General features: G+C 49.3%; 2 protein-coding genes across 4 annotated transcripts; both read right to left on the bottom strand.

The window, feature by feature from the left end:
• Window positions 1-3,312: 3,312 nt before the first annotated feature.
• LOC114613033 (MORF4 family-associated protein 1) lies at window positions 3,313-5,174 on the bottom strand. The gene is made up of 2 exons (XM_028758232.1): window positions 4,632-5,174; window positions 3,313-4,344 (listed from the first exon to the last, which is right to left on the bottom strand). The coding sequence occupies exon 1, from the start codon at window positions 5,017-5,019 to the stop codon at window positions 4,642-4,644; it is 378 nt and encodes a 125-aa protein (XP_028614065.1). The 5' UTR covers window positions 5,020-5,174; the 3' UTR covers window positions 3,313-4,344; window positions 4,632-4,641.
• A 9,274-nt stretch (window positions 5,175-14,448) lies between these two features.
• Man2b2 (mannosidase alpha class 2B member 2) lies at window positions 14,449-41,533 on the bottom strand. Of its 3 annotated transcripts, none has more exons than XM_028758233.1 (19): window positions 41,327-41,533; window positions 40,553-40,699; window positions 38,830-38,935; window positions 35,154-35,326; window positions 31,913-32,028; window positions 29,297-29,474; window positions 28,326-28,524; window positions 25,956-26,146; window positions 25,066-25,207; window positions 23,598-23,782; window positions 22,845-23,116; window positions 21,852-22,043; window positions 21,245-21,497; window positions 20,758-20,868; window positions 20,455-20,668; window positions 17,699-17,815; window positions 16,400-16,512; window positions 15,201-15,318; window positions 14,449-14,745 (listed from the first exon to the last, which is right to left on the bottom strand). In XM_028758233.1, the coding sequence occupies exons 1-19, from the start codon at window positions 41,462-41,464 to the stop codon at window positions 14,651-14,653; spliced, it is 3,060 nt and encodes a 1,019-aa protein (XP_028614066.1). In that variant the 5' UTR covers window positions 41,465-41,533; the 3' UTR covers window positions 14,449-14,650. The 3 variants fall into 3 exon arrangements, with proteins under 3 accessions (XP_028614066.1, XP_028614067.1, XP_028614068.1); XM_028758234.1 differs by having other exon boundaries at window positions 23,598-23,731; window positions 41,327-41,475; XM_028758235.1 differs by lacking the exons at window positions 25,066-25,207; window positions 25,956-26,146 and having other exon boundaries at window positions 23,598-23,731; window positions 41,327-41,475.
• Between the last annotated feature and the right edge of the window lie 29,029 nt (window positions 41,534-70,562).

The raw sequence follows: 70,562 nt of genomic DNA, 5'->3' as shown, positions 1-70,562 counted from the left end.
ATTATGGGTAATGATCACCCATAATCAGGGTCATACCCGTCTGGGTAGTTTGGCCTTAGTTGGAAGAGCTGATAGAGAAAACTGCTTTGAAGAAACAAAGAAGATGGAAAAGTCTGTGAACCACGAATTAGTTTGAAAGCAGGAGGGACTAGGGGCTCACAGGACACTATGGGAGTCTTGGTAAAGTCATACATATTTGGAGCAAGCCCTGCCTGGTTTACCCAGCTACAGTATGAACGGGATGGCAAAACCCTATTGATCTTTAGATGACAGTGGAAACCATACTGTCCCAGGCTTCCCTGCTCTCAGGATAGGGGAGGGTAGCCAGGGCCTCAGCTTGAATTTGGGCAAAGGGAACCAGTGGGAGACACCTGGTGAGGCCTCTGGGCAGGGGGAGGGCTGCAGTCATAGGTGAAAACAGTCTCTGATAGTCCCTTCTTGCAAACCAGCAAAAGAGAAGCATTTACACTGGCCACCTTAGTGAAGGTTACACCACCAGGAAGTGCAGTCCTACTGTGTGCCCAGAGGGTAGAGAAGCAGAGTCCATGTGTGAATGGCACTAAACGACTATAGCACTCCACCCCAGGGAAATGTAGCTCTGGCAGAACCTTAACAGACCAACACCTGCCGAAGACCCTGGGACTGGGAGCAGGACAAGGGATCGAGGGTCTTCTGGTCCCCTGCTCCTGGACCCCTCATCTTCATCAGGGTTCAAAGTTCTTCAGGATGGCCTCTCTTGGAGCCAGACATCCGTTAATGTTTCCCTCACCCCATGTTGTGCTGTGTCTGCTAACATAAAAACTGCTTTCTTCGAGAACATCTTTTACTGATAAGTGCTCAGAAGGCAGAGGCGCTCACCAGAGGCTCTTCTCACCAGTCTGTGCCAAGCATCCCATCACCCCAGGTCTTTCCTGACCTTAGAGTAGGTGACACCTCCATGCCTTCTTCTGTAAAGCAGGTTGTTGAAGCACCTGGCACACCCCTAACAGCCTAATATGGAGCAGACTGGCTTCAGCTTGAGATGGCATCTGCACCCACCCTAAGAACCCTACTAAGCCTTTCTGACAGTCATCCATGGAGACCTCTGGAGCCAGGGCCTCACGAAGGACTTAGGGATCTGTGACAAATGATGACAAATGGAGCCAGATCAGCCCCGTGCTGCACTGCCACTAGCGCGCCTCCTGGTCTGTCAGCATTCCGTCCATCTCTAACTGCTGGCAGGCCAGGTGGAAGGCAAAGGAGACTTGGGATGTGTGGCGACTGACCAGCACCATATGGAAAGGAAAGGAACTACTGGAAAGAATTTGAACACCTCTCAAATGTAGGTGTAAAACCCACCAGCACAATGACTACTGTTCAGTGTTTTTTTTTTTTTTTTGGTTTTTCGAGACAGGGTTTCTCTTATAGCCCGGGTTGTCCTGGGACTCACTCTGTAGACCAGGCTGGCCTCGAACTCAGAAATCCACCTGCCTCTGCCTCCCAAGTGCTGGGATTAAAGGCATGTGCCACCACCGCCTGGCTACTGTTCAGTGTTTTAAGGAGGGGAAAGCTGGGGGTGTTGCCCAGAAGAGTGAACGCAGGTGAACGTGAAAGGCCCTGGGGTCCATCTCTGGCATCACAAGAGAGGAAAACACGCAGACATAGATGTTCACACAGGGAGGCTTCCAAGCTAGTTTTGGAAGGGGGGATGGGGAGGGGTGTTAAGCTTCAGTTTTTGTTGTTTTTTCTCAAAAGCTGGTGTACTCTTATGATCCTAGCACTAGGAGTGTCGTCAGCCTGGCCTATACAATGAAAACCTGCCTAAAAACACGAGGAAGCTGAGAGGAGCCATATGTTAACATATACATATTGTTGGCAAGGTTAGACAATTAAATCGCTGTTAAATGCTTAGGATAGAAAGGAGAACATTTCTATCATGAACTGTGTAACTTACAAACAAAACTTTTTGTTTTTTGAGACAAGGTTTCTCTGTGTAGCCCTGGCTGTCCTGGAACTCACTCTGTAGACCAGGCTGGCCTCGAATTCAAAAATCTGCCTGCCTCTGCCTCCCTAGTGCTGTGATTAAAGGCGTGCACCACAACTGCCCACAAACAAAACTTTTATGTATGTTTGCCTGCATGCATGTGCTTATATCTTGGACATTCAAAAGGGTGTTGAATCCCCTAAATGGAGAGTTACAGATAGTTGTGAGCTGCCATGTGGGTGTTGGGGACTGAACTTGGGTGCTCTACAAGAGCAGCAAGTGCCCTTAACTGCTTAATCATCTCTCTTGACATTTAAATTTTAAATATATGTATTTATAGATGGGGCATGTTGAGATCAGAGGACCACTTTGGACGCTCAGTTCCTGACTTCTACCATGTGGCTCCTTGAGATCAAACTTAGTTCCTTGGGGTTGGCAGGCGCCTTGCCTTTACCCACTAAGCCATCTTAGCCCTGATTATTCACTTTAAAATCAGCAAACTCAGGACAGTAAAGGGGTATCTGTGGAAAACAAAACTCTGAATAAAGTCCATAGCAATGTACCAAACATGGCCATTTCTTGTTGGTTACCTCTGTAGTCACATTCCTACTGGACCTCTGGCCCCACTACTAGAACCCACACCACAGTGCCCGGCCCACCCCCATTCTTTCTGAAGTTGTGCTCATCCAAAGCCAAGCTTATCAAAACACCACTCTGGAAAGCCTTCCTACCTCTCCCTGCCACGTTCTAAGGCAACTGTATCTGTTAAGAGCTTGGAAGTTGGTACCTCAGGAAGCAGTACCAAGAAGGAACCATACAGGTGTTCAATGATCAACCCGGGAAAGGAAGACACTGAGCAGTCAGAAGTTAAGCTGGGCTGCACTTCTCTCAGCAGACACAGGAATTCTAAGATGTTTGGGATGTCTTTAAAAGGGAGGGCCCTAGACTTGGGTCACCTAGGAAAAAGATGATGGCCAAAGCTATTGTTTGGTAGGGGTATTTCCCATAGAGGGTCAATCCTAGCAGTTGGGGACCCAGCCCTTCTTGCCTGAAGGGAGTCAATACATTATTGCTGTTGTATTATCTGGATGTGCTATAGTATATCAACACTATAGACTCTATGCAAGACTGGGGAAGAACAGGAGTCAAGTTAAAGGACTAGTCTCAGAGGCTAAGGCTGTGGACTTCCTACTAGGAATCAAGACTCTCATATTCTCACTGCTCCTAGAGTAGCCAGAGCTGAAATTTCTTCTGCTTACCCAGAGCTCCCAAAGCTGGAGGATGCTTATGCAAACTAAGCACAGGCCACAGAAAGACGTCACTTAATATTTCTTAATAACTCTCTGGGCTTATCTTTTCAAGCAAACGAATACTTTTATTAACATGTAAGATTTTGTTTTCAACATGGTAAGGGTTTTTACTTCAAATGCTTATCAGGTCTGCCACTCATACATTTATAGCTTGACTACATATGAACCTTGAAGACGCCTCTTCTTTTAAGTTTAGGGTCCATTGCAGGTTTTCCTTTCCAGCCCACAAAGGGTATTGCAAGGATCTTTCATTTTATGCCCAGGATCTCCTCAAATATATGGGAATACCAACTTGTACAGACTAACAAGACCTCATCTCCCATACCGGGTTCCATTTCACCTAGAAATGAGTTAGGCTGTCCCAATAAACTCATCAGGCAGGTTACAATAGATAGTGTAGCACATAAAATTTAAATTTTGCACAAAATACATCTCTCCTCCTTTGGTCTCACACAGAAATTAAAGTCCCCCAATAGAAACAGTACTATCCTCCGACCCTTCTTCCAGGTCATCAGTCCTAGCCGTGTAAGGCCCATCCACAGTCCCAGATGAAGTCTGGTCCCTTCTTCTGTCATTGCTGCAGTCTTCTAGAATTAACGCAGCTCCTTCAGAACTTTCAGAGGCGGTGAGCTACAACTCCGAGTCTCAAGTGTCACAGGGACCCAAAGTTCAGGGAGCTATCAGGTCACCCAAGAAAGAGCAAAGCACCTCAAAATTCAGGAACAACAACCAAAGGCCAGGAATGAACGTTATTCAACTGCCACAGGGCTTACAATCTAGGCCCTAATTCCCGTATGTGAGCACATTTTCCAAATCAAAGTTATTTCCCCCAAACAAACAAAAAAAAGGAACCACTGAATAATCAAAAACTCATGTTGAGGTCGTCAACAGCAGACCATAGCAGAAACGTAGTGTCAATGAGAACAGAGTGAAGACAGAGGGGAAAAGAAAAAGAAAATAAAGTAAGAAAGGGAAAAAAAAAGGAAAACAAAAGGCTCTCTGGTTTCAGCTTCTCCAGGGTGTCATGTCAGCCAATCGCCATCACTCAACCAGAATCCATTGGCTGGAAACCTAAAGCACGGGCGGGAGAGATTCATCACCCAGAGGTTAATCGCGCTGGATAGCAAAGCAAACACCCGGCCCCTCCTGGAGGCTGCCTCACTTAGGACCCCATGCTTTCCAGCACAATCTGGAATCTTCCACGGTCTCCCCATCGTTAATTTGCTATACTGGAATCTTCCACGGTCTCCCCATCGTTAATTTGCTATACTTCCCCGGAGGGGCCTAGTTTACTCCCGAGGCGACAAGCCAGCCTCCTCCCCACAGTCGCCCACGCCCCGCCAGGCTCCCGCCCTTACCGCGGCCGGCTCACGACGACTCGCTCTTCTCTATCCGTCGCACGAGCTGCACCAGCATCTCGGCCATCTTCGCCATCTCCTGCGCCTTCTCGTCGGCCTTCTCCGCCCTGGGGTCGTGGGGCTCGGCGCCCCCCGCGCCCTGCAGGTGGTTGAGGGCGCTCTCCTCAGAGGCCTCCACTTGGGTCTTGATCTGGATCAGCATATTGTCCATCTCCCACAGCTTGCCCCGGTTGCGCACGGGCGCGCGTCCTCGCTCGCGCGTCAGCGACGCGATGTCCTCGCGCATCTCGTGGATGACGGGCAGCAGAAACTGCTCGAAGTCCTCCTCGGGCTCCAGCACCTCCACCTCCTCGGGCTCCGCCAGCTCTACTGCGTCCAGGGGCCGCATCTCCGCTGCTTTGCTCGTCTGCACGACACTCACTGACCGAGCTCGGGCCGAGTCCTCAAAACTTCCGCCGCTGTTCCAACTTTCCGCCTCGGAGAAGCCACGGAGACGAGCGGCTGCCGAGCAGACGAGCGATGAACAAAATGGAGTCCCAACCGTCAACCAGCGCTCTGCGCTTGCGACCCCTTTCACGACACCGCCGCGCCCCTCTTTACGGCCGCCCTGAAAGGTGCGAGCGCGTGCACGCCTATAGAGGGGCGGAGCGAGCGCCTCCGCGGCCGCGCGCAAACGTCAGCAAACTTCTTCAAAGTTCGTGGATGATGCCAAGCTCACCCTTCACTGTATCTTATTCTGATTTTATTCATTTACTTTTTGAAACAGGACCTCATGCTGTAGCCAAGGCTGTCCTGGAACTCAATTATTTGACTTAAACTGATCTTGAACTCTCAGCAATCTTCTTGCCTAAGGCTTCCCGTGTCGCAGGTGTGAGCCACCACGCCCGACAAGTTTTCTTTAAAGAAAAAGGAAGAAAGAAAAGAAAAAGCCCGCCTTTAATCCCAGCACCTGGGAAGTAGAGGCACGCGGATCGATGAGTTTGAGGTCATCCTGGTGTACCTAGTGAGTTCCTAGTGAGTTTCAGTACAGCCAGAGTTACATAGTGAGACCCTGTTTCAATACAAAACAAAACATCAAACAAACAAATAAACACAACAGTTTCAAAAACAGTTTTTGAAACTGGGGAAAGAGTAATCTTGGAAAGCCAAGTGAGGAAGGTCATCCTGGTCACAGCTCCGCCTCTTTGGTTAGTTGACAGAGTGCCTGAGTGTGTTTTGGTTAGTTGACAGAGCTCCTGGTTTCCTGAGGTGAAACTATTGTCTGATGCGTTCTGAGGCTCCAGCTGATCAGAAGTTCAGTTGGTGATCACTTGATGTCGAAAGGACAGAAGTTTGTGAATGGATTACTCAACACTGAACTTTAAGGGGGAGATGCAGAATTCTTAGTCTACTGATCAGACAGCACTTTCTCAAGAATCTGAATTGTGTATCTTGCTGGTTTTCCAACCATGAATCATGAAAAGACTTTGAAAATACACAACCATAGATATATATAAACTGAATATCTTTAATTGGACTCTTAAATTCTGCACTTTCAATGGTTTTTAATGAAAAAAAAATCCAGCCTTTAGGTTTTCTTGACACCAGTGGAAGCTAAGCAATTAAAAACACGGATAGGAGTAAATGGTTCAGAGGACAGTGAGATACTGTTGCCCGTGGCATCAGGATAGGTAGATTGCAGAACCCCTTTCCCTCTTTCTCCCTCTCTCCCCCTCTTAATTGGTGGGAATGTGATCTCTATGACTAAGACAGCTTCTACTGTACAACTCAGCAAATCAGTTGAACCCATAAATCCACATAAAACCCCACACATGGATTATACACATTAGTAATTCACTCTGAGTTACCAATAATGTATCAGTGTCACACTAAGGAAAGAAACAGAAGCAATTCCCCTTGGAGTTGGTTAACTAAGAGTGAGTCCAGATTCGAATTGTCTACTTCATGCTCCCTGTGTTGTCTGTCCTCTGTCTGTCTGTTCTGTGAGTGAATCTGTGCCTGCCTAAAGGCTTTCTTGGGAATCCGTTTATCTCTTTGTCTGTGTCTGTCTATGGGTGCTCTGTGTTTTTTTTTGTGAGGGGTGTGTCTGTCCCTAACAAAGGGCTTTGCTCCATCTTTTTCTTTTCTTTTTTTTCTTTCTTACTTTTTTTTTTGCTTTGCTCTATCTTTACTGAGTGACCTTGAAAGCATCACGTGGGGAAGGAATAGGACACTTTGTTGAAATCTTTAACAAAGGATTAAGTCACTGGCGCCTACTGATCCCAACTGACCCAGATCACAAACATCATTACTTTTTGACCAAGAACCATAAATCAGTTGCTTTCAAACTTTATGGTAGATTTTAGGAAGTTGCTTTCAATTTTTGTATTTGCTATTTTGTCTGGGTAGAGGCATGGAAGAGTACATAATTTAAGATTGTAGCTATGTACTAGCTTAGGTTGTAAAAGCCAATTACATGGGAAATTCAAGGCAAGTAAGGTTGGTTGTTACATTGTTCCCTTAAAGGGGAGGTATACCAACAGTTTGATTACACAGTAGGCTAGCGGTCTTACGTGACCACAAGGTATAGTATTAACTTTGGCTGTTCAGGAAATGTTCCTGTCTCTTAGAATGTAAGACTTGCATTGCCACAGTCAGGCACATAATGTTTACAGCTCCTTTGTTACTGCCCAGAGTCTGAAGCAAACAGCCTTCTGTAAGTGAATGAACGATGGAATATTATTCAGCACTAAAAGGAATAAGCAACCAAACAATTAAAAGACTCACTGGCTCTTAACTGTTACTGAATGGAAGAAGCCCCTTGTATGTCAGCCACATGTTTCTCACTACTTGACCTTCCAGAAAGGGCAGAACGGGGACACAGAAAGATGGGGGGTTCAGGATGGAGGGACTTACAGAGAGAGAATGGAGGCTTTTTAGGGCAGTGATGCTGCTCTGAGAGACAGTCATGGTGCCCACATGCCAACAACTGTCTGAATCCACAGTTGCCAACACCAAGTATAAACCGTAACAGAAGCAGAGACTTTGCTGATAGCGCCGTGTGCTATAGGCTCATTGATGGTAACAATGCTCGGGGGCTGTGGGGTTGTTGGCAGGGGAGGTCGGGGATGTGTGGGGACTCTGTACTTTCTGCTCCACTTTTCTTGGGAGCCTGAAAGCGCTGTGAAAAAAATGGTGTGGAAGAGGATGGGATGGGATTGGTGGGGAGTGGCTGGAAGATGGTGTACTTGCTGTGGAAACGCAAAGACCAGAGGGGGAACCCTTGTTATCCATTTGGTGAAGAGGGGGCAGTGGCTCATATCTGTAACCCTAGCACATTGTGTGTGTGTGTGTGTAGGGGTAGGGAGAGAGAGGGAGGTGACAGAGGCAGGAGGATTGCTGGGGTTTGCTGGCCACCAGCTCTGCATCAGGTCCAGGAGCTGTTTAAAAGCAGAGAATGACAGAATGACAGAATGACAGAATGACAGAAACTGGAGCAGCTCATCAGGGGTCTTCCTCTGGCCTCTTCATGCACTCACAGGTGTGTCCTTCACTTGGAGATACACATCACACAACTATACAAAATAACTAAAAACAGAAAGCCTGGTGTGGCAGCACATGTCTTTAAACCTAGAACTCAAGAGGCAGAAGCAGGCGGGTCTCTGTGAGCTTAGGGCCAGCCTGGTGTACATAGTAAGTTCCAGGACAGTCAGGGTGACATAGATAAAGATAAAATAAAGACATCCAGAGTGCATGTTCACAATCAGCTTGATTGTGGCAGCCTCAGGACATGACAGCAGCTATTACATGGTGCAAAAATTTTCCCAAGCTGGAGACTTGAGAACAGCTTGTCCTAGAAGTGGCAAAGCAGGCCATGTGGAGAAGAACTGTAACTCCAAGCCCTGTGGCTTGAGTCCAGACCTGCAGGGTGAGAAGTAGCAAATTCTGTTCCTTCCTGATGCCCTAGGAGGAGCGGTCCTGAATGCACTGTGCTTAGAAGCTTGGAGCACAGAGCTACTTTAACTCTGAGACACTATAACTTCCAGAGACACCATGAGCCTAGACACCTGAAAGGATGCTCCTTGCACAACTGTGGTCCTCGAGCTGCTGCTGGCCCTGAGAGCAGATGCTCCAAGGCTGAGATGCTTTACTGTCAGGGCTGGAAGGAATTCGGTGCCTTGGACTAAACGTGATCCTCTTCCAATCCATCTACTGACATCCTGACCATTACTATGGATTGGCTCCCTTCAGAAGCACTAACAGCTTGAGTGTGGGACGCCCTATGATAAGTTTTATGTCCTTAGCTGGAAGGTGGTGATGCACACCTTTGATCCCAGCACGCAGGAGGCAGAGGCAGGTGGATCTCTGTGAGTTTGAGGTCAGCTTGGTCTACGGAGGAGTTCTGGGACATCCAGGACTACACAGGGAAACCCTATTTTGAGAAACCGAAACTCAAAAACTAATAAATAATAATAATAATAATAATAATAAATGTCCCTACCTAAAGAGACACAAGAGCTCAGTCTTGTCCTCTGCTGTCTGCCGTGTGAGGACATATTGCAAAGGCAGCTGTCTGCAAAGCAGAAGGCACCACCAAACCAGTATCTGTTGATACCTTGCTCTTGAACTCAAAGCCTCTAGAAGTGCAAGAAATAAATGTCTAGCCTGTGGTAGTTTGTTATGGCTCCCATTGGCCGAGACAGCTGGTGTCTGCCCCTAAGCATGAGGGAAACTCACAGATTCCACCTCTTTTTCTGTCTGCAATCTTCACATCAAAATATAAGGACCCCAAACAAGCAAATGAACAGAACAAAAACAACACCCAGAAAGTGATTAATAGAAGAATTGAATAGAATAGTAGATCTTTTAAACTCAGAAGGGAAAAGCCAGGCATGGTGGTACACACGTCGGCATGTTCACATGTATAATATCAACAATTAAGTGGCAGCAGGAATGGGTGCCTCAGAAATGCAGGTGTGTGTGGTCAATGTGCACATGAGATGAGAAGGCCTTGCTGGAAGCCAGGCTTATGTCAACTGAATTCTGCTCTGTGCCCCCAGAGTATCCAGGCCAGCGAAGGAGTGAAGATGCTGCTAAGATGAAAAGTTCTGTAAATGTGTTACTATCCACAAGGGTCACTTTGAAGGACTTGTAGACTTCCTCTCTTAGAAGAAATTATGGGAGAAATCTTTTACGAAAATGACCTGTTTCCTTCCTTCTATCTTCTTCCCTCCTCCTCCTCCTCCTCCTCCTCCTCCTCCTCCTCCTCCTCCTTCTTCTTCTTTTAAAAAAAGTCACTCTCTTAAGACACACCAGAAGAGGGCATACGATCCTATTATAACAGTTGTGAGCCACCATGTGGTTGCTGGCAACTGAACTCCATGTGGTTGCTGGGAACTGAACTCACGACCTCTGGAAGAACAGTCAGTGAGTGCTCTTAACCACTGAGCCATTGCTCCAGCTCCTTTTCGTTTCTTCTTCTTCTTTCTGATATTGGGGAGGGAAGGCAACACCTGGCACATACTAATCAAATCTATCACCTCAGAGCTATGCCTCAGCCCCAGGAAGCAAAGTCTGATGACATCAGAGTCTCGTACTGCAGGGAGCCAAACCCAGGAAATTACCTGCTGTTCTGGAAAACCTAGTCAATACAAGGTTAACAAAGGGCATTCATGGGTCTCAGGTCCCAGGAACTTAAAGAACGTCTGGTATTTCCTGGGAGCCAGTTACGACAGTGGGATGGTCTAGGGCAATAAGGATATGACAGTGGGATGGTCTTAGACAATGATGATTCAATAGTGGGATAGCCCTAAGCAATGACCCTCACCCAAACTTCCCATTTTGCTGTGTCTTTATAACCTGCCCCCAAAAATTAAAGTTTCAGAGTTTGATCAGAACCCCAGACTTGCTCTAGTTCTTTGTGTCTCTTGTCCCTTCAGTCTTTCACCCCCTTCCCTAGGGTCTCGTCGAATTCCCACAGGCTGGGGCATCATACCGCAGCAGAAGACCCGAGAGGAGGTTATGGGTAAGCTGTTGTGTGTGGAGGGCATTTCCATGTTATGTCTGCCCTCCTGGATGCTGTACATGATGCCAATGGTGGTGTGTGCTTCTTGAAGCACTCAGGTTTTTGAGACATGAAGTGCCAGGTCTCTTAAGAGCAGAAACAGGAACAGAGCACATTTTGTCGATATCGCTTTGTTGAAATTCTAGTGAAGGCCGGGTGGTGGTGGCGCACGCCTTTAATCCCAGCACTTGGGAGGCAGAGGCAGGTGGATTTCTGAGTTCGAGGCCAGCCTGGTCTACAGAGTGAGTTCCAGGACAGCCAGGGCTACACAGAGAAACCCTGTCTCGGAAAAAACAAAAAACAAAAAAACAAAAAAAAAACAACAAAAAACAAAAAAAAAGAAATTCTAGTGAAATGGTATTTGGCAGAGGGGATGGCTAAACCCCCTCCTATAAGGCACATACACTGTGACTTGCACGCAGGTTTGGATGTGTAGAGTGCTGTTTGGGAGGCTTTCATTGAGGCAAGAACAAGAGTGGCTGTGCTATGTCCCTGTGTCACCGAGTGGAGCCTTACCGTTCCCTGTGCATACTAGCTGTAAGGGACAGTCAGGTCATTGTTCCCAGCTGCTAGAGACTGTCATGGTGACCAGTGTGGCTGGGGAGCACGATGTGTTAACATCCACAAGGGTCACCTTGCAAGATCACCAGCGGACACAAGTTAAGGCCCTATAAGCATCATAGGTGTGTGCATGCCCCTGGTTGGCAGTAGAGAGACGGAGTTGCTCCAGCCACCAGCCCACTTCTAGAAGCCCCTTCGTTATCTGTGTGCAGTTTGCTCAGCCCTACTGAGCACTGCAGCAGAGGCTACAGCAAGCGTGGTGGCTCTGTGATTCCAAGACAGTTGTGTAGGCATGCGTTTTTTGCATCCCATTTTAATAAACGTTCAAGTCACTTCTCTAGCCCCCCACCCAGCAGAGGTAGTGGAAGAGAAAAGTTATTAGGATATGGGGGGGGGGGAAGTGGACCTGTTCAGCAATAGTTCTTTGGGGGCAAGCTCGATCTTCTTTGACAGCAGTTTAGTCCTGTAGCAAACAGCAAATACGAACCAGCAGCTGCAGTCCAGTCCTCTTGGCTGGTAGACGCAATGCATGAACCAGCAGCTGCAGTCCAATCCTGAAGAAACCACCAGGCTCGCCTTACCACAAACGGAGCTCGGCAATCGCAATGTAAGGAGAACTAATATATGCATGTCATTAGTGAAGACTAGCGAGGCAGAGCATACCAAACCATTGCTCCCTCCCACTGTCTGTGGGGTCGTATTTATATTCCTTCATCATAGGTCCTTACAAATGTCTGCTGTAGCACGACATCCTCTCACCCGTGTGCCTCAGCAGAACATCATTTGACATAACTGACTTTCCAAAGAAACTAGAGGTTTCCACTTCATAATTGTTCTCTGGGACAACAGTGTTAATGCCTGTCTCTTGGAGTGTTGATTGCTCCCTGAGTGACAGGGGTCACAGGAGGAAGAGTGCTGGCCATGGAGGTACTGTGTGTTTATGGCCCTAGTGCTTGAGGTATGTACCTGATCCCTGGATGAATGTCTTTCTAGTCCTTAGGAGGGACTTCTGTGAGAGTGGAGCCACAGGGGGCTGTGCTGGGTGGAGCCAGTGGAGGGGGTGCTAGGGCTCCTCGCCAGCACTCTGTGTCTGTGTAGAGGACACTCTACACTGTCCTCGAACATAACCATGGCTCTCTGCTTTCGGATGCAGAGCCTGTGTTCGCTGTAGCAGTGTTCCAAGGTGACATGTAAGGGGGATCTGGGGGCTGATAGTCAAGCATCTTTCTTTCTTTCTTTCTTTCTTTCTTTCTTTCTTTCTTTCTTTCTTTCTTTTTTTGGTTTTTTGAGGTAGGGTTTCTCTGTGTAGTCCTGGCTGTCCTGGAACTCACTCTGTAGACCAGGCTGGCCTCAAACTCAGAAATCCACCTGCCTCTGCCTCCCAAGTGCTGGGATTAAAGGTGTGCACCACCACTGCCAGGCCAAGCATCTGTTTCTTTTATTTTCTTCTCCTCTCCCCACCCCACCCCCCCTTTTTTTTAAATGAAAGACGGTTTCTGTGCAGCCCTGACTGTTCTGAAACTCGATCTATGGACCAGGGCTGGCCTAGAACTCAAAGATCCGCTTGCCTCTGCCTCCCAAATGCTGGGATTAAAGGTGTGTGGCATCACTGCCTGGCCTAAGCATCTGTTTCTTTTTTTTTTTTTTTTTTTTGGTTTTTTGAGACAGGGTTTCTCTGTGTAGCCCTGGCTGTCCTGGAACTCACTCTGTAGACCAGGCTGGCCTCGAACTCAGAAATCCGCCTGCCTCTGCCTCCCAAGTGCTGGGATTAAAGGCGTGCGCCACCACTGCCCGGCAAGCATCTGTTTCTTATTAAGAGGACAGATACATGAGGAGCCTGCTATGGTAACACCAGACAGCGTGCCAGGATTTGTTCAGCGTGTGACAGAAGTCAGAACAGAGTAGCCAGGAAAGACAGACGTGGATGGACTATACTGAAGGGGTGGGCAGTGCTACCAATAGCCTAGGCTCTCACACAGGCAGTGGTTAGCACTGGTGAGCAACTCAAACCCAGCCCTACACAGCACTCTTGGCTGTACTACAAAGATGCCCGAGTCAGCTCGGTGCAACGTGTGTGTGTGTGTTGTTTTGAAGCAGTGTCTCACACATCTCAGGCTGTCCTGGGACTTGCAAGATAGCTCAGGATAACTTGAACTCTTGATCCTCTTGCCTCTGTCTCCCAAGCGCTAGGAAAACAGTGGTGCACAGCCACACCTATCTTAAGGAGTGCTAGAGACTGAATCCAGAGCCTGTGGATACTAGGCAAATACTCTGCCAAGACATTCCAGACCTCCTTTAAAAAAAAAAAAAAAAAAGAAAAGACAGTTTTGCTATGTAGCTCAGGCTAGCCTGGAACTCATAATCCTGTGTCAACCTCCCCAGTGCTAGAATTCCAGGTGTGCACTCCCTCAGCTGCATTGTTAACAGTATGAGCATGGTGCTGTATATTCTTAATAACATCATACCAGAGCAGGAGGTTAACCCACTCCACCAGTACTGTATCCAACGTCTTTGCTACACAGAAAGTCTGAGGCCAGATGTAGGACCCCAAAGGGCTGCTATGCCCTGGCTGAGCCTTTCCTTATGCTGCTGTCTACTAAGTAACATTCTGCAGTTCCTCTAGGATCAAAACATCCTAAGGCATGGTGCCCCAGGAAGGGAATTTACACTTGACATCCTATTGCCCCCCAGTTGAGTTCCTGTTTTTTCCTGAGTTTGTGTTTTTCCTGCCCTGGCTTGGTGTATATATTGAACCTGCTCAGTAAAGGCATTGGCATTCTCTCACAACGGATGACCGAGTCTGAGTATTTCTTTAATCCCCCAGGCCTACACCGGAGCTCAGTATCACAGGCAGCGCCGGAGCTGTCAGCCAGACCTTTTTTTTTCTATAAATTAGTAAAGTGTATTCTTGGTCATTAAAATATTCACACAATGGGGGTTTGGATGGGTAAATGTATGGGAGGCATGACAGACACTCAGTGTACATCTCAGGCACATACTGTGGCATATGTTGTTCACACATGGGACCTGAAGGTCTGCTGTGAGCCGTGGCCTGTGTGCAGCCCTCCTCTTGCTGGCTTTGAATTTTCTATAGTTCATTCACGGTAACTTTTGAAAACTAAAGGCTCTTTTTAAAAAATTGAGAGTGGGTGGGATCAAAGGAAGGAGGGAAGGAAGGGAAGGGTTACATGTGAGAAGAGAGGAGAGGGCTGGTTTGAACATGGGAAGGAATAGCCCAGGCCTTACATTTTTATTAGAAAAAAATGAGAGAATTCCCTTTCCCCACATGGCCACTTTCTGCCACACAGCTGTCAGATGAGCAGTTTGCTCCTCCCTCTGGGTCTGTCTTCACTGTGTTTTTTGGGGGTGGGGTGGGGATCCCAGTTCCATGTGTCTGGGGCCAACTGCATCGATGTCACTGCTGGAAGTGAATGAAGAAGGTCCGGATTTCCTTGGGGTACACAGTGACGATGGAGTCTCCTGGAGACCTTCGTGGTGAGGTGGGGTAGCCTGGGGGATGACAAAGGAATTCTGTCTGCTTGGCTCTTCCTCCTGGACTCCCCTCATAGCACAATGGATTCCTACAGTGTGCTACGCTCCCTCCTGGTGATGGCCCGTGGCTGTCCCCTCTTGGGACTCCTCCTGAAGAGGGTCTTATTTAGCTTCCTCCGGGGCTACACTGAAGGGCGGTGTGCTGTTCACCAGTCGGATTTCCCTGTGGGGGCTGCAATGAACACCTAAGGTCTGAGTAGGACTATCCAAAACCAACCTACCCTGACGTCACTGCTCTCTTCAAGTCCTGCTGGGGCTTGAACCCCACACGGGCACAGACACATATACCTATGTGGAGCCCTGGCAGGAGGGGTATTGACCCAAAGCTGTTTTAACCTAATCTGGAGGCCACCCAGCACAGGACAGGTCTGTGTTGTTTCCCAGCCTGGCAGGGATATCCAAGGGTCCCAAACCTTTTAGGTGGCCATCCTTTGTCCTCCAGTGCCAGCGCTTCAGTGTCTGCACATCCCAGGTCCCTGTGAGTGAGCGTTCCTCCACGGCCACCACAGACCCTAGTCCTCCAAGTGCTACCTGCAGGGGCAGAATCAAAGGGAGGGGCGGTCTCTGTTGATACTCCAGATCTAGGGAGCTCATTTCACCAGAAGAGAAGGGTAGCTGCCAACTTCGCCTTGGGTCCTGGGTCTCTGCCTCAGCACCTCACACACCACCTGGCTCATTTCATCTGCAAGAGCAGATGCCAACCTGTTCCAAGTAAGGAAACTAAGACTTGAGGTGTGTGCCTCCCTTGATGGTCTGCTGGATGAGCAAGCCCCTAGATGGGGAGAAGCCTGGAAGCCTGAGAAATGGCAGGCATAGTGCCCACACCATTTCCCCAGAGCCTCTCTGCCACCTTTTGAGCCAAGAACTTGTACTTCCCTAGCTTAGCAGGTAGGGAGGCTTAGCCTCAGGGGACTGAGAGAGCCTGACACCACTCATGTACCTGGACACAGACCTTAGATTCTGACTCTAAGCCGCCTTTCCCACAAAGTCCAGGGAGAACTGGTGTTCAAAGAGAGAACAGGTTTTCTGATGACACAGATGACTGTCCATGTTGTTTGAAAGGCTTTGTAGTGCTCTGAGGAGGTGGCTCAGCTGGTAAAGTGCCTGCCTTGTGTGTAAGCACAGTGCTGGGGCAAGGGGGAGGGGCGGCGGTCTAAAGCTTAGTGGTCAGCCCAGCCACCCAGTGAGTTCCAGGTTCAATGGAGACCCTGTCTCAAAATATAAGGTAGAGAAACGAGAGGATGGCACCCTGACAGTGTGTTCTGGTCTCATGTGCACAAGTGTGTGCACAGCATGCACACCTGCATGCATCTGTCTATACAGTCATACACACATGCATGTGTGCCACATGCTCTCCCACACACCTACCCTCCCCCCACAAAATTAAACGAGAAAGAACCAGATGGGGTCTGTGGTGCTGACGGGGAGATCTCATGTACTCTGAAGGGAGAGCGTATGCTTGGAGTCCAGTAAGCCCCGTCTATAAACACGCCCAGTGGTCCTTTGACTAAGGGGTAGCTCAGGACGGGACTTCAGGCAGGGTTGCTTCCCCTTGGTAGAGCATTCCTGGAGGCCTGACTGGTCAGGGGTGGGGTAAGCATGGGTAGTTAACCTTGAGATCCACTGTCGCAGGCCGAGACAGTACGGGGTCCTCCCCTGCTTCATACAGGTGATGCAGGCGCAGCAGCACACGGTGCAGGTTGGCCTGTGACATCCCTGGGTGGCCTGTGGGTGTGGACACGGCAGTGAGGACCCCTATCAAGCAAGCTCAAGGCTCTTCCTGGCACTTTACACTCTGGACTCCATTCAGGATCTCAGCCTCCCTTCAGGAGAGCAACATGGCCCACACTTGCAGCTGTCACTCAGAGGGACAGCCGTTTGTCCATGGTCACGTGGCTCATGTGCAAAGAGGCAGGACCCAGATAAGGCTGTCCCAATGTTGGACCTCTAGCATGTCATAGGGGCAGACGCCAGTGTCCTCAAATCCTCCAGCCTGTTCCTTCCTGCCCGCTCTGGAGTTGGGTGTGGTCACGAGCTGCTGTGGTCATGTGCCTCAACACAAAGGGCACAGAGGTGTGTTGCTTCCTAGCAGGTGTCATGCCCTCTGTGGCTGCTTCCCTCCTCATTGTCCTCACGGGCTAATGGGCTCAGAGACCAGGGACCCTGCCCTCCAGCACCCTCAAGGAGCATCTGCTGAGGGAACCAATGAAGCTCCTGACAACAGGGCTGTCCCAGCTCTGAGGGTGAGTGGACATGAGGCACTTAGCGGCTGCAGGAGGACTGTCTGAAAGAAGCATGTGACGACTGATCTTGATTGACAGCGTGATTGGCTCGAGAGACCCCCTAGGAGATTGGCACAGCACTTTCTCAGTGTCCTCCGTGAGGATCAACCTAGGTGGGAAGACCCACCAGGAGTGTCACCATCTTCCTTCCCATGGAGGTTCAAGTAGAAAACAAGAGTAAAGGAGAAAGGCAGCAAGTGTACACTTGTCTGTCTGTCTGTGCTTACTACATCGTGAACTGAGCTGCTACTCCTCCACATGGTCCCTGTCACGACAGGCTGTGACTTCCACAGCTGTGTGCTGGATCAGCTCTGTCTCCTGGAGTTGTTTCCTTGCATCAGCCCTGGCCGCCTGAGCTGATTTCCTCAGGTGCTTTGTCACGAGAAGAAAGGTTGATGAACACAGATCCTAACACAGGGCAGCCCGAGGGCACTGTCTGGGGACTTCATGGGATCTGTCTACACAGGGGTGTGGCTGGTCTAGAGGCTGGGACCACGCTGCCCCAGCTCACAGACTAGACTGCAGCCCTTGGTCTTCTATGTAACAAATGCGGGGACAGGCGACCTGGCAGAGCTGTGAGGACTGCCTGGTGGGCTAGCGGAGAGAGTCACCCTGGTCGGCTGCCTCACCTCTCTGAAGGTTCTTCAGGTGCTGGGTATGGTTCCTGCTGTACTTCCAGCCAGGTATGCTGAGGATCTGCAGGTGCAGGTTTGGGGGCAATGTCACAGGCCAGGGATCATGAGGTCCTGGAAGGCAGACAGATAGTGAAGAGGGTCTTTGGAACTAACTCATTTAGGGATTCAATTTCCACGCAGGGCCTCTGTCCCTTCCAGCCATCTCCCAGTCACCCATGCGCACCCTGCAGCACAGTGAGCATGGGTTCCTGTCTCCGGCCCCGTCGACCCTCGCCCCGCCCCCACAGGCCTTTCCTGTCCCCAAGCTGCTCTCTCCACATCCAGCTGCTGTTAAGCTATGGAGGGACTTGAACTTGTCACCTGGCCACTTCAGACTCCAGAGGAGGAGACTAAGGCCCAGAGAAGGACACACTGGCTCACACTCAGGTAGCAAGCCTTCCCTCTTTCTTCACCACAGAGGCCCTGACCCCTCCTTCCACTCTGACTTCCAACAGGCACTGCCATCTTTGCACCATACTCAAGTCACACGGACTGGCCTAGGCATGGATCACCTGACTCAGACGGAACCAATAGGAACCAAGCAGTCCCTAGAACTGCTTCAGTCTGGTCTAAAAGTTGGAGTTTCAGCTCCTTCTGCGTGGTGTGAGATTTAGGTCTCCTGTCTCCCATGTGCTAAAAACCTTGTCCCCATCCCATGGGCTATTTTAGGAGGTGAGACCTATGGGAGGAAGTTAGGTCACTAGGTCGTGCCCTTGTAAAGGTCACTGGGACTCCAGCTCCTTCTTCTCCCTCTTTGCTTTTTAGCCATGATGAGATGAACCGTTCTCTGCCCTGTATTCCCACACCACGATGTACTCTGCCACCAAAAAGCAACAGAGACAAGTGGCCACAGACTAAGTTCATGAAACTGTGAGCCAAATTAAATCCCTTACTTTAAAGGTGATTATCCCAGGTGTTCTGTGACAGAGCTAGGCATGTGATTCACATGGTGGGAGGCAGCTGTTCTCTGAGAGTAGCCAAGGAGGTATAGGTATATAGTCCTATCTCAGAGGGAGGAGGCAGACAGCTCAGGTAGGATGAGGGAATGGCTTATGGAGGCTCTAGGTCTTGAGCTCAATTATGGCCCTGCAGTATTTGGACCTCAGAGCATGACTCTCAGCTGTTCAAGGAGGAGAGGGAGGGAGAGAGAGTGGGGGAGAGGGAGAGCAAGATGCTTGCTTCTCAGACATACTGAATCTTTGCCTGCAGTAAAGATCATAGCCACTAGGGGGAGCGCATACCCCACCTGGCCGTCTGCAGTGTGCATGAGGACAGAGTGGGAAGCCTTGCCAGGAATACCTGCTCCCTAGACACCCACAGCCGTCCTGCACTCTCATCCAGGCCCTCCTTTCTCTGTTTCCCTTCTCTTTTCTTTCTCTTTTTTAAAGATGGGGTCACACTGCTTAGACCAAGCTGGCCTTGAACACATAGCAATGCTGCCTCAGCTCTCCAAGTGTTGAGACCACAGGCATGGCTTGCCACGCCTGGCTCTGGCTCTTAATGAATTCCCCAGGCTCTGCTCAACCAGAGGTTCTATTTCTGCATCTGGTCCCTGGTAACCCCAGGTGTATGTGTGGGGTATTTCATGCTCCCCCAGACATCAGGTGCTAGGCCCTTGGCAGTATGTTCCCATCAAACATTCTCTGAATGAGCATGTCCCCCACCCATTCTCAAGTCACCTTGACTGACAACTCCTGCAGGACAAAGATTGCACCTTAAACATTACACATGGCAAGAGTTTAGGCGACATTCTCCGCAGGGGTGTGTGACAGCCTTCTTATGCCTGGGAGGAAGGCCTCTGCTTGAAAACCAAACACTCTAATGCAAACCTCTGCCAGTGAGTAGGGAGAAAGCACAGGTGAAGGTGTGAGAATGGAGCTGCATTCTCTCAAGGCCTCACCCTGCAGAGCCTGCACCACTGGACCTTTAAAAATGCTTTAAAAATGCAGCATGCCAGGACCTGCTATCCCAGATAAGACACAGAGCTGTGGCCTTATAGGAGGCCTAGGGGAGGCACAGCACAAACACTGCCTTGAGATCATGACTAGGTAGGTTCTGCAGGGGTCTAACCTGTGGCCCAGGGCAGCTACAATGCAGCCATAGTGAGATCGTAAACTCACTCAAGATGCTGAACTCGTTGAGTGATTTTTTGTTTGTTTGTTTTGGAAACTGACTACAGTTCTCAAACGTGGGCATTACAGATGACAGTCACTTTGCAACACCACAGGAAATGCATATGTATGCTCTCACAAGCTGTGGGCCACAGATTGTCCATACTCCCGGATTTAATGTGTGTGCCCACGACAATTCTCTGTCTAATGCTGCTAGAAGAAGCCAAAGGGCTAGACACCCCTGGACTAGAAGCACTCTCAGGTATTGACAGCCTACCCTGAGTCAGACAGCCAGGCTTTTAAGCGGTGTGCTTCTAACACTTGAAGTTCTATGGTGTTGCAGGGTCATGTTAAGAAAGAAAAAGACATAGCAAGGAAGGAGATGGAGAAGACTGAGGGGAGAGAGAGGCAGGGGGTAGGGTGGGGGGACCACACGTGACTCTCTCTGTACTGACTAGCAGAGTAAGCTCGAGGGAGCCACAGATAGCACTCAGACTTTGAGTTTCCTTCCTGCTCCAAAGCTGGGCAGCGACCTGAGGCAGGAGCCTCTTACAGGCCACTACTCCTGGTGGGCATGTCCTGGGCAGTGGTGATGCTCACTGTGAACGGGCGTCTCTTCACCAGCTAGCTCTTTTAACAACACGACGGGCCTGTGCTGCAGAGCCACCCCACTCCTCGGGTGCAGGGCAGTTGTGGTGGATTTAGGGCCCAGCAGAAGCCAGAGCACTGAGTGGACAACGGAGGTGTCATTCAGCGTGAGGTTGTACTTCAGGTCCCAGGCCAGGTTGTTCCACAGCCGCCGATGGAGCATTACCTGCAGAAATCACCCGAGGTCCTTCCTTGGCCCTGGCCATGCTATGGACGGCTGTGAGGGCCCGTAGGGGACAGCTAGGCCTCTCTTACCTCCACCTGCCCATTCTCTTGGCTGGAGACACCATGCGCTCGCTCTGCCAGCAGCACCAGCCTGCTCTTGTCATCCTCAATGAAGGCTGACTGTACCATGGGGTAGTAATTCTGCAGACACAAGTGCCAACCAGTGGGAGCTTCAGTATAGGATCAGGCAGACACCAGCTGTCTCCTAGGTACAGTGGGAGAGCTTCTTCCAGGCTGGGCAGCCTGACTGATGGGGCTCTAGGCTCTGCTAAGTGCTCAGCACACATGGCATCAAGAATGACCCCATGACAAACAAGAATGACCCCATGACAAACAAGAATGACCCCATGACAAAGTAAAGAGGTAGCAGGGAAGTAGGTCCTTGCCAGGATGCAGAGCCCACAGGGCAGATTCTGATCAGGGCCTTTGAAACAGCTCTCCCCAGGGGATTGCTAGGAGTAGGTGCAGGGTCAGAAGAAACATGCTTGGGTACAGCGTGGAGCTGCTACAGGCATACCCGGGGGATGGGATTGCTCTTGAAAGCCTTGTAGGGCCTCCGCTGCATCTGGTAGCCATTGTTGTCAGAGTAGAGGACTTGCTGGGTGTTTAGGTCGCTGCTGGTCCTCAGAATGGCCTCACGGTTTAGGTCCAGGGGGCCCACTCGGTACTGCTGCTCTATCCGTTGGCAGAGCAGTTCCCCAGCAAGGCTCGGGTGCACGTGGGCCAGACGAGTGTTGATGGAATAGATGTAATCCTGGTCTGTTATGTTCCTGGGAAGGGGACATGGAGGAGAGGGCTGTAGGGGCTGGCTGGAGGCTCCTTCTTCCATATAGGAAGCTGGGTGCCAAGAGGCAGCTATGGCACAGCAACCCAGTGGGAGGACCCTGTGGAGATTCACGTAAGCCCTGGACTGTTCGTGGAGTAACAGGAGCTCCTCTTCCATGCTCTGACTCAGCTCCCCACAACATGATGGCTCAGGCAGATGCAAAAAGCATGGGCAGAGGACAGCAATTCTCTCATGCAGCTATCAGTGACTAGTCATGTGCCACAGCCATGCCCCAGTACAGGGACAGGGGTTCTGGGAGAAGACACTGGCTCATTGACCCACCCACCCAGAGACACACCTGTAGAAGTACTGCCTTATGTCCGTTGCCAGCGCGCCCACCACCATCTCCATCCCCACTGCTTCCCAGGAAGGCTCAGCGGTATCATTGGGTGCGAAGAGGTAGTTGTCAGAAATGGGACCCTGCTTCACGTCCCCGTTGGCCTGATACTCCAGGAACTCTTGGGTCATGTGTACTGTGTGGTTGCTCTGTCTGCAGGGGTGAGAGGAGAATGGTTGGTGTCACCCTCAACTCAAGATCACTCATCTGCAGTAGGGATGTGTGTGGCTGGGGACCAGGAGCGGGGGGTGGGGGTGGGAGTGAATGTCCTGGAGGGGATTGAGAAAGCTACCAGAAGCCTCAGGGAAAACCTCTGATCGTACACATAGCCAGGAGCTGTCAGGTGATGTCACAAGACGGAGGCTGCGCACAGGTTGTCATCAGGGAGCACTGTCCCCAGACTGCTCTTCAGCAGCCTCACTGGCACAAGAGTGAGTCTCATCGTGCTGACTCAAGCCGTCCCTGTGTCACATGCCAGAGATCCTTCACACCCTTTATCCCAGGGATGTGGGTGAGTGGGTGGATGGATGGGCCCATGGGTGGGTAGGGACACACAGATACACAGGGCAGTGGCTGGCTGGCTCAGTGTATAGATGATCAGGTGAGGGCTGCTGGTGGGACCAGAGTACTTAAAGGCCCTTTCTGTTTTAAACAATGTAGCATTTCCTGAACAACAACTCTGTTTTTGTAGTTAGGGATGCAGACCACATGAGCACTTTTCTCTTGAAGCCCTTCAGTCTTCCCTTTGTCTGTGGGTCAGGGCTCTGAAAAGAGACAGCTGAAGCAGCCTTTTTACAGCAGCCCAGGCTGTCTTCAAAGGACACAAGAACTGGATGGGGCCTTGCTATCACCTGGTCCTTCCCTCGGGAAGGTGAGCACAGAAGGGGTCACAGGACACTGCCCATGTATCCAGGCCCTAGGCACACTTTGGAGGCAGCGCTGGCCTCACCTTACCTATCCCGAATGCTATGTAACATGTTGGTGTCCTGGTCGAACAGCAAAGTATAGCAGTCATTTGTCACAGGCACCAGGAGCTTGCCTTCCTGGCTGGTCTGGTTCCTCAGTTTGAGACTAAACTTGAGGGTGTTGGCCCTTGGGGCGACCAGCCTGGTGCTTGCCTGGTCCTCGAGGGTGCGCCTGACTTGGTAGTGCCGGTAGCTGAGGCCTGGGATGGTGGTCAGGATGAGCAGGTCGTACGCAGAAGGGTCCTTTGTAGAGTTCTGAATCTACAAGCCAGCAGCATGGAAAGGAAGTTTCCTCAGTCACCTCATAACTCTGGCCACACAGTCTGGAGTGGGTGCTCACTGTCTGCCTAGGCAGAGGTAGTCTCCTACCTCCTGAAGATTTCTATGACATCTTTAACAGGCTTTGGGTTTGTTCTCTGAGACACTCCCCAGCTCTGAATATATTATCTCTGGGGCCTTTCCTTCCACTCACTTCTCCTTTCTATGTCTTCTCCTGCCCCATCCTGCCAGTGGGGCATGGGGGGAGGTTGGAAGTGGGGGTAGGGGTGCACAAAATGAGGAGACTATGTGACTCACACCGAATGGCTCAGGAGTGCATAGGGGGGCAGCCTTGAGCTCACCCCAACCTTGGCACCTCTGTTACAGTGCCTCTTTAAGATGCTCAGGGCCGCATAGGTGCAGTGGAACGAGATTACCAAGTGGCAGACAGCAAATGCTCTCCAGCAGGACTTCTCACCCATACCTGTGCTGACACTGGATGGCCCAACTCATCGGTGACACTGACACTGGGGAAAGCAACAGTCAGGGTGATAATAGTGGTGATCTTCCAGGCCAGCGGGTTGTAGACAGAGGCAGAGTATCCCACAGGGCTCGTGTCTGCAGAGAGAACAGGTGTCGCTTGAGGCCCCATGATATCTTTGGGGGGTCCTGGATAGGAGGGAGAATGAGGTAGGTAAGACCTGGCCTCCCAGAGCCCTTAGGGTAGATGTAGAGAGGACGGGCTGTGGCCTTGATCCAAGGCTGCAAGTGCCCGACCAGCACTAGAAGCTCTTACAATGCGGGTCTGGTGCCCTTTCTGTTCGTCTGTGATGTCTAGACCCTTGAATGCACTGCTTGATCTCCAGCCTCCCTCTTCGGGCCTCGCTGTCCCCTCTACCAAGTTCACGTTTTGATTCTTCCTTTCTGCTGGAGTAAGCCTACCTGTGTGCTCAAGGGAAGGCACAGTACTGCCCTACCCAGCACCGATGTCACAAGCCAGATTCTTTTCTTTCAGACTTGTGTCCCCTGGGGAAGGGTTGGTCTGGGCCAACTCTGAATGGAACCTATAGGCCAGATTGGGTCACACAGAGAGAGCTGGAAGGGTAGGGCAGGTGGGAGACACAGTCCAAACCCTGTCACAGAAGTGAAGAAGACCGGAGAAGCTAGAAAGGGCCAGCAAAAAGCACATGAGGAGCAAGGCAGGGCTTGGGGACCTGGGGCCTCGAACCTGGCTGCTCCTGATTTCACTGGTTTCAAACATCCCTGTTGCATAATGGTCACTGTACACGTGTGACATTTGATGGACATAGAAGCTGGGCCATGGATGCCTGGAGGTCACCTGCAGTCCAGCTAGGCTTGAGAGGAAAAGCTGGACCAGGCAGGCCTGGGTCAGAGAATATAACAGGGAGTGGGTACAAAGTCTGGCTCTTGCCATCCCTTGTTGGTGAGCCTGAGCCTGAGCTGAGCTGTGATCTCTCATAGCCTCAGGTCCCCAGTTCAAAGATGAGCCTCCTTGTCATGGACTATGCAAGGCATTAAATAGCACAGGAGCATTGTAGACTTAGCAAACACTCAGAGCTCATCAGTGGTTCCTGCTCAGTCCAACTGTGCCACCCACCAGTCTATCCTGGATTCCAGGATGAAGAGCTGGCCTGAAGTACTGAACCGGCTGACAAGATCACACCATGGTTGGGATCACGGGCTTCAGGCTCATGTGAGGTTCTGGTTTCCACCTCTGTCCCAGACTCTTTTTTAACTTTTTGAGTCAGGATTTCTCTGTTAAGTTCTGGCTGTCCTGGAACTTATTATGTAGACTAAGGTATCTTTGAACTTACAGAAATCTACCTGCCTCTGCCTCCCTAATGCTGGGATTATAAGTATTTTGCTATCACTCCTGGCCCCAGATTCTTTTCAGAGCAAAGCCGCTGCCTCCCTGCAGGGACCTGGGTTACCTGTGCCAGACACTGGGGGCCTGTCCAGGGCGATGGAAGCCATCAGCTTGCGTACACCCAGCATCCCCATTCTGAGATGTTCCATGTACATGCTCTCCACCTTAGGGGACTCAGTGCCTGTGATGGCATCATGATGTTGGACCTGTCACCGTCAGAGTCAAGGAAGAAGGGTGTCAGACTTGGTCCTGGAAGGCATCTGCTTCCTGAACATCAGGGGAGAAGCCAAGCATCCCTCTCATCAGGGACACAAGCTCAAGTACTGGCCCAGCTTTTCCTGATCTCACAGAAATGCCCTGCCTGAGTCTTCCCTCTAGCAAGGTCCCAGCTTTCCCTCTATCATCAGCTTCCTGTGTGCACTCTGTGTGGGGAGTGAGGCTTCACTGCACCAGGGAGAGGTGGACTGTCTCCTCATGGAGCAGGAGACTAAGGTTCCTTGGCTGAAGCCACATAGTCCACTGCTCTGCTGAACACTGAGTCTCTCTGCCTCTCTACAAGGCTTCTTGTTTCCCCATCGATACAGAGGAGGGAGGTGGGTGGAGATGGCCACCATGCCATTCCATTGCCACAACATCCTGTGGGGTGAAATGGGGCCCAGAGAGGAAAAGTCGTGAGCCTAAGGCCACCAGAGGGCTGAGATTTGGATCCAGGAAGGGCACAGATGCCAGTCTATTCTCTATTCTTTGTCAAATCAGATGTGAAGCTTAAGGAAGTCACCCAATGGGTGGATGTCTTAAGACCTAGAGTCCTGCTGTGGCCCAGTTTCACACGGCACCAGTCTTGTGACCAGAGGGGACCTCAGTTTCCTCTTCTATACAGTGGGGCCTCTAAGCATGGAGAAACATACACCATGAGAGGACCCAGTCACACTAAGGCCACTCGGGGAACTTTACCTCAGACACAGCCCAGCGGAGCTGTTGGAGCTGCTGTAGGGCCCAGGTAGGGTCTAGAGTCCCATGGGGGTCTGGCCACATGTAGCGTGTGAACATGGACTCCCCAGCATATAGTAAGGCACTGGCTTGTCTTGCTAGACCCTTGAGGGTGCTCCGGGATGTGTAGAAGCCGGTCCAGGCCTGCCGTGGCTCTGGAGGGTAAGAACATGCAGTGAGGCCGAGAGCCTAGCCTGGAGGTCTGAATGCTGATCTGGGGATACCTAAGAGTACTAGCTCTGCCAGGCCACCCAGGGAAGCACCCAGGACCTCTGTAATATCAGAACCTCTGGCTCACACAGAGAGACCAGGACTTAGGACTTCTGGACAGGGTCTGATGCTTTGTGGGAACATCAGGCTGGGCTGGGTAGCCTTGGACAAGGTAGGCGCTGAAGTATCACAGCAGGAGAGAAGACAGCCCTCAGCACCCCTAAGAAGCATGCAGCCTCCACATACACAAAAGGCTGGAGAGTTGGGGGAAGTGGGGTGACACGGGCTTAAGTGGGCAGCAGCAACTAAGAGCCTTGAACAGCCAGAGACTTTTGTATGTGACTCTGTAGGCTTCAGGGAATTCCAGGTCAGCTTGAGTAATATCAGTAGGGTTCCTTCCTTCCAAAGCCCTCAGAGGGCATAGGGACTCAGGACAGAGGTGGGGCATGGGAACTTGCCTCTTCCAGGTCTAGCTTCTGCCTCTATTTCCTAGTCTTTCCCCATAGGACCCGTAGAACCAGACCCTAGTGAGTGGTCAGTCACGAGGCTCCAAGGAAAGGTCACAGTTAGGTGGACAAATAACACCAGCAAATGGAGTGGGTAGAAGGCTAGGAACTCGCTGCCAACTCAGTTGCCCAAGCTGTGAGCCTGGCATCCCTCACCCCCAACTCCAGGACATCTTCATTTAGCCATGCACACATGACATCCACTCACGCAGCTCTGATGCCCACAGACAAAACCTCTCCCTCAAGGACTCTATAATCACAAAACGTATCCCATCCCACAGTTGTTGTGGCCCGGCCCACATTCCTATCCTCCCCATCCTCCCCCGCCCCCCGTCCCCTCCATGTCTGCCCACACTGTGTTACTCAAGGGCTTGAGAATTATAATAGCTAAGTCAAGGGGACCCTGCAGCTGGAGCCTTTGTATGCAGTTTCTTTGGAAGGGAAAGAAATGGGGAGAAGGGAAGCACCCTTCACAGGGGTCTCCTTCCCTAATCCTTCACTGATGAAACCAGGCGGGGTTGGGCTCACAGGTGTCACTGTGGCATGGGAAAGTATGGGCAGGCCCTGCTCCAGGCACCGTGATCACATGGTACTAAATGGTCAGCCAGCAGATTCTATCCAAGCTTGGCTCCTCCTCCAGTCTTGGACTGATCAGCTGGTGTGTGTCTGGCTGGGCAAAGCTCACTGGCAGGCATGGCTATGTTCTGGTCTCGGAGCTGTCCTGCTCAAGGGTTCCAATCAGCATCCTACCCACGCTGCCTAGGCTTCTCCTCTAGCAAAAGCAAAAGCAAAAGGAAAAAAAAAATACAAAAAAGCAGGGCTCTGGGGCCCTTGACAGGCTGTGACACAGGCAATGAAGAGAGCTGCCTTTTGTTTTTGGCATGGGGATGGAGCCCAGGCCTTCCACAAGCTAGACGAGTGCTCTGTCACTGAGCTGTACCCCAGCCCCACAACAAAGGCACAACAAGACAATACTCTGGGATGTTCTGAGACAGGGCTTGGGCATGGAGTGGGGGGAGGTGGGGGGGGAGGCACACTTTCTACATGCCCTGGCTCTCTGCTGGAAACTACGCAGACATGGGCCCACCGTAGCCACCAGCAGGGAGTGCGTGTCAGCCTGGTGGTGTTGAGGTTGGGTGCCTTCCCTGTATCTTGGAGAACTGAGGGCAGGGACTGGATGGGTCATGGTCCCTGCCTGACACAATAGAACCTTCACTGTTCCTACTATGAGGCTGCACGGCTCTCAGACTTCTACCAGCCAGGGAGCGGAGGCTGTGTCCTCAGGCCTTTCTGGGGACACAGGCAGGATACAGATGACATCCCTCACAGTGATAATGGCAGAGCAGAGCAAGAAGAAAGGGTGGCTTCCAGAACACAGAGGAGGCACTGGACTGCCCACCCTTGGTGTGAGGAGGGGCTGCCCAGGGGAAGGGCATGTAGGAAGAGTGAGAGGAAGGCACTCCCAGGAGGGGCCCCATGACTGCACAGGTGTGGCCCTGGGAAGCAGCTGTCTAGGTGGGAAAAGCAGGAGGTATTCCTCACCCCCTGACCTTACACTGAACTGGGAGGTAGGTCTGTAGCCCGATACTGACTGCCCCCAGCCTCCCGAGGCTCATACCTGAAGAATAGGGAAGGAAGTCATGGTGGTCATGGATGCCCCAGGTCATGTTGGAGGCATGCAGGGCTTGGAAGTAGTCATTCAGTGTGGCGTACTGCACCGAGATGCCAAACTGGGCGGAATGGTTGTTGATGTACTCCAGCAGGGGGTCCATGTTGTCAAACTGCACGGAGGCATTGAAGAACTGCTTGTCACATCCCTGCAGGACACGGAACAGCGGTCTGAACCTTTGGGAGCCTTTGGAGCCTTTGCCCGGGCAAGAGGGCTTATCATTGACACCCCCAGCAGCCCATCCACTCTCCTTAGCCAACAAGGGGACCAGAAAGACTCCTGTAGCTGTCAGGTCTCTCTAAAGTAACCATCACTAGGATTAACTGTGACAATGCTTATTTCATAGCCCTGATTCACACATCCTGACCACAAGCAGGACCAGGACCAGGCTGATGGACAACCTCCCTCCCAGCCACACCAACCTCCACCTCCACCACTCCCATGGCCCGGGACTGAAAGCCAGGCTGACCTTCTCCACTACATGCATCGGGTGCCTCCTCAATGCAGTGGATCTATAGCGCTATCTGCCATGAGGCTCATGAGAGGGGCATCCCTGGGGGACAGCCCCATACCCTGTCATCATTAGTAAGCTGACTGATCTGCAGGGTATTTGTCTCATCCATCTAACTGGTATCACTATAAGGTATTTCTGGAATCCATTTAGAAGCAGGGATCTGGGGCTCAGAGGTGTTAAGGAATTGTCCTGAGGCTACACAGCTACCTAGCTGTGCAAGTAGAAAGGGGTGGCATTCTGTCTGGACCTGGACAGGTGACCTACGGCCTGCAGGGATGGATGAAGCATTGAGAGCTGGGTAGAGATGGGCTAGATTAGAGCTTGCCTTAAGCGCAGGCTATTCCTGCCATAGGCTGCATGGCAGGCCCTGGCAGTATTGAGGACACACAAGCGGAACATGCCATACCCAGGGCCAGAGGACGTGGGGGGTCCGGAACCACGCAACCCTCTGTTTAACGTTGGCCACCAGAGCCTCGGCGTAGAGGTGGATGTTGGCTACGGTGACAGGCTCGCTCATGTTAGGATACACACCATCTGGGGGTGGCTCTGGGAAGACGGCCACACCGTTCCAGTAAAATCCAGACCTGAGGAAGGACAGAGGCTGAGCAGAAGAGACCCAATGAAGAGGCTTAAGATTACGCATGGTCTGTCACCTCCTTGCTTGGTTGAGGCTGGGGTTGAATTCATCTTGGGTAGAAAACTTCCCCAAATACCAGTAGTTTAGATTTTAAAAAGTAATGCCAGTAGATAAAAATCAAAGCTGAGATCAATGGCCCACATCTGTGACCCCTAGCGCTCACCAGGCTGAAACAGGAAATCTCATACAAGTTTAAGGCCAGCCTGGGCTACAGTCAGAAGAAACTGCATCAGGAAAAACAAAACCAGGGGCTGGAGACATGGCTTAGGAGTCCTGAGCCATCTCCTGTAGAGGACCAGAGTTTGAAACCCAGCACCTACGTGAAGACTCACAAATATCTGTGACTCTAATCCCAGTGGATCCAGTGTCCTCTATAGGTACTAGTACACATACGTACATGCAGGAAAAGCATTCATACACATAAAAAAATCGAAGAAAAAAAAAAACAAACAAACCAGAACAACCCAACCAATCAAGCAAACAAACCAGAACAACCCAACCAATCAAGCAATTTAAAAAAAAAAAATCTCTCAAGGCCCACCCCAAATCTGTGATGAGCAAACATCAGAGGTTTTTTTTTTTATAGCAACAGGGTCACTTCCTAACAGGTTCTCCTGGCCTCATGGTCTAGAGAGCCCCGGGCAGTACCATCACTGTTCATGCCACGCAGCACTGGGCCACCTTTGCCAAGCCCTGTCTCTCCTTGATAAACAACGAGTCCATGGGAAAAGCAATAGAAACAGCTTGTGGTATAAAAGCTAGACACAAAGCCTGGCAGAGAAGCCTGGCAGACGGCAAGGCCACTCCAAGTGTTGTTCCTGCCTCCTGTCTGCTCGATCTCCACTCCCAGAGCACCTCACATGCAGACTCCCAGACACAAGGGCAGAGCCAGGGTTTGAACCCAGGCCTGCCAGACTTTAGAGCACAGGCTGTCTGTTGTCAGCCTGCAGGGACCTCCTCACCACAGGGCACATGACAGCTGGTTCTATGAGACAGTGTGGTACTTCTGGGTTGTGACCCTACCCCTCTCTGTCCCTGACACCTGTACATGGTAATCCCTGACGGGGTGAGGACATTGGGTTACAGGTTTAGCTAACAACTGACTTTCCAGCTAACCCCACAGCAAAGCCAGGCCAGACAGGTGCATGTGGCGACAACTGTCCTCACAGCTGAGAAATACCCCCCCCACCCCCATCATGGCCCTGTGCCTTTCCCTGTAACTAGCTCTCTCTTCCAGGCCAGGTAAACAGAGGCAGGAAGACATCTGGTCACTGGGACAAGGGACAATCCCATTGAAGCAGGAAGGAGAGCTGGAGGGTGACGAGGCTCCGAGGCACAATGAGGGGAAGTCGAAAAAGGAGGCACAGTGCTGGGGTTCCTAGGTATCAGCGGGCTCAAATTTCTCACCTTGTAAATGAGGGCAGCTGAGGCCTGGAGCAGGCAGGGTCCCATCAAAGTCAAAGTGCAATGTCCTTGTGAGGGCTATAACAAAACCTCATCCTTGGGGCAGGAGAGCAGGCTCAGTAGTTGAGCGCACCTCTTGCTAAGGACTTGGGTTTGGCTTCCAGCACTCACATTATGAGGCTCACAACTGCCTTTTAACTCTAGTTCCAAGGGGGACCCAACACCATCTTCTGGCCTCCCTGGGCACTGTACACACATGGTGCGCATAAACTGAAGCATAAAAATAAATCAATACATACAAATCAATCATCTTGCATATGTATGTGTGCATGTGTGCACATGCACCTGTGTGTGCATGCATTTGGAACAGAGGACAATGCTGGGGACAACACTTTGGGAGTAGCTCTGTTTTCTGTTTTATTTTTTTTTTATTTTTTTTTTTTTCTCTATTTTATTTATTATATGTAAGTACACTGTAGCTGTCTTCAGACACCCCACAAGAGGGCATCAGATATCATTACAGATGGTTGTTAGCCACCATGTGGTTGCTGGGATTTGAACTCATGACCTCTGGAAGAGCAGTCAGTGCTCTTAACCACTGAGCCATCTCGCCAGCCCCCTTCTGTTTTATTTTTATTTATTTATTTTTTTTTTGTTTTTCCAGGCAGGGTTTCTCTGTGCAGCCCTGGCTGTCCTGGAACTCACTCTGTAGACCAGGCTGGCCTGGAACTCAGAAATTCACCTGTCTCTGCCTCCCAAGTGGTGAGATTAAAGGCATGTGCCACTACTGCCCGGCAAATCTCTGTTTTCTGAGCTGTCAACCACCCTGGTTTTTGGAGTAGTAGACATGGGAAACCTCATGTGTGGACATGGGAAGCTACTGCTAAAATGCTGTCCACAGGGTCCAGGGCCTGCACTGCTGTTCCCAGGAGCAGGCGATGTCCACAGATAAGCAGGGCAGCTGCAGGCAGGGGGACCTACCTGTTAGAGAAGGGGATGTGTGACGGGGTACAGTAGCTATATTGGTCCATGACGTGAGTGAAGATTTCCTGCTGCTCCGACAGGGATGGGGAACCATGCCACACGAACTGCAGCCCCTGTGAGCCAAGGAGAATGGGGTAAGGCCAGGACAGTGTTTGCTGGAACCCTGGGTCTCCTCCCTCAGCCCCTTTGCAAGTCTGTGGCATGCGCACACCTTCAGCCTCTTTCAAAGGCTCAGAGGCAAGGGCTCCTCTTGTCACCTCCTCTGTAAGACTCCCCCAAGCCAGGTGCTACCAGGGCCACATGTAGCTGTGAGATCAGCCTTCAGGAGACACACATGTAAAGTCCCCACCACACTCCCACCAGGCCTCAGAGAAGCTCATTCTGATCTGCTTGAGGATCCTCAGCCATGGAGAGTTCATACCATGCAGTCTAGTCTCACACAGCCTAAGGCAGGTTTGGGGCTCCAGAGCCAGTTCTGCCCAGCACTGCCTTGGGGACCCCGTACAAGTCCCTAGACCCATCTACCACCTGGCTTCTGAGTGAAAAACAGGGAGAAGCCATACCCAGTACTCTAGGGCCATCCAAGGTGAATTGAGCTGTGTGTGTGTGTGTGTGTGTGTGTGTGTGTGTGTGTGTGTGTGTACAGGCTTGGGAGCAGCAGCCTGCACTTTGCCAGTGACGATGACATGCTTCTCATCATGCCCTCCTGCAGCCCAGGGGACCTGAGTGTCACTTTTGCTGGCCTGTTCTACCACTGCTCTGCTCTCCCCATCTGCAAGGCAGGGGAACTATAACTGTGCCTCGCACAAAGACATGTTCTCTTTTAGCATAGTGGCACTCCGTGCAGAGTGGCTGTGACAAGTCAAGCCATGGAGAAGGATCCTAACTGGGGCTAGAGAGATGGCTCTATGGTGACCAACATATACTGCTCTTCTAGGGGACCAGAGCCATGTTCCCAGTAGCCATGTCAGGCAGTCACAACTGCCTGTAACTCAAGTTCCAGAGCATCTGACCCTCTGAACTTCTTACACATAATCCACACAAAGATGCACTCGCATGTTATTAAAAATAAAGTAGCTGGGCAGTGGTGGTGTACACCTTTAATCTCAGCACTTGGGAGGCAGAGGCAGGTGGATTTCTGAGTTCAAGGCCAGGCTGGTCTACAGAGTGAGTTCCAGGACAGCCAGGGCTACACAGAGAAACCCTGTCTTGAAAAACAAACAAACAAAAAAATACTTTTGGGGGGCTGGAGAGATGGCTCAGTGGTTAAGAGTACTGACTGCTCTTAAGAAGGTCCTGAGTTAAATTCCCAGCAACCACACGGTGGCTCACAACCATCTGTACTGGGATCCAATGCCCTCTTCTGGTGTGTCTGAAGACAGTGAGAGTATACTCATGCATAAAATAAATGAAAAAAATCTTTTCCTATAAACTTGCGTAACTCTAATAAAACATTCCACTATACGATCCAACAAAGGCTCATCTTAAAGACTGCTCATGTTGTTAACTCATGCTGTTATCTCTTTTGTAAACTTATAACTTATAAGCTACAGGAAACCCACTCAGATCTACTTCTCATGGACCAAATAGACACCATCCAGATCTTGTCAAGTCCAGGCACACCCAAAGCAGCTCCAGAGAAGCAATCTCCAGATGCTCCATCTCCTGTCACACACACAGCTGCTTCTACTGGACCTGTTCCTTCTGACCTATCCCCAGATGGCTTGCTCCATAGACCCAGGACAGCAGGAAACAGCCAAGTCTCCTAAGACTGGACAAACATCCTCCATACCCATTCTTCTAGGTTCCCCCTAAAGACATGTCACCCCAATGCCAGCAGGAAGTAGCCAGATATCACGACGACCCTATTCCTGCTTCACTGTCACTTTTTTTCTAATTTTTCTCTTTTAATTAAACCAAAACGTGGGAATGTTAGTATTCTGTCTAAACTCCACCTCCACAGTTATCTGGCAACACCCAGGTATGCTCCTCCCCACAGTTACCTGGCAACAGCCAGGTAGGCCTGCCCACTATAAAAGGGGCTGCTTGCCTCCTCTCTCTCTTACTCTCTTACTCCCTTGCCTCTAGCTTCTCTCTGTCCCCTCGTTCTTCCTCCTTTCCCTTCCCCCTCTCTCCACGTGGTCATGGCCGGCCTCTACTTCTCTTCTCTCTCTCTCCTCTTTCTCCACCATCTTCTCCTGCTTCTCTCCCCATCTTTGCCCTCTGCCCTGAATAAACCCCCTCCCTTTTGGAAAAGGAAAAAAAAAAGTAAATCTTAAAAAAGAAGGATCCCTAACACAGAAGGACTGGTGTCCATATGTAAAGGGAGTGGGCATAGCCCAGAGGCAGAGCGTTTGCCGAGCATTGTAAGGTGGCCCTGGTTGTAATCCCTAGTGCTACTAGAACAGAGCAGACCAGCAAAAAGTAAAGAGAGGAGGACAGAGAAGAGGAGAGATGAGGCGGAAGGCAGCGAGGAAGAGGAGCGGGAAGGGGAAGGAGCGGGGGCAAAGGGAGGAGAAAGGTTGTTTAAAGGGAAGTATGAGATGGGAGACGTAGACATAAGACGTAGACACTGCAGTGGAGAGAAGAAGAGAAAATGGCCACTGGCGTGCCAAGGAGAGAGACTGGACAAACATCCTCCATACCCATTCTTCTAGGTTCCCCCTAAAGACATGTCACCCCAATGCCAGCAGGAAGTAGCCAGATATCATGACGACCCTATTCCTGCTTCACTGTCACTTTTTTTCTAATTTTTCTCTTTTAATTAAACCAAAACGTGGGAATGTTGAGACCCTCAACACGCCCCTCAATGCGCCCCTAGCCTCTAGCGCTGTGAGGGCACAGGTCCTCTGCCCTGGGCCCAGGCGTACCTGACACCTCACCTCCAGTGCAGCTTCATCACTGATGGAGATGCCGGCTGAATGCAGCCAGCACCAGGACAGCACAATCAACCCATTAATGCTGCTTGTGTGTGATGCCCCCAGCTGAACACACCCTCCCCGTCCCTCTAATCCTTCATCAGCATTTCCAGAGTGCAGCTCAGCCCTGATTCTCATGAACAACTCTAGGAAGGAGCCAGCCCAGGCCCGGGCCCAGCTAAAGGTGGAAAGGCCTGGGGTCAGGAAGCCATTCTTGGAGGCAGCTACAGGAGTCAGACCAGGGCCAGGCAGTTGCCACAAAACCCAGTGAAGGGCAGGAAGGGAGCAGGAGCTGACGGTAGGTATGGCGTGGGACATACCTGAGCTTCCTGCATGGCATCCTTGAGGTTGTAGTCAATCCGGGAGATGAGGTGGGCATTGAAGCCCGCCAGGGCAAACAGGGTAGGGGTCGTCGCTGATGCACCAAAGGGGTCCACATGCCAGGAGAACCGTGGCCGGATTCCAAAGGTTTCATAGAGAAAGCCATGTCCTTCTGCAAAGACAGGAGTCACCTAGCGGGGCTCACCAGGGTGGCATCTTCCATCACCCTCACCCTGGCTCTCTGGGTACCCTGTGAGGCTTCAGAGAGGTTGGGCAGGTCCTGAGGGCTGCGGAGGACAGTTTTATATTAACTCTTAAGTGTATACATCGAAATAATTTACCTCTAGATATACAGTTCTTAGAGTTAACTACATTCACATCTACCACCATTCAGTACCAGAACTTTCAATCTGCAAAACTGAAACACGCCCCCAGCAACATCATTCTGCGTGATCCCAAAGTCCTCCTCAGGACTGGGTGAGCGCGCCCGAAGTCCTCCTCAGGACTGGGTGAGCGAACTTGCGGGCGAATATTCCTGCCTCAGATTATACAGCCAGGCCTAACACCCTGAAGGCCACTCCAAGGGTCCCTGAGGTCACCATCCAGAAAATGGGCATACTAAATGTTTGCTGTTGGACGTACTAGGTTTGGGGGCAGTTTGTTACAGAGCAAAGCATTCTGGGTCAGACTCATCCAGCCACTTGTCTTCTCGAACACCTTCAGAAGCCTTCACAATGGAACAGTCACTGGGTTCAGGGCTACAGAAGAAAGGAACTCAATGTGCTGAATGAACTGCTGACTAGCTCACGCCAGGTCTTGCCCCAAGCACTGTCTTCCTACCACCCAATGGGTCTGTGGTCTGCATGGCAGGAAAGTGATACAGTGAGACAACAATTCAGTGACACTCCAGGCTTGGGAGCTCTGACTGAGATCCAGATGATGCCAGGATTTGGAAGCAGAGCAGCAAGCTATAAGCAAGGTTGAGGTACACAGAGCAAGGACTGTCAGGAAGGGAAAGAGGGATGGAGGAGGATTATGCACTGGTGAGTCCGGTGTGCAGAGGAGGTAAAGGTCAGGTAGGGGGCATCGCCTAGCATCACTCTGCCAGCAGGGCAGGCTGGGATGTGCAGGAAGCAGGGAGGATAGAGCAAGAGGCTACATGGTCAACAGCATCGTGTCTTGGGCAGGTGAGTCCCCTAGGTCACTCCCACACTGGCAGAGCCCTAACTGTTCAGGGCACAGTGCCAGCCTGTGGTGAAGGATACAGTGAGTCAAAGACATGCTAACTGCCTTCCATAAAAACATGTGATCTTCTAGTTGACAGGACCATGGGGTAAGCCCAATCAATGATTGATAAGTCATGAGGCCAAGACTTCTTCACAGCCCGGGAATGTACAAACAAACCCAGCTCAGTGCAAACTTCAAGAAAGATAAGCTCAAGCAGTCAGGAACTACCAAGGAGTTTGTCCAATGTCCCCCTTCGACTGCATCGATGCGTCCCTGGATTGCTTGCATTCTGCTGTTGGCTGTGCAAATCAGCCTCACAGTTTTAATGTGCCCGAGTTTATCTTTCAACAGTATGGATTATGGAGACAGCCAATAATATGTGTGGGTTAATAAGCTTGATGGCTTTCAAGAGCAGATCCCCTCCCTCATCTCAAAAGAGAGCCAGGAAATGTGCTAATATCCTTACAGTGTGTTGAGTTATGCTTTGTGCTTTATAGGTAAGCTGGGCCAATGCCAGGATGCAGAGATCATGGGACTTGTTGCTCAGTCATGGGCCCTGATTCTAACATTGGCTTCTGGCCTTTGGTGAAGCCGCTTCCCTTGCTGGGTCTGAGTTTTTACAACTCTATTTTTAAGATTTACTTTTTAAAAATATGTGTATGCAGGTGGGTAGGTGTATGTGAGTGCAGGTGCCCACAGAGACCAGAGGAGGGCATTGGGTGCTCTGGAACTGGAGTTACAGATAGTCCTGAGCTTCCTGTGGATTCTAGGAGCTGTACCCAGATCCTCTACAAGAACAGCAACTATCTGCCGAGTGTCTCTCCAGTCGCCCGGGTCTCAGTTTTCACATGTGCAAAACAAGAAAAACCAGGAATCCCAGGGCATCCTCAGCCTCCATGAGGGCTGGGTGAGCAAAGTATATCTCTGCAACTGGAGGTGACGGTGGGGAGAAGGTACATGGTGCTGCAGTAGCAGTGACAGGTCAGCGGTGGTGATGGGGATCAGAGTGAAGGTGACGATTGTGGCAGTGATGATAGTGGTGACGGTGGTAGTATTGGTGATAATGGTGATATCGGTAATGATAATAATGGTGATGGGGTAGAAATAATGGCTAGGGTAGCAGCAATGGGGATAATGGTGGTTGTGACGGTGCTGATGCTAACAGCAGTGACCATGGTGATGGAGGAGGTGTGGTGATGATGGTGGTAGAGGCAGGTAACATTTACTGGGTATTTCTTAGGGAATCATATATTCTACTTAAAGTACGTCCTATGAATTATCCCAACTTAATTCTCTCAAGAATGTCAAACTAATCTCTCAGTGAAGAAGCTGGAGTTTGATGGTACATATATCTCTTGCCCAAGGCCACAGGTCCATGGGGCCATGATGATCCTAGAACTCCTGATCTGGTTCTCAACTGACCTCTACTCAAATCCCTGTAGACCTAGACGATCACTGTTTCCCTCTGTGCTCTGCTAAGAGAAGAAGGCAGAACTTAGGACATGGAGGACAGACATATACAACAGCTTCTGCTTCTGGCGCCATGTTTACAGAATTTAGCATTACTGGCTGACTATCTTGGCCTAGCTGGGTATTCTCATCTCAATAGGTTCTCCGGTGACACCACTGTCGTTCAACCCATGGTCAGCTGCCACGCCACCCAACAATCAAGTAAATCAGAACTCTAGATGCTTAGAGATTAACCAATGGATTTATATTTCAGTAAATACTCAATACACAAGATGCCCACACAATTAGAATTATTATCCCAATTAACTAATTTTGATATGAATAACTACCTGAGACTGCTAGAGACACGAGGGTGACATCCACAGCCATCTTGCCTCCCCTGGTGTCCTCCTCCCTCTTCCTTGTCCTGTTCTTTCTCCCTCTCCCCCAAATGTTTCCATTACACCTCCCCTTCTACTGCCCAGTCACTGACTCTAGCCTTTATTTTACAAGTTAAGGTGGACAGAAGGTTCACAAGAAGTAACTGGTATACTGATTCACTCCTTATCTGCAGCCCCTCCCAGGAAAGCGGAATTAGCATCAGAATACAAGACCAGGGCTATCCACAATACATATCTACCACTCCAGGCCTCTAAGTGGCAGGCAGAGTGACCGCAGTGGCTTGAATATGAAGCCCCCATATAGACACACGTGCTGGGGGCCTGGTCCCATGGGGAGGTATTGGAAATTTCAGGATGTAGGGCCTACTGGGGGATGTATGCCACTGGGGCAGGTCCATGCTGTCTCTGGTTCCTTCCCATCCACATGAGATCAATAGTGTCCTCATCTATATGGTTCAGCTTCTGTTTGGCCTCACCACAGGCCCTCCATCAACAGAGCCAGGGACTGTAAGCTGAACGATATAGGCCAAGCCAACAGTTTGGCTGTTTTTCTCAGCTACTTATCGCAATGATAAAGAAGTGAGCGCAGCTTCCAAACCTGTGAGCTGTAGGATCTGGTCATCCAGGTGGGTCACAGCCTCATCATGCATGACCTGGCCTCCGAGAACAAACTCCAGGCGTCCTTCATCCAGGAGCTGGCAGACCTGGTCATGGGTGGGCAGAAGAAGACAGCCAGGTCATAGGTCCCACTTCTGCAGCACTTCCCAGGGACCTTCATCAAACACCAGACCCTGGCTCACTCCACAAAAGCAGAACACTGTCCTGGTTGATTCCACGCCCTCAGCACTCAGAAGCACATAACCCACGGCAGCTATCGGAGACCTGGATCTATGCCTGATTCTGTAAATGTGTTTTTAATTTTCAAATAACTTTAAAACAAACAAACAAACTGCAAGACCAGAACAGAGTGCTTCCTCATACCCCTCCACAGATCCACTCATCGCCACATTTTTGGATTCTTGAGTGAACACTTCCACATCTATCCCCTCACTCTATTTTGTCTGAAGCACTCAGGATGAACTGGCTGCAGCCTGCTTCACTCTGAGCTCTTTTGTGTGCTTCAGAGGAACGAGGAGGATGCTAACCCTAGTCTTATCACCATGACTGGGAACCAGAATGCCAAGACTACTGTGTAACCCCAAGCTCTCTGCGAACCTCCCTGGCACACCATCTAACCTGGTACCACATGTCCCAGTAAATGGTCATCTTTCACTCAGTTCCTTTAATTCGGGGAACTCCTCATCCTGACTCTTTTGGGGGTCTTGGCAATTTAGAGGGAGACAGACCTTGTTATCTGGGGTTTAAGGTGGTCTTGCTAGTGAATGTCCGTTAGATAAAGAGATTCAGGGATAGGAAGAGGAAAGTGTGGCCTGAGGGTGGGCGGTTGGTATGTTGCTTTTGGCTTGACTGTTGAGGGTAAAATCTATAGGTGGCTTACCCCAAAGCACTGATTACATATGGAGAGGTGTCTAGCTACTGGGGATTCCATAGAGAGCACAGCAGACAAAACCCTGGCCTCCAGGAATTGCACCAGTAGATTCCTACCTAGGACTTTACACTGAAGCCACACTCCTCACAGAGGGTTGGAGATAGACCCCATTGGAAGAGGCAGGCTCTAAAGTCAGACAGCCCTGTTTCAAAACCATACCTGTTTATTCTTTAACTGTAAACCCTTGAGGTACAGTCACCTCATCTGTAAGTCTGTGCACCAATCCTCTATAGCTAGGACATGCAAATGGCAAACTCCAGGTATTTCCTCAGAATCCTCAGCATGAGCTGTCTGAGGCCGGAGCTAGGTATCTTGTCTTATAGAAGAGAAAGCCATGGCTTATAGATGCCAGCAGCAGGATCAGACACCAAGCATCCCAGATTCTCTGTACTGTGTGTGACACTAAGCTGCCACAGAGCCACAGGGATCCCAAACATGGCTAGCCAGGGGCAGGGGAGTTTCAGTGTGTGAAGATAGGGAAGGGGACAAAGTTCTCCTGGGTGTTAATTAAGCACAAACTCCTGATGCCTCTTGGGAGGACTGCTTGTGTATGGGGGGAAGTCCGGACCCCTACCAAGAACAGGCAGATAACACCACCCTGTCTATGAGCAGTGGCCCTGACCACAACACTCTCTCTCTCTCTCTCTCTTTTTTACAGCTGGCATGTCCCTGAGCATATCCGGAGCTCCCTACCTAGTCTCCTCCTGGGACTTTCTTATATCTCTTGGGATAGCTAGGGACCTATGTGCTGACACTCCGGTGCCTGCCTTACCTGCTGTTTCTGCTGCTCAGAGGCCACACCATCCCACCACAGCCGGAAGAATTCCTGCTCCACAGCGATGAAGCGGCGCCGCTCCCCGCGGATCAGTTCCGCCACCACGGTGGTGTAGACATTGGCTGCATAGGCCCGCATGCTTTCCTGGGGAGGTGGAAGCCATCACAACGGCCCCAAGGGTGGTGGTGAGTCCAAAGGACCAAAGAGAAGATTCAGAGACCAAGTACCCTGGTGCCTAACACTTCCAGTGTATTCAGGCCTAGGGGTACGTGGTAGGGATCACCACTCTCTATTTACAGACGAGGAACTGGAGCCAGTGGGCAGAAAGCCTCTCCCTGCCCTCTCTGTCCAAGGTCTTAAACCATGAGGTTACAGGTCCAATACCAAGCTTATCTGGCTGGGTGAAGAGGAAGCTGAACTGGCGAGCCCTCATGTCAGCACCACAGAAGGCCAGCCTAGTTCCCTGTAGTCAGCTGACATCCACCTGCTTGGAAACCCCACCCTATGCTACTCCAGGCTTATTCCTGAGATTGGTTACCTGTCAACCCACACTTCGGGGACACACTCCCCTGCCTTAACTTTTGCAGGGACCATCTAATAAGATATAACACCAGGACTCCGAGGCAGAAAGTGGCCAGCCGGAGGCTGAGGCTCAGACAGCAGGGTCAGGGTGGGGGCTGCAGCCCAGGCCGCCCCTCTTCCCGGCTGGGCCAAGTGCACCCCGCAGGAGGCAGCTACTGTGCAAGCAGCTCAGGAACGCCGCACACTTACCTGGACCGTGTAGACCCAGCCCACGTCCATGTGACTGTGGGGCACCACGAAGGCCCGGATGGGGCCGGCGGGCCGGGCTGCCGGCGGCCACAGCAGCAACAGCTGGCCGAACAGCGGCAGCCAGCGCAGCGGCCCCATAGCTGGGCGGGTGGGACGCTGCCCGGGCAGCGGGTCCGGGGTGGAGCGGTCCACTTCCGGGTCCGGGACCCGCGGCGCCGCCTGTCGGCGGGAGTGCGCGAGCGCAGCCAGCCCACGCGTAGGGCAGGAGCTTGGCGAGGTAGGGCGCCCCCTGTCGGCTGGAGTGCATGGTGCAGCTCTCGTCCTCAGCTGGTGGCCTTGCAGCTCAAGGCCACCACCTCCAGACTTGGAGATTGCTGTCGTCTACACAGAGGGAAACATTCCAGCATAACATGCGCTCGCGCACGCAGACCTCCAGCCTCAGGGTGGCTTAACTTGAAACTTTTGAGTCCATTTTAAGGGAGTGAAACTGGCTTTTACAGACACAGCGATGGAGGTGTCAAGGTTGGCAGGTTCAGAATCAACTCTGTAGTCCTGGATGGTGAGCTGGGTAAGTGTTTAATTTCTTTCCTCTCCATAAAATGGGATGTGATAATAGAGGAGGCATAAGTTGCTAGGGACATGGGGTCTAAATGAATGAAGTCCCTATCTCTCAGCCAATTAGGACTGGTGACTTCACAATTGGTAAGAGAGCAGTTCCCTGAGCCACCTCTGTAGCCCCTCCCTGGCCATCAAGTGGTCTATGGTTTGTGGTTTTCTGGGCTGTGGTGGGACCAGAGGTGTGACTCAGATTGGCCTGTTCTGTCACTTGCCCTTCAGCAAATGCGACCTGAAAACAAGTTGTTCTTTGAGCAAGTGCATCCCTCTCCATCCTGTCCATGGCCTGAGTCCTCTAGATTCCACAATAGGTTAGACCTTTCCATGCAGAAGTGGGTAGCCGTTTACCAACTTGTGCGGCCACTGCTTCAGGACTCACAGGCGGACTACATTTCCCAGTCTCATTTGCATGACAAAAGTTAGCCAATGGGATGTGGATCACCACAGGGGCTCTAGGAATGGGACCTGGGTCCACTAGAAGAGCAGCCAGTGCTGTCAACTGCTGTGCCATCTCTCCAGTCGAATCAAAGCTTCTTAAATTGTGTGTCATGACCACACATGTGGGGCTGCAAAAATTTTGGCAATGGTAAAGGTTTCTGAATGTTTAGTACCACACTCAAACCTAAAGAATCTGAGATATTTCTGGTGGTATTCACTCATGTTACTTCAGGTGACATCACGGCAGCCTTGGATCTGAACACATAGCACTAGCAGTTTGCACAGATACGCCATGCAGCAAACATCACCTGAGACATTTTGGTTCAGATATGCTGTGAATTGCATTGTTTTTCAGTAAATAAACAACATTTATGCTGTCACAGAAACAAAGGTTTAATCTAAAAAACAAATATTTAATATTTTCCTTCCATAATTTCTCAACACATGAGCATCAAATTAGTGTATATTGATGTTGTCATAAGCTAGAATGTTGTACTGTATTTTATTTTTGTGTGTGGTGTATGTACGTGCCTGTGTGCATGTGGATGTCAGAGGTTGATGCTGCGTATCTTCCTATATCACCATCTACCTTGTGTTTTGAAATACCATCTCTCGCTGAACCTGGAGCTCTCTGATTGGCTAAGATGACTGGAGACCCTCCTGTCTCTGCGTCCCAGTGTCAGGGTTACAGATTCTCACCATCATACCCAGGTTTTACATGGATGCTGGGATCCAACTTCAGGTCCTCATTACTCATCTCTGGGAGTACCAACGTGCTCCACATGTTCCCTAAAACACTGTTGTCTGTTCTGTAGGTGAAAACATCAATGAACTGAAGCATGGGGTGAATTCTGACTTCAGGCATAACTCAACAAATATAGAGGCCTTTGTACCTGAGAAATGAGTCTGCCTGACCTGAGATTGTCTCTTTTCTCTGCTACTCATGTGACATCAGGGGATAATTCTTGAAGGAACTCAAGACAAGCTTGAGTGTGGTGAGCATGACTCTGGTGGTTCTCGCCCTTCTCCCCAATTCCTTCTGCCTTGCTAAAAAACATTAGAGTACATTCTTAAATCTAGCCACCAAGGTCTATTCCCTTAAGTGGCCACTTCCTCCTCATGAGGCTGACTACCAAAGTCCAGCTATCAAAGTATTGAAGTGCATCAATCAAAAGCCCCCTTTGGCCCACCTAATCAACATGCTCAGTTAAAGTTAGACATCTCATCCTAACACAGGGTTTCCCCTATTACCTCTAGAAATGGCCATGGGAAACTATATGTCATGTTTTTCTCCTCTCTATCCAGAGGCAGTCCTTTGTCCTCTGGGACAAATACCCCTGGCCCCCTTTCCTTTGTTCCCTTCCCCTTCTCTCTCATCCTCTTATCTCCTGTGTTTGTCTAGTCTGTGCCCTCTGTCTCTGGGGCCAACACATCTCCTTGGTGCTAAGAAGTTGGTCTTTGGGTCATGAGCCGATACTTTTCCTAATAATTTTCATTTTTAGGAGTCCCTATGTCAAGTAAGAACAGCACAATCCAGTCTCATGGGATGCTGGTGAGTTCCTGCTGCAGTTTGAATGAGAAATGCCACCAAAAGGCTCATGTATTGGGACACATGGTACCCACTGGCGCTGTTTGGGAATGTTATGAACCTTCAGGAGGGGGAGCCTGCCTTGTTGGAGAAAGTACATCACCAGGAGAGGACTGTAAGGTTTGTAGCCTGACCTGCATATTTCTCTCTCTCTCTCTCTCCCTCCCTCCCTCCCTCTCTCTCTCTCTCTCTCTCTCTCTCTCTCTCTGTGAGTGTGTGTTTGTGTGTGAGTGTGTGTGTTTGTGTGTGTGAGTGTTTTTGTGTGTGTGAATGTGTGTTTGTGTGTATGAGTGTGTGTTTCTGTGTGTGAGTATGAATGTGTGTGTTTGTGTGTGTGTTTCTGTGTGTGAGTGTGTTTGTGTGTGAGTGCATATGTTTGTGTGTGTGCGCACGTGTGTGCTTCCTGAGTGTGGATGAAATGTGGCGGCTCTCCCTGCTTCCTGCCAGGCCATCCTCATGTGCCTGCTGCCATTGTCTCCCCAGCTATGATGGACGCTCTCCTCTCTGGAACTGTCAGCCAAATCAAACACTTTCTTCCTTAAGTTGCTTTTTGCCATGGCATTTTATTCCAGCAGCAGTGACGTAACTGGTATGAGTAAGAGAGGAAGGAAGAGTCTCCAAAATTGTAACACCATTGTTGGCTTCAGGAGGGTGAGAAGGAGCCAAGGCCATGGTGAGCGGGCAGCCTTGAGGAAGGTGAGGAGAAGCAGCTTCACAAGACCCTGCTGGAGATGACCTGCGCATACCACACTGGGTCTGGGACTATGAAGAGCCAGTCTGCCTCCATCTTAGTCTTGAAGGCCATCTTATAGTAAAGACAAACTAAACTCCTTCCTGTTTATGATTAAACTGCTGTTTCTTAAGGATTAGGCTATGCCCCGCCTGTAACCTTAACTATGAATGGTTCCGTAGTGCCTGTTCCAGGAATGGCAATCATGTCTTTGTTTCAAAAAGCTATTTATAACCATCTTGCAACCCTACCTTTGTTTCAAAAAGTTATGTGACCACCTATGACTACCTTGATATGACCATGACTACCATGCTATGCCCACCTTGCAACCATGTCTTTGTCTCAGGAGGAATTGACTGGCAATGCATGTGTCCCCATACCCCATTTCTCATGCCCACCAAACCCTGCATTTAGAAACCTCCTACCCACAAGCTATAGAAGCCTTGTCTTCCTCACATCCAGTGCTGACCTCTCACCCTGCCTTAGGGCGAGGCAGCTTGTGTGCACAAATAAAAAAGCTTGCTTTAATTAATTTGGCCATGATGATTTGGGTTGGTGGTCTTTCTCCTCCCCTCTTTGGGATTAACAACAGGTCCACTGATTTCAGATTGTTGACATCCAGAACTATCTGGTAAGGTGTTTTTGTATGATGGGAGCTTATTTTGTTACTTTTTAAAAACACACAGGTTTTCAGTGCCACCACAGTATGTTTCTTCCAACCTCTGCCTGGGTTCTTTTCTTGAACAATGTGCAAGTTACAACTGCCGGGGTCAGTCAGACAACTCTGATTCAGGTCTTGCTACATGACATATCCTTGGTTGGAATGCACACCAGCCTCAAGGCCAAAGGCCACATATTCTAGCTCCAGTTGGCTAAAGGGCACACAGGGCCTACTGTTGTCCCCTTAGATGTCATGTGACCACACCTGCCATTCCACTAGTTTCTACTATGACTCTAATTGGCACTCCTCCCGAGAGTTTACATTTATTCCTATGTTCTCCTTTGTACAACTTTCTCTGTGAGATGAGAGAGATGCCGTGGCTTTGTGTTTCTTTCTGTGGATGTGAGATGGTTTCTGCACCACTGGTTAGAAAGACAAACCTTTGGTACATGGAGTGAACCCGCTGCAGACACTAAGTCTTTGGCCCCAGAGGATCACCTGCTTTCTGGACAAAGCCTTCCTGCAGTGTCATGAGCATGCCCATTGGTCTTCTCTGCATTTTGTAATACAGAGTCTGAGGGGAGTTTTATTACATCGAGGTCCTGCCCTATTATTTGGCAGGAATACTTTATATAGATGAGGTAAGTGTCCTAAATTGTTCCTTATGAACACCCAGGGTTTGCTGGCCCGTCCACTAGAGGTCAGTGACTGGTGAGAGCAAGGAGCTATTTTTGCTTACTAGAAGGTAGCAGTACTGTAGTTATGTACAAAGAGCCGTGTTTTTAGAGATGCTTGCTGATGTGCAGGGACCTGAGGAGAAATAGGCAGGAGGGAGATGGGCCAAGCAAACCAAGCATGTCAAGGTCACCATAGTGATCTGTGTACTTGAAGGATGTCATAGTTTTGCTGCTGTTGCTGGGATAAAGATATTAGACACAAAACCACTTAGGGAAAATGGGTTTAGCTAAGCAGCAGGAGCTTGAGACATCTGGTTGCCTGACATAGTCAAGGGCAGAGAGTCAATGCACGCTTGCTTGGTTGCTTATACTCTGCTCCAATTTTCTACTCTTATACATCTCAGGGTCCCTTGCCTAGGGAATGGTGCCACCCATAATGGGTCTTCCATCTCAATTAATTTAATTAAGACTATCTCTGCAGAGCGATTCAATGCAGATGATTCCTCCCTGGGACTCTTTCCAGATGATAGTAAGTTGTGTAGAGTCAACAATTAAAGCTGGCTATCATAATGGACCAATGAGGGGGTCCTTACTGGTCCTTTGGTGGGGACAATGGGGATAAGGCTTTGTCCAATGGTGTAAACCCAAGTCTGGTTTGCACAAGAGCCTCCCCACAAAGGTCTCTGATGAGCATGAGACTTTGGGTGCTTTTAGACGTCTTTATGCTGTGCCTAGCATCGCTGTCTGTTTCTCTTTCTCCACCTTTTCTCTCTTTCCCGTTCCTCCTCCTCCTTTTAGCCTGTTCTTCAATGTTGAACAGTCCATGTCACGTCCTGCTCTCTGCCTGCCACCAGAGGGCGCTGCGACCTAGACAGCCGCTGTTCTTGGTGCTGAAATCTTGATCACTCGTGGACAGCCTTAGAGATCCATCAGCTCTTGGGGCCTTCATCCTTATTTTTCTCTCCCTTTGAAAATTCATGCTTAAGCACAACAGATACAACATTTTACATTATCGAGCATCCATAACTTTTGTCCTACAGAGGTACAAAGGGACACTGAAATGCTTAGTGACAGGCACCTTGGGAGTCTTGGCTGGAACCCGCAGTCACCAGCTCTAAGGCTCTAGACTAGTTACAGTACTACTTTGATTCTTGATTTTATAATCTGTAAGATGGGCATGGCCACTTTATTTTTAAATTATGCGTACGTGTCTGTATGCAGGTATGTGCATTTGGGTGCTGGGCAATTGGTCTTCCAGAAGATCAGCATGAACTCTTAACCTCTGAGCCATGTCTCCAGGATAACCACTTTTAAGCAATTCTTGTGACCCTCGTTGCGGGGGTGTATGTAGCATGGGGCAATCAGTCACTCCGTCCAGTCATTTACATCCCTGCCTGTGACCATGACTGCTGTGTACTGAGCATGTCCTTTGTGCTAAGAGTCTTTCGGGGATATCTTCTCATGTGTGACATCAGGAGAGGTGATGTCTGCTAATCCTGTCACCTGTGACCTCCCACTGAGTGTGAGAGAAGCAGAACTGCTCTCTTGATCTCTGCTTCTGCATGGATGGGCCTTGCAGAATTTGCACAGGTGGGTCTGCACAGCTCTGACTGCTGAGGCCTGTGAACTTATTCGATGCGAAGTCAGCAACAGCTGCCATTATCTTCCCCCAGGGACCTTGTTTTTCAGCCACCAGCTGACTCTGTGCTGCCGAGGCTCCAGTTTCTACCCCTTTGGTCTTCTGAGAAAGCCTCTACTATGGGATTCTGCAGTAGTCAGTGGTGGCTGTGTGTCCAGACACTTTGATTTGACTTCTATCTTTTATTGAAATCCATATGTTGATCTCCAGTGGAAGCACATCTGCGATCACTGTGTTCAGGTTACAGTGGAAGAGACTTAGGCTCTCAAGAATGAGTTAACTGCCCGGCAGTGATGGCGCATGCCTTTAATCCCAGCACTTGAGAGGCAGAGACAGGTGGATTTCTGAGTTCGAGGCCAGCCTGGTCTACAGAGTGAGTTCCAGGACAGCCAGGGCTACACAGAGAAACCCTGTCTCGAAAAAAAACAAAAAACAAAAAACAAACAAACAACAACAAAAAAAGAATCAGTTAACTGTCACAGCAGCCCTGGCTGGCCCAAAATTGAAAGTTCAGTTTCCACAAGAGAAACCAGGAGCGTGAGGTGCAGAGCCTCGTCTGGAATCAATGAGTGAGCATTCACCTGGGAAGAGATCCAGGGCCCCTGCCCTACCCACAGCCTCTCTTATGGATTCTTGTTCTCTGCTTGCAGCTCATGCTATCATAAAAAGATAGGCCCGTGTCAAAGAATCCTGCCTGACTTTGTTAAGATTTGGTACAGTGATTTTTCTTTTTTAAAAATGTGTTTATTTTTATTTTATACTGGCGTTTTGCTTGCATATGTGTCTGTGTGAGGATGTCAGATTCCCTGGAACTAGAATTGCAGATAGTTGTGAGCTACCATGTGGGTGTTAGGAATTGAACCCAGGTCCTCTGGAAGAGCAGCCAGTGCCCTTAACAACTGAGCCATCTCTCCAGCCCCTGTACAGTGATTTTTCTTTATTGCATTTACATAGTCACGTGTGTGTGTGTTCATCCACACACCATAATATGCAAGTGGAGGTCAGAAGATAACTTGCTGCAGTCTGTCCTCTCCTACTATGTGAGTCCCAGGATCAAACTCAGGCCTTCAAGCTTAGCGGCAAGCGCCTTTACCCACAGAGCCATTTCGCTAGCTCTGAGCAGTGATTTCTAAAATAATCCTTTTATTAATTCTTTGAGAATTTTATACAACTAATTTTGATCATATTTGGGGCTGGAGAGATGACTCAGTGGTTAAGAGCACTGATGACTCTTTCAGAGGTCCTGAGTTCAATTCCCAGCAAATACATGGTGACTCACAACCATCTGTAATGGAATCCAATGTCCTCCTCTGGTGTGTCTGAAGACAGCTACAGTATACATATGCACATAAAATACATTAAAATTTTTTTGATCATATTTACCTCCCCCAACTCCTCCCATAACCTTCCTCTCCACCCTCACCTCCCTATGCATCTAACTTTGAGCAAGCTCAAGCCAGACAAAAATCCCAGCATGGAGTATGGTTGGGAAACACCAAATCCCACCGCTAGCTAAGGAGCCATTGCGTTTGTTTGATAGTTTCTGGGAGAGGGAGAGTAGGTTTTCTTTAATAAGGAGACTCTGGGTAGGTCTACCAAATGCCTTGTTAGAGCTTTCTTTTTTTTTTTTTTTTTTAAAGATTTATTTATTTATTATATATGAGTACACTGTAGCTGTCTTCAGACACACCAGAAGAGGGCATCAGATCTCATTACAGATGGTTGTGAGCCACCATGTGGTTGCTGGGATTTGAACTCAGGACCTCTGGAAGTGCAGTCAGTGCTCTTAACCACTGAGCCATCTCTCCAGCCCATTGTTAGAGCTTTCTTAAATGACATGTCAACAACCTCTCTATAGATGAGAGACTGCTCCAGGAGGCGATCTGCCTGACACTTAACCATCCATATCCTTTGATAGCTAGTGTTCGCCATGGCGCAGGTTGGCCAGGAAGGCTCATTTAGAGAGGAGTCTCGACGGAGGCGTTGCCTCCATCATTTTGGTTGGTGGGGGATTTTCATCCTTGTTAATTGATATGGTGAGTATCTAGCTCGAGTCAGGGGCGCCATCTCTAGGTAGATGGTGTTGGGCTACATAGGATAAGTATCTGGCCAAGCTGGAGGCAGAGAGCCAGTGAACACCATTCCTCCATGGTGTTGGTTCAAACTCCTGCCATGAATTTCTGCCCCAGATTCCTTTGGTGATGACCTATGACCTGTAAGCCAAATAAGCCCTTTCCTACCCAAGCTGTTTTTTTTTTTCCTCCAGTGTCTTATCACAGCAACAGAAAGAAAACTAGGACAGACAGTATGTGCCTGGCAGTGTGATTCCTTAGAGATGAGGTCTGGGGTGTTACTCACACCTGAAGAGACAGACAGATGGATGGTAGGCTGGGCTGGGAGCCGAGCTAGGCTGGGTCCCATCCACGGCAGGGATAAAGGCCTGACTCTGAGATGCAGTCAGCTTAACTACAAGTGGGGCATTCATCTCCACCTGGAAGGGGTGCCGAGGGCTGGAAGAGACTCAATAGAGATTCGTGGTGTGCTCAGCTTTCTGACAAGATGTCCTTGTAATTATCCTCTTCACAGACCACAGAGTCAAGAGATACTCCCAGCATCCTGGGTCCCTTAGGGCAGGACTCTGTGGGGAGGCCTTGGGACCAGGAGATAACTGGGAACCCTAGGTAGTTAAAGGGTTACCTGACAGAACAATATCCCCAGTACCGATGTGCTACACATTGTGTCTTCCAAAGGTGCATTGTCATAGTTCTGGATCCCCAGGCTTCCGGGCTTTGAGCTTGTTTTGAAGTGAGTCACTAAAGGTGTGATTAGTAACAATGAGGTCATGAGAGTAAGTCAGAGCCGAGGACCTTAGACAAAGAGTCACAGAGAAGGGCCACACAAACCACAGAACTAGACAGCTGTGCTGTGGATACAGACCAGAGAGTGCTGAGGACTGCCCTCACAGGCCAGAAAGGCCCAGGGCAAAGCAGGCTACACCCTGCAGATGTGAGAGAAGCCCATATACTGTTTTCCAACATAAAGACATAGTGGGGGCACCACACCATTTGGGGGGGGGCACTGTTCAACCACAGCAGGGTGCCATGCAGGTCACATTGCTTAAGGACACCTCTGGAAGGGAATGACAAATTTAAATGTTACAGGTGGCATCCAGTCAGGCACCTGTACTGCACCCACTGCTCTGGATGGGTGGCATGCTTGATGAGTGTTAGCTTAGAGTGGCCCCAGTCAGCTTTCCTGGAAGAACTCACACTGTCTCTCATACTTTTTAGGTACCCCTGTGACTTCCCTAGTGGCACTGACTTTATCCCATAGCCAACAATCAGGGGTAAATTCTGCTGTGGATCTCAGGTTATGCCTGAGAAAACCAAAAGGAGGAGCCAGGTTCGTTGCCCCAAGTCATTGCCACGTTGTTCAGCTAAGATCACATCCGCTCAGCTCCTGAGTGCGGGGTCTTTGCTGATGAACAGTGTAGCCCTCCCTCCAGCCTGGCTAGATGCCACCTGTAACATTTAAATTTGTTGCTTCCTTCCAGAGGTGTCCCTGAGCAATGCAACCTGCAAGGCACCCTGCTGTGGTTGAACCTCCAAATGGTGCTGTGCCCCCTCAGTTCTAACATCCACAGGTGAGTCATTATTTAGGTTTAAGCTCTATGTAGATGTGGTCAGGTATTTCCAGCCTTTAGTTTTTGAGACATGGTCTCACTAAGTTGTCCAGTCCAGCCTTGGACTTTCAATTCTCCTACCTCTTGAAACAGTTGAGATTGCAGGCCTGGCTTACCACGATGGCGGGTAAATGTTTCTGTTTTTCCTTAGTAAAGATTTATTTTACCTCTTATTTATGTGTCTGTGTGTCATATAAGTATATACCATGTGTAGGCAGTGTTAAGGCCTCAGTAAGATATTTAGGCAAGGTAAAATGTTAAGGCCTAAGTAACTGTTACCTGACTAGCCTACCATTATAAGGAAACTTTCTCACATGTTTCTGTGGTTACTAGGAAACTTCCTAATGCCAAGTTGATTACATATTCTGTTATGCTTTGTGCCCTTGGAAACCAATCATGATAGAAGTTAGTAGAACTGCTTTGTATTGTTACACTCAATAAGCTTGGACCTGAACCAACCACCCAACAGCATTTCCTGCACCGGTGTCAAGCTTTTATGGTATTTGCTTTTATAAGCTGCCCCTGACATGAACCCCAACATATGAGATATAAGAAATTATTTAAAATAAGATTTCATTTTGAGTAATGGTTGAGTAAAGTTTAAGTTCCCAAGACCTCTCTGGGAACGGACATCCTACCTGTCAGAAAGAGACTTGTACAAGGGTAATAGACATCCCGGTTGACAAGTTAAGACATGAATGTTAGACAAGGCAAGTCCCCTGCCATAGTTGACTACCTCAACCATTGGGAGCAGGATAAATGTTCAACAAAGACATGTTCCTAAGGAAATTCCCCATCCCTAAATCCTGATTGGTGGAAAAACTTGGCACAGATGTTTGGAGGTCTCAGGTTTAAAAAGCTCTGTTTGACCTTAACTCGGGGTCATGGTTCAGTTTTTCAATCTGTACTGAGGCACTGGTCAATCAGTCTTGCGGCATATGCCCAATAAATTAGCTCTGTCTGACTGAGATTGGTGTTTGTGTGGTTTTATGAGGTGTTTCCTGGACCCCCAACATGCAGTACCTAAATAAGCCAGAAGAAGGTGTCAGCGCCTTTGGAACTGGGATTACATGCAAGTGATTATGAGTTGTCTGATGTGGGTGCTGGGAACTGAACTTCTGCAAAACGTCTTTTTGTCTTCTGCAAGAAAAGCAGGTGCTCTTAGTGCTGAGTTCTCTCTCCAGCCTGTAATACATACTTCTTTAATTGGATAGAATACCAAACCTTCCACTCGGTTCATTCAGCAGATGAAATTAAACCTCTCTTACAATCATAGGTTCAGAGAATTGAAAAGATTAATTGCAGGATATTTTCCACCTGCTACTTAGATAAATAGGACAAGAATAATTCAATTATAACAGGCTTTGTATTTCCTGAAAAGACAAAAGAGAAATGTGAAAAGGAAGAAAACGAGGTTTTTCCTTACATAAATAAATCCAGGGCTTGTTCATGTGGCTGCTTTTGTATTTCTAAGCTGCATAATCTAAGAGGCCTGGTTTCCACACCCCATCTGTATTTGAATATTTTTAGCATGTCTCAGAACTAGTGTTGATTTAATTTACTGTCACCAGGGATTTGTGAAATATTTTCCTAAGTTGTTTTTGAACCAAGACAATTCATTCCAGAGGCTAGTGGGTGGTACCTTCAGGGAGGATGCTTCCTATATGGGAGATGACCCTCAATTAAAGTAGGGAGAAGGAGATTGGGATGCCCTCAATCCCTGCCTCCCTGCCTTAGCACCGACTCCAGGCCTCCTGAGGGACACTATATTCCTCTTCTCTGAAGCTGCATCACAGAAAGGACAGAGCTGGGAACCCTGGTGTAGGAGGATTCCCTGATAAGTGGGTTCTGTCTGGTCCACTCCCAGGTCTGACCACTCTTTTATGTTCATCCACTTGGATATCCCTTCCAGCGCTCAGGAAGGAAGTGCCCGTCTGAGTCTAGCCGCTCCACTCGGCTTCTCTGTTGAGGCCAGTAGCCAGCCTACTTGCAGATACAGATTCACCTCTCAAGAGATGGCCCTTTGGTCACTCCCTCGCCACGCCCCCTTTTCCAAGCTTCAGGCCTGTGATAGCTGGTTTTTAATTGTTCAAATTGCCATAGCCTAGAATCACTAGGAAAGAGAGTCTCAGTGAATTGTCTAGATCAGGCTGGCTTGTGGGCATGGCTGTGTGGGACTGTCTTGATTGTTAACTGATATGGGGAGACCTAGTGCACTGTGGGTGGCACCATTCCCTGGGCTTGGTGATCTAGACTATGTAAGAGAGGTAGAAACTAGCTGTACACAAATAAGCAAGAGAGTATCTGTAGATTCTTTTCTCTCTGCTCTTGACTGTGGGTGTGATGTGACTGGCTAACGTTCCTGCCTTGAATTCTGTCCATCAAGGAACTATATCTTGGAACTGTGAGCTAAATAACCCCCCTATTTTCCCTAATTTTTTTGGGGGAGGGTCATGATGTTTTTATCATAAAGACAGAAACAAAAGTAAGACAGGTTCTCCTGGGCCCCACTAGTCTCAGACTAGAGTCCATATTACCTCTCCTAAGACTTAACAATGGCTCTTCACAGGCAAAACCACAGGCTCCTGGACACCATTATTCTTCACAGCTAGTATGGTGGTTTGACTGAGGATAGCCTCCATAGGAGCATATATATCTCAGTTGGTAGAACTGTTTTGGAAGGATTAGGAAGCTGTGGCCTTGTTGGAGGAAGTGTCTCACTTTGGGTGGGCTTCGAGGTTTCAAAAGTCCATACCAGACTGAGTCTCTATCTGTCTGCTTCTGCCTCCTTTTTGGGGATCAGGTGTAAGCTCTTGGGTTGCTACTCTAGTGCTGTGCCTGCCTGCTGTCATGCTTCCTGCCATGACAGTCATAGCCTCACCCTCTGACACTATAGGCAAGCCCCCATTAAACGCTTTCATTTATAAGGTGTCTTGGTCATGGAGTCTCTTCCCAGTGATAGCTGTACAATATAAACCAATACATCAATATACAACAGTAACTAAGACAACTGGTTTCATTCACCACTGTGCACCACAGTCTCCAGCAATGAGGTGCCTGGACTCCCCAGTGAGGACACTGCTTAGTTTACTCAGAGCATCTGTGACTGCAGTAGTTAGTGGTCCATAAATACTGTGCCTGTTTCTCAGACCCATCGTCTTGGCCTTTTTGACTCTGAATTTCTCTGTTCATCAGGAAATTCTTGGTTCACTTTGTACCAGGCCCTGTGCTGAGCTCTGGAGCCCCAAACAACTTTCCAGCCATCAGTCATGGCTCAATGAGACCTGGACTCCGTGTGTCCTCCACTCTAGAGTCCAACATCTCCCAAGGCTCAGGGTGCATCAGGCGACCAATGCAGTGACCATGATGACTCTTCAGTGTCCCATACCACCGCGGCCTTGATTGCCCCACTCTAGAATAGGCCAATCTGTCCTCCTGGGCATGGGCACACCATCTCTTCTCCTCCACTGTGGATCTGTAGTATGTAGGTCAGTGCCAGCAATATCTGGGAAGGGACACATGACGGAGTGTCACAGGGATAGTGGCAGGGGCACACTTGTGCTCAGGTGCAGGGGATCCCAAATCAAACCTGAGAACAGGACTGAGCACTCTTCGAAGGGGTGGGGGCTTTGTAAGCCTTGGTGGAGGAAGAGATGAGACTCTAGCTTCACCCCCACTTGGCCAGGCTCATGTCCCTGGTACAGATGGGGTTCATGCACTTGTGGGGTACATTTGCCCATCTACCATGCCACTTTCAGAGAAGCTCGCAGGCCCCATGGTAATTACTTTCTCTGCTCCCAGGACCAGCCAATTACATTTTATGGCAGCCCCTGGGCAGACAAGGCACAGCAGCCCAAGCCCAGTATTCTGGGCCCCATGCAAAAAGAGGTGCAGAGTCTGCGTGTTTGTCAGAAAATAGCATCCAGATCGCTGAATAATTTATAGCTCACTATCCCAGCTTTAAAAAGCCTCCTCCGCAATGATTATTCCTCCTCCGGAGTTGCATAGACAAGTCCTGCTCATCTGGGAGGCAGCAGGGAAGAACACCGCCGTCTTCCCTATTGACGTCTGCCCCCAACACGCAAGGATGTGCGTGTGTGCCTGTAGTTGACTGTGGTTAATGTGGCCGTTTTGCCAGCATCAGCTTTTGTCACCATTAAACCCAACTCCCCCAGGGCCCTGCAGAATTAGAGATGATCTCCTAAATTAGAGCAATTTATCCTGTGTCTGGGATTCTGAGGCTTTCACCCTGGGGTGTCCTGAGAATGTGTGCCATGCAGGCCCTTAGGCTGTTTGTCATTGGAGGGTGGGCTCTGAGGCTTCCAGCACTTGGCTGAAATACACCTTAGCTGGAGTTTCTACAGCTGTGATGAAACACTACAACCATACACAACTTGAGGGGAGAAAGGGTTTAATGGGGTCACATTTCCACATCATGGTCCATCATCAAAGGAAAGTCAAAGCAGGACTCAAAAAGGTTAGGAACCTGGAGGTAGGAACCTGGCACCAGGATCTGATGCCGAGGCCTTGGATGAGTGTTGTTTATCAGCTTGCTCTGCCTGCTTTCTTGTAGCATCCAATGCTACCAGCCCAGAGGTGGCACTATTCATAGTGAGCTGGGCCCTCCTACATCAATCATCAATCCAGAAAAAGTACCACAGGCTTGCCCACAGGCTAATTGGTGGGGGCATTACCTCAGTTGGGGTTCCTTCTTCCAAACTGACTGGCGCTTATGTCAAAGTGGACATAAATCTAGCCAGCACACACTCTCCTTCTTTCTGGCCACATGTTTGGGAGATTGTAGCCTCTATGAAGATGATTGGTGTCTCTTCTAGGGTGATGGGGGCCAGGTGGGGTCCTACAGGGGTCCCTTCCAAATGATGCTGTTTAAGTCCACAGCCCTGGATAGATGAAGTGCACAGGCCTAGATGACCCTGTCTTCCTGTCTTCCCTCTGTCCTGTTGAAGACTCCACAAAACACCCCGCCATCCAAGCTTCTGGATTACAGTTCAAGTTTGGAGATGCAGTGAAGAGATCCACAACTTTCCCCCTCAGAAGCTCATATCCTGTGGGAGGGGAGGCAACTTCCGGTGTGTCAAGACTGGGAGTACTGTGAAGGAGAAGACTGGTGATGGCTCATGCTTGAGGTGAGGATTACAGTGACAGGGAACCTTCAGGTATCTGGGTGTGGTGGTGGCTTTAAGGGACAGTTTTTAGGTTACACAAAGGAGCAGTGCCTAGGAGCTGAGTGAAGCATTATTTTGAGCATGTCTATTCGTGGATTCAGAGCAGGCTAGAGCATGTATGAGTCTGCTGGACTGACTGGGTAAGAGCTGTGGGAGTCTGGGAAAGTGCCACCTAATGCCCCAGGACACCCAGCCGGGACAAAGTCAGCACACAGCAAATAGGAGGAGTTTTCCATGCAGAAGTAAGGTGTATGTGAAGGCCTAGCTGTGACTGGGATGCTCACTTTGGAATCAGGAAGACCGAGAGAAGGACAATAGAGAAGACGGAGGAGGAGTATGACAATAGAATGGGGGAGGGGCATGACAATAGACAGGATGGGCATCTGCAAGGATGCTGGGTATTCTTACGTCAGCTTGACACAAGCTAAAGTCATCTGAGAGGAGTGAACCTCAATTAAGAAAACTGACCAAGAGCCAGAGACTAGAGAGATAGTCCAGGGACCTAGGGTAAAACAGAATACTACTGGTCTTTTAACAAAAGGAATTAATGATAAAATGACTCCTAAAGCCTGGCAGTGGTGGCGCACGCCTTTAATCCCTGCACTTGGGAGGCAGAGGCAGGCGGATTTCTGAGTTCGAGGCCAGCCTAGTCTACAGAGTGAGTTCCAGGACAGTCAGGGCTACACAGAGAAACCCTGTCTTGAAAAAAAACAACAACAAAAAAAAAAAAGAAAAAGAAAAAAGAAAAAGGCTCCTAAAGATATTCTGCTACACTCATAGATCAGTGCCTTGTTCAAGGATCATTAAAGAAGCTTCCTCCAGCAGCAGGTGAGAGCAAGTACAGAGACCCATAACCAGACATTACGCAGGAGTGAGAGACCTCGAAACACTCAGTCGGAAGTGCAGTGTCTCCATCAAGTCCCTGCCCTCAGAGTGCAGGGAACCCCGTGGAAGAGAAGGCAGAGAGAGTGAAAGATGGAGGTGATGGAGGACACCAAGAAAACAAGAACCTCTAAAGCAACTGAGCAAAGCTCATATGAACTCACAGGGACTGAAGCAGCCAGCACAGGGCCTGCATGGGTCTGCAGCTAGGCCTCTGGGTATCTATTATAGTCTCCAGTTCAATGTTTTTATGGGATTCCTGAGGGTGTGAGCGAGTGGGTCTCTGATTCTTGTGTCTTCTCATGGCTGTTTTCCTTCTGTTGGTTTGCCTTGTCCAACTTCAGTGTGACAGTTTTTGCTTTGTCTTGTTATATTTTATTTTGTTATATTTTATTATTATCTCTTAGAAGCCCGCTCTTTTCTAATAAGAGACAAAAAAGGAGTTGATCCAGCTGGGAGGGGAGGAGGGGAGAACTGGGAGAAGTAGGGGGAGGGGAAACTGTAATCTATTTCCAATAAAAGCAAAGAATATTACCAATCCAGAGAGAGAGAAAGGGGGGGGGGAGAGAGAGATGAATTCGCGGTTTGGGGTTAACACCGTGTGCTGGCTAGTCTTATGTCAGTTTGACACAAGCTGGGATGATCTGAAAATAAGAAACTTCAATTGAGAAAATGCCTCCATAAGCCTCGGCTGTAGGCAAGCCTGTAAGGCATTTTCTTAACCAGTGATTGATGGGGGGAGGGCCCAGCTCCTTGTGGGTGGTGTCATCCCTGGGCTAGAGGCCCTGGGTTCTATAAGAAAACAGGTTGAACAAGCCATGAGGAACAAGTGTAAGTAGCACCCCTCCATGGTCTTTGCATCAGCTTCTGCCTCCACGTTTTTTCCTGTAGGGAACGTGGACCATGCCACCAGGGGAACTGGCATGAAACTATCCAGAACCATTCCAAGCTGTGTACTGGTGGTGGTGATCAGTGAGGAGAGGCAAAGTTCCTGTCCTGACTTCCTTTGACAGTGAACAGTGACATGGAAGTGTAAGCCAAATAAACCCTTTCCTCCCCAAGTTGCTTTGGTCATGGTGTTTCATCACAGCAATAGGAACCCTAACACAGACACTGGGGGAGCCTAAGGGAACTTCATACCTATCTCATTCCTTTAGGCCAGGTCTCTCAGAGGATTCACACATGGCTAAGTCCATCCTCAGTGCATCAAGGTTGTTTTTCAGTCAGCTAGGTATTTAGGCCACGGAGTCTAAGTGCTAGCCCAAGGGGATGAGGAGAGAGAACTTGGTACCTGGGGAAAGCCTGAAAACAAGGGAAGGCATGTGTTACCTCCCTCTCCCTCCCTCTCTTCCCTGGTCACTATTTCCAGTGGCCTCCCTACCCAGCTGCTTTGCAGAGTCGACTTTGTTCTGAGATGTCCAACTGGTTTGTGTTTCCAAGGCTAGGAAGAGGGAAGGCAAGTTTGGCATGCCTGTCTCAACACCAGTTGTCTTCCTAACAGGGCGTGATAAGGTCCCTCCTGGGATGGCGAGGTTGCCCTGGTGACGAGAGAAGACACTGGGAAATGCTTTTCCCGTTGGTTACTGTTAGTCACTGTGTTATCCCTGGGTCAGCAGGACTGTGTTGTACCTAGGAATGTACTTCCCAGTTAGGGCATTTCAGCATGTACCCACAACCCTGTCCCCAGACCGGGCACAATGTCCAAGACCTGTCTCTGCGCACAGAGTATGACTTCATGCTTTCTCTTGTAGACTACCCCCCAAACCCCGCCACAGTCAGCACTAGTGCTTGATCATGTCTGCTCTCTTGCTTAGCTGAGTTCTATAAATCAGAACACTGTGTCCTGTTCATTAAGGACTGCCTTGTTTTCCCTCAATGTTATATGTCCCTGCGGGTAGCAACTATGTGACACTCTATGCTTGTGCAGTGTCTCCTGAGTGTCCACTATGGTATGGGTCTACCTTCTCCTGATGGGGTGGTGGCCTTCCCTATGTGCTTCTGATGATGCCCTGAGGCGGTTAGCCCATCTCTCAAGCTATGGGGTCCCCGGCTGGCTCTACAGGGTCTAGAGAGAAACTACTGGATTTGGGATGGCAAGCCAATTGTATTGTCCTGACTATACGCATCCCGAAAGCCATTGGCCGTCACCAGCCATATGTGAGTGTGCCCTGGAGACTTGCCAGATCAACACCTTTGCTGGGAGAAAGGGACTCCTACGTTGTTTATTTTTTAGTACTGGGGATTGAACCTGGGGTCTTGCACATGCTAGGCAAGCGTTCTACCAGCCAGCTACAGCCCCAGCCCTAGCCAGCTATTTGGCTTTTACAGGTCTGGGCATGCTGATAAAAACCTCTCCTGGGACTATTATTTCCAGGTCTTGGCAGCCTTTCCTTCTGTTTCTAGGTGTTTCTCTCTGACTTCATGGGCAATGCTATGCTCTGGTTCTTGAAAATGTTTTAGTTGGTTCCTTGGAGTTCTTACTTGACCCCAGAATCCCTCATTTTTTTTTTTTCAGTCTGTCAGCTGCTCTGACCGTGGGTATCAAATGTGTTCTTCCTGCTCCAGGCTGGTCTTTGCACCTGTTTATTGAGACTTTAGCCATTTGTGCCTTGGATTTGTTTGCAAAGTCCTGTTCTACCCTAGGCTCATGGTAGTAGTTTCCCGTAATGTCTTCCAAAAGAGATTTGATTTTCCAGTCTGCTCTTGAATTTACCCATCATTTATTTTTGTGTAGCGCTTGACATAGGGTGGGACTCTTCTTTTCCAAAGAGAAAGCAATGCCCCATCTCCGTCTAGCAAGTGGCCCCTACCTGGAGGCCCCACCCTCCCATGGGTAGGGTCCCAGACTGAGTACAAAGAAGAGTGAGCTGAGCACCAGCTCTCTCTGTCTCTCTGTCTCTGTCTCTGTCTCTGTCTCTGTCTCTGTCTCTCTCTCTCTCTCTCTCTCTCTCTGTCTCCCTTTCTCTCTGCTTCCCAACGGTGGACCCATGTGACCCAGTGGAAGCTCCTGCTACCACGCCTTCTTAGCCATGATGACTGTGCCCTCGGGCTGAGCCAAAGGAAACCCATCATCCCCTTAGCTGCTTCTGTCTGATATTTTGGCACTTGAAGGAGAAAAGTGGCTAATACAGTCCTCCCCACCTGATACTTTGTTGGGGTCCCAGCCCCTTATTAAAAAGTGTGGCATCTGTGAGGCTGAGACCAGCTTACTGGTGCCTGGGGGTTGGGGGGCACTCAGGAGTGGCAGATGTTTGAATGGCAGGAAGGGTGTGGGCATGGGCTCTGGCCTGAGTACTGAGAACTCTGAGCTGCCCTTGCCCAATGCTATGGTTATGCTGGGCAGGGCAGGCTAAGCAGGCAGAGGTATGGGCAGGAAGAGAGGCTAAGACTGTTCCCACCTCTCTAGCTACTCCCATCATGGGGCAAGTATGGGGGCTGCTTCCTTCCTATATTGCCTGTCTCCATTTTCTGTACCTAGAATACAAACCATCCTGCTAATTTCCATCAGGAAGGCCTCTCTGTCCACCCTGCCCCTGAACATTGCTTCGTCCTGGAGCCCTAGGTACTTACTGTGCTGCTAGATACCTTAGGAGCTTTGCCAGCCATGGTGTGGGCTGCTGGATGCTCAGGCAAGGACTGATCTTGGTTTTTTTCCCTGTAGCTGGGGCTTCTGGCACTGACCCTGGGCCTGCATGGCCCTTACTTAGGGGATCAGTGTTGGTTTTGTCCTCAAGAGGGATCCAGGCTCTCTGAGGTCAGGTCTCTGAGGGGTCCTGGGTACAGTAAGTGCTCTAGATTGGATGATCACATGAGTGCTTGAGTGGATGGGTGAATGAAGCAAGATGGGGCAATGTGAGGATCCCTGGTTACTCAAGGAAGTAGATACACCTGTATGATAGACCCAGGGCACTATGTTCATGGGCTATCTGGGTATCTGTGGTAAGGAACCAACATCTTCTGTGTGTCCACACAGTTGCATGGCATAGTGGTTTGAATAGATTTGGCCTCCATAGACTCGTCTTTGAATGCTTGGCCCACAAGGAGTGACACTATTCGGAGGTGTGTCCTTGTTGGAATAGATGTGCCCTTGTTGGAGAAAGTGTGTCACGGTGTGGGTGGGCTTTGAGATCCTTTGCTCAAGCTCCATCCAGTGCAGAAGAGACCCTCCTGCTGACTGCCAGTGGAAGTGAGGCTCCTCCTGGCTGCCTTCAGGCCATGAGGTAGAACTCTCAGCTCCTTCTTCAGCATCACATCTGCCTGGATCTTGCCATGCTTCCCACCATGGTACTGGACTGAACCTCTGAAGCTGCAAGCCAGCCTCAATTAAATGTTTTCTTTATAAGAGTTGCCTTGGTCACGGTGTCTTTTCATAGTAATGGAAACCATAAGACACATACATGGCAACCTGGGCCAGGAGTAGAGCAAAAATAGTGGCCTCCAGTTTGTATAGGACAGTCCTTTGTATTCCATGGCAGAGGGCTTGGCTTGTCCAATCCTTGGGTGTTGGGCAGAATGCCTGGAAATCACAAAAGACTCTTGGTGAAAAGTTCAGCAGACAGGAGACGGTTTGGGAAGATGTCTACAGGAGCTCTGTGAATCTTGGAGCTGAGAGCCGGGTGCAGCCAAGACTTGGGGCAGATGACATGTTTGGATTTTAAAAAGCCACTGCATCTAGCAGCCAGGCAGGGTTGCCTGCACATTCCAGCATGTTCTGTTGATTTATGGCTGTTGCTAAGCAACAGAGTACACTGAGGTAGGTGTGATTTTAGAGCTATGGCTCTTGACCAAAATGAAAATCGTTAATGGGGGTGGGGATGGGGGTAGGGGAGGGCTCAGTGAAGCCTGGTGCACTTGAGATGTTAGAAGCCATTAGAATGGAGACAGGGTATCTGCCCCTCCTATCCGCTAAGCTGTCTAGAGCAAGTTCAACTCCAGGTACCCCGAGCTGGCTACTGACGCTTCTTGGGAAAGCCCAGTGAGGATGTACCTTCTATTTTTCAGTGAATCCGTGCCACATGTGTCAGGTTTCTGATGTCACTCCCCAGTGTACTGACGACATCATGCCACTCTGATGGTCAGGTTGGTGACTGCTTTGCCATCACACACAGCTTCCAACCCACAGCACAATTCATGGGCAAGACAGGTGGTAATGCAAAGGGACTGGCCTGGGGACAATGGAGAAAAATATGGACGTTACATACACAAACATAAAGCTGGCATTCAAAAAGGAGGGGCAGACATTAAGGCAGTGGTCCCCAATCTTCCTAATGCTGTGACCCTTTACTACAGTTCCTCATGTTGCCGTGACCCCCAACCATAATATTATTTTGTTACTTCTTAATAACTATAATTTTCCTACTGTTATGAACCATAATATAAATATCTGATATGCAGGATATCTGATATATGTGTGTCCCCTCTCCCACAAGGGTCCCGACCCACAGGTTGAGAACCACTGCAATAAGGAAGGCTAAGATTAAAGAGCAAATGGTGTCTTAAAATGTGTGTTTCCTTGTGATGTTGGAGCCACAGGAACACTAGGCAAGCATTCTACCACAGAGCCACACCCCTAGCCACTTATGTTGTGAAAAAGAGAAAACCACTTAGTAGGATAACCTGGTTAGTCTCACTGAGGTGACATCTGAGGATATCTTACAGAGACTAAGCCTTGCAAGAACTTAAGGATTAGCAATGGGGTTGAGGGTGGGTACATAAAATAGGGGTTTGTACAGCAGGTACAAAGGCCTTAGGCAGAGCATGTGTGCTTTGTTAGAAGAATAATGGGGGTGGGGGGAAAGTGTGGCAAGAATTAGGAGGGGTCCTACAGGGACCCCAGGCCGTTGGAGATCATTGTCACCTTGACAAGTCAGAACTGAGATTCCTAAATCTAGTTCCCCTAGGGCTGGAGAGATGGCTCAGTGGGTAAGAGCACCAGCCTCAATGATGGATTCCCAGAACCTGCATGGAACTTCACACTGTCTGTAACTCTAGTTCCAGGGGATCCAGTACCCTCTAGTGACCTCCTCAGGCACTGCCTGCATGTGGCACACAGATGTGCATGCACTCAAAACACCCAGACACATAAAATAAAGATAAATAAGTTCCAAAGCCCAGTCCTACAGCTGGAATCCAGGTCCTGCAAGCAGAGGCCTTGCTTGTGATGGGCAGCTGCCATCTCTCAATGGTGTGCCTCGGTTTGAGCGTCCCAGAGCTTGGAGATGTGGGTAGTTTACTTATGACCCCAGGACCTATCTGTCCTTGATCTAGAGAATAGGGAGCCTGGCCCATTAAGAAGTTTGCAGAGGCTTTAGAAGTGAGTCACAAAGGACAGGTGAGTGGGAACACTTCTGAATCTTCTGGGTTCAGGCTGGTGGCAGGTTGACATGGAGGCTCTGGCTCTTCCATGATCTACCCTGGATATACTCGGGACCCAGTGGTCTCAGAAAATGCCTAGGAGCTGGATGTGGAAAAGAATTAAGTGTTCTGGGCAAGCCTCATGCCTCTCTGTGGCTTGTGTCCACTTTTTGGCTAAGATCAAGCTTCTTCATTGTCTCTGGTGCTTCCAAGCACTGCAACAGAGCCAGCGGTGAAGTTGGCCCAGGCTCTTCCCAGACTCAGTTCCCTGAAGGTCAGCTGAAGCAGAGCAGGCCACTGAATGAAAAAAGAAACAAAAAGGAAAGGACATGACTGCTCCTAGGTGTGGTGGAGGAGAAGGTTTATTGTAGATGAAGGGAGAGCATAGCCAGAGGCAGGGACATCTGGGAGAGTCCAGAGTGGACATGACCAGACTGAGCTGGGCCATGTGTGGAGGCAGGGAGGGCACGGGAGAGGGGAGGGAAAAACGAGGTACAGCAGCAAGAAAGCCAAAGATACAAAAGAGACAGGTAATCAAAATGTCTGGATTATATAGGGAAGGGCAGCCCAACCCCTGGACTGGAGTTTAAGGTAGGGATAGGATATGCCAGACATACCCTGTAACAGGTAGGGATTGAGGGATGCCAGGAGAACCTAGTGGCCAGATCTGCTTTCATATGTAAAGTAGGCACCGCAGCCCTTTGTCCCTGGTTTGAAACTTAACAGCAGCTAATGCATAGTGCCATGGTGGGGCTGAGAGTATAGACAGATCTTGCCAGTTTGTCACCTGCTCTAGAGTCCGGCGCCTGGTCTTAAGGCTGGTATTTGCTCACCTGGGGCTGAGATTACCTAATGTTTTTAGGCTGTAGTATCTCATCAGTGACATGGAGATACTGAATCCAGCCTGTGGGGTCTAAAGGCAGAGGGAGACTTGGAGCATTTCACATTCATAGTGTGGGCATGGTTCTTTATCCTGGACCACTGGTCAAACATTGTCTTTTTTTCTCCTGGATGCTGAGCTGGAGTGGGGTACACCTTGTTTTGGGGGATTTATGATCCGTGATGTTCCTTCATTCACCTGCATACTCTGGACCCCCAGCTATCTCCCTAGGGACTATATTGTTGGTTTGTTTTTACATATATTTATTACTTATTTAGAATGTGTGCTGGTTGTTGTGAGGGTGCATGAGCCGTGGTGTATGTGTGTGTGTGTGTATGTGTGTGTGTATGTGTGGTGTATGTGTCATGGTATATGCAAGGAGTGGGTGTGCATGTGTATGTGCTGTGTGTGTGTGTCAGAGGACAACTTGTGTGATCATTTCTCTCTTTCCACTGTGGGATGTGGGAATTGATCCCAGGTCACCAGGTTAACACCTCCAGCACATTTACCCACAGAACCAGTCATCTTTCTACCCCTGACCAATCATTTTAAAATTAAATGCCTGAATTAATTCAGTAAGGACTTAGCAATGCCTTTAAGCACCGAGGTAATAAAGAAAGGCTCAGAGGAAGAAATGTCTCTTCATGTATGCAGCTGGGCAGAGTGACCAACCATTTCATTAATGGGCAGAGTGTGACCACATAGGACAGAATGGGCCCTGAGCCATTGTACCAAGTTCCCAGGAGCCCACCCTGGGAGCCTGTCTTGTCTTCCTGATGCTGCCAGGCCCAGGTGTCAAATAGAGTGAGCATGGACCTATTGTGCTGCTCGAGAGGCCAGACTGTTGTGCAGGCTCCATGCTTGCTGGGTCACCAAGTGCTGTGAGCTATTGATCACTTGAGAGACACACATAGATGGAGGTCACATCTCTTCTAGGCCAAACTGCTCGATCATGCTTAACGGCTAGTTCTCCAAATTTCCCCCGGGCTGGCCTCAGGGAGGGATTAGCTATGTGCCCATTCGTTTTTCTTGACCTCAGTGTGTCAGGGATGAAAGGACACCTTGTGCTTTAAGTTTCAAGGACTGGGGGGTGGGGGTTGGATTGCACTTCCTGTTATGGCAAAGCCAGGCACTCCTCTGCCCCCTCAAACCCCAAGTAGCGCCATGGCCTCCTTTCCTTCTCAGTCAGTCAAATTGATTAACTGTGATACGCTAAGAGGAAGAAATCAGATTCCCAAAGAAAACTGGCCAGGCTGGGGCTGGGGCTATGGCAAAGAGATTTAGGGGGCAATTAGGGAGGTTTGGAGGGAGTACCACTTGGAGAAGCAGTCCTGGAACCCCACCTTATAAGGGGGAGGAATCGGAGTGCCTGGCTTCCCCATACTCAAAGCTGAATGTAAATTCTGGCTTCTGGCCAAGAAGGACCATTAGGGGCAGAGTTTAGGGAACAGCACGGAATCTCCCATCATTCTCCAACAGCTGAACACCAGGCATACATTTACCCGTTACCCACCTGAGCCACGTGGTGCCTCAAAGCAGAGTTGGGAGAGAGTCATCAGGCAGGTAGATGGAGGAGAGTGAGCAGTGAAGGGCTAGCCTGAGCTCTCTTAGTGCCTGCCAGCATAAGGTGGAGGAAGAACCAGAAGAACCCAGGGAATGGTGTGTGGGACTCACCTGAACTGGGACAGTGCCTGCTCCCATCAGCCAGACAGAGAAAACTCCGGATTTTCATGGAGTGGGAATGTATTTCTGACCCAAATGTGAAGGAGTGATGTCTTCAAGACTATGAGGCATGGATGGTAGAACTTAAGTTGCAGAAGACCTGAGTAAATGGAGAGAGATTGCACCAGTGGATTGGAAGACTGGGTATGGGTATTGTTAATATGTCACGTGTCTTTAATCCATAAGTTAATAGAACAGGATAATTTTTTAAAAAAGAATTTGACAGCTGATTCTAGAACTCATCTACAAACACAAAAGTCCTGGCAGAACTCTATGAAATAAAGAACCAAAGCCAGAGGACCAACTTGAGTTAAATGTTGCAAGCGCTTGCTCACTGACTCCAGGGCTCCTGGTGCCAGGACAGGCAAGTAGGTCAGTGGGAGAGAACTGAGACCAGAAATGAGATGGCATGCTATGGTGCCTCATGGGCCTGATTTTTAGGAAGGATAACAGGATAAATGCAAGTGTGTGGGTGTCAGTGCAGATCTCTGGAACCCATGTCAAAGCTGGCTGTCCAATGTGCCTGAACCCCAGCATTGTGGGGGCACAGATGAGGCATCCTGAAAACTCACTGGCTAGCCAGTCAAGGTGGATCTCTGTGTTCACTGAGAGATTCTGTCTCAAAAAAGAAAAATAAAGATGGGGGGGGGGAGCAAAGTGGTAGAGGAGACATTCGGCATTGACCCCCCCTCTCACACACACACAAACACACACATACACCCCTGCACACACACCTGTACATACACTTGTACATTAGAAAATAATTGTAGGTAATATAAAAAGAGCTTCAGTTCATAGTGTGCACCATATTAGACTGAAATCAAAATGAATCATAGCTCTTAAAATCACATTCTTGTGGGGACATTTTTCTTAAAGGAGCAGAGTATTTTAGGATTGTGGGTCTTATGGTCGCTGATGGATCTTTACAAGTCTGTCACAGTGCTGTGAAGGAGGCTGTAAGAAATGCATAAATGGTTGGGGACAGCTGTGTTCCTCTGACACTCCACAGCTCAAAATAGGCAGCTGGTCCCTAGACAACAGTTGCCAATTTCTGCTGTAGAAGAGAACAGGGCACACACCTTTGTGACCTTGAACTAGCCAAATATTTCTTAGATTTGGCATTTGAAGCAGGATCTAGACAAGAAGAAAAACCTTAATAACTTGGGCTTCTTCAAAATGAAAAAAATAGCCATTGGAAACCATATTAAGAAGACAAAAGACAAGTGCTGGACTGGGAGAAAAATCTTGCAAAGCTTGTATCTGACAATGAGTTGTTTTCAAACCATGGGGGGGGGGGGAAATCTTTCAAAAGTCAATAACAAGAAAACAAAGAATAATTAGCAAGTGGGCAAAATGCCAGAGCTGACACTTTAAGAAAGCTATTGCAAGGATGGCAACCAGAAGGGTGATGGCCTTAGTTAGCCACAGAGCAAGGCACCAAAGCCACAGTGAACTACTCCCCTGTCCCTGCTGCAACGGCCAACATCAAGGAGCCGGGAAATGGCAAAGATACAGAGAAACCAGAGTCCCTCCACCCAACAATAACAGGAGTGGTGAACTAAAATTCAACGGCTAGCATCATCTTCCATGGTGAGGCATCAGAAGCATTTCTAAACACAAGACAAAGGCTCCTCTGTTACCGCCACTACTCAGTACTTTGTTGTCTTGAAACTGACTGGAGCAGACAGCTAAGTGTTGAAGAACAGCAAGTGTCTTGGTTAGGGTTCATTGCAGTGAAGAGACACCAGGACCATGGCAACTCTTAAAAAGGAAAACATTTACTTGGGACTGGCTTACAGTTTCAGAGGTTCAGCCCATTATCATCATGGTGAGAAGGACGGCAGTGTGTTGGAGGAGCTGAGAGTTCTACATCTGGATCCACAGGCAGCAGAAGGGATTGTCTTCCACAGGCAGCCAGTCAGGAGGAAGCTCTGGATCACACTGGCCAGACTTGAGCATACATATGAGACCTCAAAGCCCTGCCTTCACAGTGACACACTTCCTCTAACAAGTCCACACCTCCTAATAGTGCAACTCCTATGGCCTTATGGAAGCCATTTTTATTCAAACCACCACAGCAGGGATGAATGCAGGCAGACATGGTGCTGGAGAGGGAGCTAGAGTTTTACATCTGGATCCACAGGCAGCGGGAAGACACAGGGAGATACTTGTCTGGCTTGAGCACTGAGACCTCAAGGCCCACCCCCTAGGGACAATTTCTCCAACAAGTCCACACCTACTCCAGTAAGTCCACACCTCCTAAGAGTGCCTCTCCCTATGGGCTATGGGGTCATTTTTATTCAAACCACCACAAGGGAAAGTCAAAATTGTCTTCCATTTCAGATAATATGATCATACAGAAAACCTAAGAGAGTCTGGGTCTAGTGGTGTACAGCTGAATCCTTAGCACTTAGGAGACGGAGTAGGGGATCTATTTGTACTTCAAGGACAGGTAGGGCTCCAAGATATCCTGTCTCAAACTAAAGAAAAGCAAACAAACATTAAAAAAGAAAAAAGGGTAAGCATGGTGGGGGATAGCCTCACTCCCAAGCCATTATCAGTATATGATAATTCAATATAGCTGCTGGGCACTGCACAACAGAGACATCGGCCATGTTCCTGTTGGACAGTGAAACCAATTAGAACAAGAGAGAAGGGTGAGACTCCTTTACAGTGGCAACAACCCCACGGAGACTTAGAACGACTCTAGCACAGTATGTCCCAGCTTCCTGTGGAGGCGGGGGAGAGCTTCAGCAGTCAGAACAGAGTCTCTCATCCCAGATCAAGGTCACAGCCCCACTGCTTTCTGGCTTTCATGAATTATCCCATCACTCTGTGCCTCGGTTTCCTCATCTGATGAGGAAGATCATAACGATATCTCACAGGAGGGTCGAGAAGATTCAGTGAGATGCAAAGTGTTTAGAACAGTAGCAGATACATGAGACATCTAACCAAATGCTACTTTAAAAAAATATTTATTTTTATTTTATATGTTTGGGTGTTTATCTGCATGCATGCCCTCATAACATGTGTGTGCAATTCCCTCAGAAGCCCGAAGTGGATGTTGAATCTACTATGTGGGTGTTCAGAATGGAACTAGAATAAGTACCTTTAACTTCTGAGACAGTTTCCCACTTCCCCATGACTGCTTTTTAAAAAAAGATTTATTTATTTATTTATTTATTTATTTAATGTATGCAAGTACACTGTTGCTGTCTTCAGACACACCAGAAGAGGGCATCAAATCCCATTCCAGATGGTTGTGAGCCACCATGTGGATGCTGGGAATTGAACTCAGAATCTCTGAAAGAGCAGTCAGTACACTTAACTGCTGAGCCATCTTTCCAGCCCTGAAAGTTACTTTCTTTTGGTTAATTATAAATTCATATTGATTTCAATGAAAATACCAGTAAAAATTATTTTGTTATTTTTAAAAAGGTTTAGTTAGTTTATTTATTTATTTAGTTTTACAAGACAACAATGTAGTCTTGAAACAATTTCTCTGTATAACCTTGGTTGTCCTGGAACTTGCTCTGTAGACCAAGCTGGCCTCAAATTGAGAGATTCACCTGCCTCTACTTCCCAAGTGCTGGAATTAAAGGCACGCATCACCACTGCCTGGCTATGATTTAAGTTTATTTTAAATTACTGTGTGTGTTGTGTATGGCTCATGTGCATATGAGTGAATTACCTGAAGAGGCCAGTAGAAGGCATCAGACCTTCTGGAGCTGGAGTTAGTTAGCTTTTGTGAGCCTCCTGATGTCAGTGCTGGTGAAATGAACGAACTTGGGTCCTCTGCAAGACCAGTACGTGTTTGTAACTGAGGAGCCATCTTTCCAGCTCCTCAAAAGTACTTGTAATGGAATTTGAATGGTTGGGAACCTATGTAGAAGAGCAAAAGCCCAGGAGTAGCTAAGACAATTCTGAAGAAAAGCCAAGATGGAGCCTCTGGTCTATCAGCTATTGACCTACTATACTATATAGCTCTTATACACTATATAGCTACTATAATGCTATGCTACCTAAGCAGGATGGTACTGCCATTTGAATCAGACGAAAAGAGTGATTGAACAGAAAAGAGTCCAGAAGCAGACTCACATCTATACAGGGACCTGTGCAGAAGATAAGTCATATCATAGGTATGTACAGAAGGGATGTGTATTGTCCAATGGAAGGTCTGGA

The sequence above is a fragment of the Grammomys surdaster genome, unplaced genomic scaffold (genome assembly GCF_004785775.1).
Source record: "Grammomys surdaster isolate TR1022 unplaced genomic scaffold, NIH_TR_1.0 126187, whole genome shotgun sequence".
Taxonomy (NCBI): domain Eukaryota; kingdom Metazoa; phylum Chordata; class Mammalia; order Rodentia; family Muridae; genus Grammomys; species Grammomys surdaster.
This window is presented reverse-complemented; position numbering and strand designations above follow the sequence as displayed.

What these genes read in the sequence shown, in the direction of transcription:
- Man2b2 (XM_028758233.1), bottom strand. Translation starts at nt 41,464, where the DNA reads ATGGGGCCGCTGCGCTGGCTGCCGCTGTTCGGCCAGCTGTTGCTGCTG. An exon ending in CACATCCCCTTCTCTAACAG is followed by an intron (nt 29,475 to 31,912) that starts GTAGGTCCCCCT and finishes GTCCTTCCTCAG; the next exon opens with GTCTGGATTTTACTGGAACG. An exon ending in CCCACGTCCTCTGGCCCTGG is followed by an intron (nt 28,525 to 29,296) that starts GTATGGCATGTT and finishes CGTGTCCTGCAG; the next exon opens with GGATGTGACAAGCAGTTCTT.
- LOC114613033 (XM_028758232.1), bottom strand. Translation starts at nt 5,019, where the DNA reads ATGCGGCCCCTGGACGCAGTAGAGCTGGCGGAGCCCGAGGAGGTGGAG.